A 72,089-nucleotide genomic window follows, 5' to 3' on the forward strand; every position below is an offset into this window, starting at 1 on the left:
TGCCTAAGAGCCGCTCTACGTCACACCCTGACTAATAAGGTTGCGGCTCCCCGCAATTATACAACACTTTCTCTCACTGACTAACAAGTACTACGGCTCCCCGTAGTCCTATGGCACTCTCTCATTGCCTCGCGAATGCTACGGCCCCCCGCAGTCTTGCGATAATCTCCCTCTCTCTCTCTCTCTCCCCTCTATCTCTCTCTCGCTGGCTCATTAATGCTACGGATCCCCACAGTCTTACAATACTCTCTCTCTCTCTCTCTCTTGCTGACTCACGAATGCTACGGCTCCCCGCAGTCTTATGGTACTCTCCTTGGCTCATGTATGATACAACTCTCCGAAGTCACACGATACTCTCTCTTTGACTCACGTGTTCTACGACTCTCCGTAGTCACACTATACTCTCACACGCACGCTACGGCTCTCCGCAGTCACACGATACTCTCTCTCTCTGACTCACGTATGCTATGGCTCTCCGTAGTCACACGATACTCTCTCTAACTCACGTATGCTACGACTCTCCGCAGTCACACGATACTCTTTCTCTAACTCACGTATGCTACGGCTCTCCGCAGTCACACGATACTCTCTCTCTCTCTAACTCACATATGTTATGGCTCTCCGCAGTCACACGATACTCTCTCTCTAAATCACGTATGCTATGGCTCTCCACAGTTACACGATACTCTCTCTTACTCTTCCTAGGCCCTCCCCATGGTCTCCCCTGACAGTCCTAAGTGATTACTCCCACCCGGATCCGTTTACTCTCTTATCACTCCATATTCTCATCCTCAAGTCATTACCACATTGAGTCCACTATCATATACTCCACGGTCCAACGTAGATAGGTACACTCACCCACCCATGTTAAGCATCACTACTCCTGACGACAACCGTCGTGGCAATCACTTTCTCTTGCTGCAATTCACATTCTTGGATAATCCCGTTTGATGGCAATTAGCTGAAGGGTTCCCACTGGAACAATAGCCACTAGGTACTCCACTTGCCATCTCACAAACTCAAGTCTCAAAAAATCCCAAAAGTTTAGGGCATCATACTCAGATACCCCGGTACACCATCACAGAACCTCACGATGTCTTGTCTCATTCGCAGATCTTCCACTCACGGCATCATACTCGGATACCGCAATACACCCTCTCAGAATCTCATAATGTCTTTCCTCGACCACCGATCTTCCACTCGCACAACTCACTATCCTCGAAATACTCCAACTCACAACTAGAAATACGGAGGAATCGTCAATGTCTGATAACACATTGACAATAATCTGAAACCTCATCCTCCCCCGAACATATACAATAAGCAGTATCTCGCTCTGCCCCTTGCCTCATCCACCAATAATCCAGGTCCCATGTGTCCGTACCGCAGATCTCCATGACTAGTTCTCTAACCGCACTCGAACAAATCTCTGATGCTCTTAATAACATACCTAGTTCTCCCCCACTCAGGGTTCGAACCATCACCACTTGGCATACCAACAGTCTACTCCACAGACTGTTTCACTAGGTACATCACACCTGTCCCTTGGAACGTACTTCGTAACACTCGACGGTCCTCCCAATAGAGACCGAGCAACTCCAAATATCCCGAATCTCAGATGAAATCCTTGGAATTCCCCCAACGTGACTGCCTTTAGTCATCTCGAAGCCTCAGACCTACACACCGCCAGATACCCTAACTGTTCCGAATTAGTCCTGACTCTCAATCCGGAAATAATGCACTATCACACACCTTGTTTCTGATTCCTCGACCAGCCTTCCATCGCGGGAATCATCATAAAAGCAAGAGACCTCACTCTCACAGTCGATACATAATGTGGACAACGAGGGCCACCGCCCCAGTATACTCCTCTTGATCACTTGGAACTGCTGCTAAAGGTATGCCTGACTCGACTAAGGTATCTTCTTGTCCTCATCTCAGTCTCCACTAATAACTCTCTCGTGGTATAAGAAATACCTTGCAGCAAACATACTGCCCAAGCACCCTGGTGAAAAGGTTACAACCATATGCTACCCCACGGGGTTTACCTCCAACTCTGAAACCGGAAGCTCGATATCTCTTTTGCTTCTCCCTGGAAACAGGTACATCGCAACTCTTGTCACGCAAAGTGACATCTCACTATCAGCCGATTACTCAAATCAGGCCACAATTCTCCATAAAGTCTCATCTCTACTCATCCCAGAGTCTTGCGACTCAAACTGGAATTTCACCAATGAAAATCTCTCAGTACTAACTCGATTTCCCTCTCCAGGTATTTCCCACTGAAACTCGTTGAACATGGCCCTCTGGCCCCACACTCTATCATATCCGTCGTCAGTCTAAACAATCACAATGAGATAACTGGTAAAGTCAGAAGTACCATCCGTTACGAATCATGGTGCTCGAACCATGTTATCTCTTCCTAATCTGCTGTAAATCATGGTACTCGAACCATGTTCTCTCTTCTCAATCTGCTACGAATCATGGTACTCGAACCATGTTATCTCTTCTCAATCTGCTGCAAATCATGGTACTCAAACCATGTTCTCTCTTCTCAATCTGCTACGAATCATGGTACTCGAACCATGTTATCTCTTCTCAATCTGCTACGAATCATGGTACTCGAACCATGTTCTCTCTTCTCAATCTGCTACGAATCATGGTACCCGAACCATGTTCTCTCTTCTCAATCTGCTACTTAGAACCTCTGGAATTCTCCCTGTTTTGAGTATGGGTCCTCTGCTTTTAGTAGTACGGGCCCATACTACCTGCCACATCTACCCATACTTTCCACATGGATCGTCCCAGATTTCCTAAGTAGTTCCTCAACCTTCTCGATCACCAATCTCGTTACACATGTTCGCCCTCCAACGAATACCCTCGTCTATCAGTGTACTCATCTGACTCAAGTCACTTCCTAGGCTCTCACACTTCTCTGCCATCAGCTGCTGAAGATCTCCTTATGATGCCAACCATCTACCTCCTGAATATCGTCATATTCACTTAGTAGCTGTCTCCCATCATCAAGAGTCCACAATGCACAAAGCAAGCAGCATTCGGGCATCGAATCACCCTCATCGACATATAAAATTACTTTAGCACACAACTCCACTTGCTATATACACAATCTCTGAGAGGCATTACCGTACTCAGGCATCCCTACCCCTCGCGGGTATCTCACCACTCTCTCAGTAAACTCCTCAAATGCACGTCTAGGTATCTCTCCTAGATTATCACTCAACTCAGAACTCTCTCTAGGTGATTCCTGCTAAATACTCCTACTCAGCTCATACTCAAAAGCAACTCCTAGGCTAAGGCATCACAAATCAGGCCACTCTACTCCTAAAATATGAAATACCTAGATTAACCTCTAGCATGCATAATATCTCATAAAATATCTCATAAATATCTCATAACACAAAAGTAAGGGTATTTTGGGAAATCACCGTTCGGGCTCTGGCTGATTGTACACACTGCTCCAACTTATTTTCTCTTAAACTCTTTCTCGTTTTAGAAAAATTTATCTCTTTTGAAATTTTTTCTCAAATCCTCAGTTTGAGTCCAAACACACCCTAAGCTGCATTCGAATCCCTCAAACCAAGGCTCTGATACCAACTTGTAACACCACAAGTTTTCAAACAAATTTTTCATTTTTATTTCACATAATTCTCATAACACATTTCACAAAAATCTCATTTATTTGATTCACAAAACACAACTCCATAATTACTTAATTAATAATCCAGGATCCTCAAAACATAACTCTTTCTCTGGTGTGTACAACCAAGTCGGCACCTTCCCGCGATCCTGAAAAGAACCTGAAACACATATCACATAACACAGTAAGCACGAAGCTTAGTGAGTTCCCCAATATACCACACATATCTCATTAGCCTCTCGTGGCTGTAGCTCAATAAGACCCTCCGGTCAATGTGTCTCAGTGGGACCCTCCAGTCCCACGACTCAGATGGACCCTCCGATCCTAACTCAGTAAGCTCAGAAATATACACAACATAAATCACAAAGACATAATGCAGGATATCACAATACTCAATATAAGCACATAAGACCCTCCGGTCACACAAATGTTACCACTCTAGGTATGTATAGTGAGAAGACTCACCTCGGATGATGAACAGTCCCTATAAACATTACTGCTACGCACTAGCCTCTAACTCTGAGCCAAACCCACAATTAACCCGATTAGGAACTAAGTGCAAACTCTCACTCATTAGGTCTATAGGTAGTCCACTAGCCAGCCCATCAATAACCTAAAACCCATTGGGCCCACCAAGGCCCAATAATAAATGGGCTCTCCCGAGGCCCAACTCACACATCTAAAAGGCAAACCCAACTCAAGGGCCCAAAGCACATATATAAATATTCCTCTAGTCCAAAACTCTATTGCAACCGGTCCAAAATCCAGTGTAGCACCCGATTTCTGTTGAAGGAGAAGAAGAGAGCTTAGGAGATCAAGAGGAAGCTAGTAGATCCCAAGGTTTTGCTTCATTCTCAGTCCATTCAAGGTAAAAAGCTTGAACCTTGACCATCTATTTCCTAGATCTTGTTTTGGGGCTATTTCTCCACCTTTTCTAAGCTTTTGAGAAGCTATGTTTTGTTTTGCTTGTATATGTGGGTTGTGCTTCAGATCTGGAACCATTGAGGGTTCCCATGGCATAAAGGTGCCAACGTTATGTCCATGGGAGACCCATGCATCATATAAACCCCATTTTATAGCCTTTTGAGCCAAAAACCCCATGCATGGACATCAAGTTCGTAGCTTTACGTATAAAAGGGACCCTAGGAGGTCAGATCTATGATTGGGATGCATTAAGTCCCATTGAAATCGACTGTATAGTTTTGGACAAAGAGGGACTCGGCGAGTCACTTAGGTGACTTGGCGAGTCGTGACGCTTTTTCCCCCAAAGTGTCTCCTGGAAATGGTTTTGGTTGAGTGGAAGGAACACTCAGCCTGGTAGCGGTTTGTTTTGGACCTGGAACTTATGGGAGTTGACGAGTGTATGAACAGACTCGGCGAGTCCAAGGAAATCTCCCAATTTATGAAGATAGACTCAGCGAGTTCAAGAGGAACTCGGCGAGTCATAGACTGAACATCTTCTTATGGATGAAGATGAACTCGGTGAGTTCAAGAACGAACTAAGCGAGTCGGTTGAAGATTGTCCGATGTGTTGTCGAATGTGAACTTGTCGAGCTCTTGCTAGACTCGACGAGTAAGGACGAGATTATGGCATTGTGTGGTCATGAGGACTCGGCGAGTCGAATCAACCAGATGTTGACTTTGACCAAAAGTTGACTTTGACCATGGGTATGACTTTGACATTGACTAGGATTGCGTGACCCTTGTAAGGGTTACGAGTCTGAGTATGAGTTGATAACTTGGAAGAGTTGTCGTGTAGGGATTGAGGAGTCGAGGAGAGTCAATTTCCACATCGAGATCAGTGCAGACACTACGCGACATTGAGGTGATTTACCTTCCAGTAGAAGTGGGTCTACGGCCACAATGCCGAACCACTAGTAGGAGTTGTTTGTTAGATTATTGTCTTCGTGATATTCATCTAGGTTTGCTACTACCTGATGTGAGTATGTGCTAGCAAGATATGTTATATGTGATAGAGGTATTAGGAGGGGATTAGTCCCCCAATTCGGTTGTTAGGACCGAAGGGTAGGTCGGGCACCCCAGATATGTCTGACAATATGTTTATGTGATATGATATTATGTGGTAGTAGTAGGAGGTGAAATAGTCCTCGTATTTCGGTTGTAAGGACCGAAGGGTAGGTCAGCACCCCAGAACGGCTTGACATGGGTAGGTCAGCACCCCATAATGGCTTGACATGGGTTGGTCAGCACCCCAGAACGACTTGACATGGGTAGGTCGGCACCCCAGAATGGCCAGACCGGGTAGGTCGGGCACCCCAGAATTGCTCGACAGTATGTATGCTATGTGATTGTATGGTATGCGGTATGATGGGGGAACTCACTAAGCTTCGTGCTTACAGTTTTCAGTCTTGTTTCAGGTACCTCTTCGGCAAAGGGGAAGGAGCTGGCGTGGTAGCGGCACATCATACACATGCATGATTTCCGCACTATGGGATTTCTTAGGATTGTACTCTGATTTTTATTACTATTGATGCTATGGTTTTGAGAAATGTTGTTACAGTTTTATAAATTAATTTAACATTGGTAATGTTTTTGGTAAACTGTTTTATGAGTTACTTAATTAAAAATGAAATTTTTGGCCTTGAAAATTGGGATGTTACAAGTTGGTATCAGAGCCTTGGTTTGAGGGATTCGGGCACACTCCCAGGTGAGTCTGAACTCAAACTAAGGACTTGGTATGAAATTTTCAAAAGTAAAATCATTTTTTTATGAAAAGAAGTTTGAAAAGAGAAAAGAACTTTAAAAAAGAACTAGATGTGTGTTGTGCGCGACCGGCTGAGCTCAAGTAAGTTTTCCCCAAGATACCTATACATGTTATGATATGATATGTTATGATATGATTATGAGAACTGCATGCTAGATTGGAGATAAGGATCTAGGAGGATGCCTTATGTGCCTATTGTATGAGCTTGTAGACTTGCATGCTAGTACTGATCTGTCAGTGATAAGATAGCCTGTTTAGGTTATGCCTGATTGTATGAGCCTTTGGATTGTATGTTCAGATTCCTGATTAGAGGATAGAATGGTTTGAGTAGTATGTGATGGTTAGATATTTCCATTGTCTGAATGCTGTTTGCTTTGTGCTTTGTGGGACTCTTAGTAATGTGAGCTAGCTATTAAGTGAATATGCTAAGTCACATGTGGCACAGGCTGGATAATCTCAGAGTGATAGATTTGACCCTATTGCGCAGATCTTGTTTGAGTCTAACCGTTATAGGGATGGGTCTTTTACTCGAAGGATTATCTGATCTCTATTGCATGTGGCTATATTCATGAGGTAGCTAGTTAACATTACTGGGAATCTTTCAGCAGCTGAGGGCGAGTGGATTGGAGAGTACCCTAGGGTAATCCTAGGACGAGATTGGAAAAGAGTGCAACAGTAATAGAAGGGAGTTGGTGAAGTCGAAGCAATCCTTGAGGAAAGTACGGATATATGTGGAAGGTAGTATGGGCCCGTACTACTGGAAGCAGAGGATCCGTACTCGAATCGAGGAGGGCCGAGATGGAACCAGGGAACTTGTAGAAGTGTATGAAACCTCTCGAGGTTTATGTATGATTCTGACAGTTATGTGTTATGTTTCAGAATGGTGATGATCACACGTCACGGAGGAGGAGGTTCAGGGTCAGGATCCGGTTCAGGATCAGGTTCGGGAGCAGGTACCGATCCAGTTGATGAGGGACTACGTGAGTTCATTGCTTCTGAGATCACGAGAGGTATCCTTGAGTCGACCCCGGTGATTTTCGGGTCGATCAAGGAAGGGATCATTGAGTTGATGGAGGATCGCCTCAGGGCATTCAGGGGTGATATGGAATTCAGTCAGTCAGGATCACACACACTGTCCTTCAAGGACTTCAGAAGCAGTGGTGCGCCGGATTTCCATGGGGCTAAGGACCCCATCGCAGCCAGGAGATGGATTGCAGACATTGAGTCTGCACAGTTGACGAGCTTCTGCCCCGAGGGGTCGAAGGTGCGATATGCTGTAGGTTGTTTGACAGACCAGGCCAGGGATTGGTGGGAGTCAGTTGGTGACTCGTTGGGAGCCTCGGCGATTGAGGCTATGACTTGTTCGGACTTTGTGACTAGGTTCAGGTCTGAGTTTGCGCCAGCTGTAGAGCTTCAGCAGCTGGCCAGGGAGTTTCTGGATATGAGGTAGACGACGGAGTCAGTGGCGGAGATTACCACCAAGTTCCGGGAGAGGGCATTGTTGGTGCCCTAGTATGCGGGAGACGAGGAGATGCGGACAACCCGCTATCATGATATGTTGAGGATAGACATCCGGGAGCATGTCAGCTTCTCGGCATGCCCGACCCTGGATTCCATGATTGCCAGGGCGAGGGAGAGGGAGATAGACTTAGAGCACCTCAGGAAGAGGAAGGCAGAGGAGGGACATGTTACTGGGGCTTCGGGGAAGAAGCCCAAGGGATCAAACACTAGGCCGAAGGGCAAGTCGGGTCAGGGCCACTGCAGGAAATGCAGCAGGCCGCATGAGGGGCTTGCAGGTTGGGATCGTCGGGCTGCTATAAGTGCGGAAAGACGGGGCACTTTGGTAGGGATTGTACTGCCCCAACCCCCACCTTTCATACATCAGACCTGATTTGCTTTCATTGCAATAAGAAGGGCCATAAAAAGGCCAATTGCCCTCAGTTGACAGCATCAGCGCCAGTGAAGTCGCCAACTCCAGCGACCCTGCAAATCACTGATAGTCGGCAGGGCAAGACAGAGGCTCCAGTGGTTAGGAGCCGGGCCTTCCAGTTGACTACCAAGGAGGCATGCGCCGCACCCGATGTGGTGAAAGGTATGATTTCTTCTCCCTAGCTTTTATTTTATGTGTTTATAATATTGATGTGCCTTGTGATATGTCTTGTTTAGGATCATTCCATGTGAACGGTATCCCAGTTCAGGTGCTACCCGATCATTTGTTTCTCTTGCGCTTAGCAAGAGGTTGCCTGAGCCTTCGGGCATGTTGGAATGCCCTCTAGAGGTCGAGATTGCAGATGACCGATCATTACGAGCGTCGGCGGTTTTCAGGGATTGTGTTCTGAAGCTATTCGAGGAACGCTACCTGGTAGACTTGGTTCCCATTCCGTTGCGTGGGAACAAGGTGATTATAGGCATGGATTGGTTGAGCCCCAACGGGGCGGTGATCGACTGCGCGCAGCAGTTGGTTCGGATCAGGACCCCGAGTGGGGGAGAGCTGGTGATTCAGGGCGAGAGGCCACAGCGCGGACCAACACTATGTTCAGCAGCAAGGGCTAGGCGTTATCTTTAGCAGGGCTGCGCTGGGTATGTCGCCTATGTTATGGATACCCGAGAGGCGGGCAAGGCATCGGTGAGCGATGTACCCGTGGTGCGAGATTACGCAGATGTATTCCCAGAGGAGCTGCCTGGGATACCTCCGGAGCGACATGTGGTGTTCAGGATCGACCTAGTCCCTGGTGCGGCACCGATAGCCAAGGCACCATATCGGTTGGCTCCTCCCGAGATGCAGGAGTTGTCTACGCAGCTGCAGGAGCTGTTAGAAAAAGGATTTATCAGGCCGAGTAGTTCGCCTTGGGGAGCCCCGATCCTGTTTGTCAAGAAGAAGGACGGGTCGCATCGCATGTGCATAGATTACCGGGAGCTTAACAGGGTAACGGTGAAGAACCGTTACCCACTTCCGAGGATAGATGATTTGTTTGACCAGCTTCAAGGAGCGTCTTGGTTTTCCAAGATAAACTTGCGGTCAGGATACCACCAGATGAGGGTCAGAGAGGAGGATGTACAGAAGACTGCTTTTCGGACTCGGTATGGCCACTACGAGTTCGTGGTGATTCCCTTTGGGCTCACCAATGCTCCTGCCACGTTCATGGACCTCATGAACCGCGTATGCAGACCGATGCTAGATCGGTCTGTGATAGTTTTCATTGATGACATCTTGGTTTACTCCAAGACACAGGAGCCGCATGAGGAGCACTTGCGAGAAGTGTTAGATACCCTGAGGATGGAGAGCTTGTATGCCAAGTTCTCCAAGTGCGAGTTCTGGTTACGCGAGGTGCAGTTTCTTGGACACCTTGTCAACCAGAACGGGATATTGGTTAACCTGGCCAAAGTGGAGGCCGTGATGAGATGGGAGGTTCCGAAGTCTCCATCTGAGATTTGGAGTTTCCTCGGACTGGCAGGCTATTATCGAAGATTCATTCAGGACTTCTCCAAAATAGTCGTACCCTTGACATGGCTGACGAAGAAAGCCGTTGTCTTTCGCTGGGGGCCTGAGCAGCAGGCAGCATTTGAGATGTTGAGACAGAGACTGTGCGAGGCGCCGATTCTCGCCCTGCCCGAGGGCGTGGAGGATTTTGTGGTATATTGTGATGCGTCCATCTCAGGGTTGGGTACGGTATTGATGCAGAGAGGGCACGTTATCGCTTACGCTTCGAGGCAGCTGAAGCCTCATGAAGCGAACTACCCGACGCATGATTTGGAGTTGGGGGCGGTCGTCTTCGCCCTCAAGATTTGGCGACACTACCTCTTTGGGGTCCGTTGTACCATCTACACGGACCACAAGAGTTTGAGGTATCTCATGGATCAGCCGAATCTGAACATGAGGAAGCGTCGGTGGTTAGATGTGGTGAAGGATTACGATTGCGAGATCCTTTACCACCCAGGGAAGGCCAATGTCGTGGCCGATGCGCTTAGCCACAAGGCAGCGTCGATCAGAGACATCTGCATGAGGATGACGGTGGTGACTCCTCTTTTGGAGCAGATCCAAGAGGCCCAGCAGGAGGCTATGAAGGAGGAACATCGAAAGAGCGAGCGTATTGTGGGACAAATTTCCTCCTTCGACTATGATAGTCGTGGATTATTGACGCTACACCACAGGGTGTGGGTTCCCTATCATGGGGGTGTGCGCCAGGTTCTGATGGAGGAGGCGCACAAATCCCGATTCTCGATTCATCCCGGGGAGAAGAAGATGTACAGGGATCTTCGACCCGATTACTGGTGGCCCTGCATGAAGCGGGACGTCACCTGGTACGTAGAGCGATGCTTGACCTGCAGGAAGGTCAAGGCTGAGCACCAGAGGCCACACGGCAAGATGCAGCCGCTAGACATTCCCATGTGGAAATGGGAAGATATTACTATGGACTTCATCACCAAGCTTCCTAGGACTGCACGGGGAGTGGATTTGATTTGGGTTATCGTGGAGCGGTTGACCAAGAGTGCCCATTTCATACCGATCCAGGAGAGCATTTCGGCCGAGAAGTTGGCCGGCATCTATATCCGAGAGGTAGTAGCTCGACACAGAGTGCCAGTTTTGGTGATTTCGGACTGAGACGTGTGATTTACTTCCAGGTTCTGGAAGAAGTTTCACGACGAGGTGGGCACTCGTCTGCATTTCAGCACAACGTTACACCCGCAGACGGATGGTCAGAGTGAGCGGACCATCCAGAATTTGGAGGATATGCTGCGGGCCTGTGTTCTAGACTTCGGTAGTAGCTGGGATACCTACCTTCCATTAGCTGAGTTCTCCTACAACAACATCTATCACGCGAGTATCATCCGTCCTCCCTTCGAGATGTTGTACAGAAGGAAGTGCAGGACCCCGATATGTTGGGCCGAAGACGGACAGAGGGTCATGGGGAGCACCGAAGTGGTGCTCAAGATGACAGAGAGAATTCAGCAGGTTAGGAGCAGGCTTCAGACTGCTCAGAGTCGGTAGAAAAGTTGCACCGCCAAGCGCCAATCAGACCTGGAGTTCCAGGTCAGGGATATGGTCCTCCTAAAGGTGTTGCCTTGGAAAGGCGTCATCCGATTCAGGAAGCGGGGCAAGTTGGGCCCCAGATACATTGGACCTTTCCAGGTTGTAGCCCGGGTGGGCAAGGTGGCATATAGGCTGGACTTTCCAGTTGAACTCAGTCAGATTCACAGTACGTTTCACGTCTCCCAGTTACGGAAGTGCCTGGTGGACGACTCGGCAGTTGTACCCTTGGAAGATATTCAGGTGGATGACAGTTTGAATTACATCGAGCGGCCAGTAGCGATCCTCGACAGGAAGTCGAAGGACCTCTAGTCCTAAAATATGAAATACCTAGCAACTCCTAGGCTAAGGCATCAGAAATCAGGCCACTCTAGTCCTAAAATATGAAATACCTAGCTTAACCTCTTGCATGCATAATATCTCATAAAATATCTCATAAATATCTCATAACACAAAAGTAAGGGTATTTTGGGAAATCACCGTTTGGACTCTGGCTGATTGTACACACTGCTCCAACTTATTTTCTCTTAAACTCTTTCTCGTTTTAGAAAAAATTATCTCTTTTGAAAATTTTTCTCAAATCCTCAGTTTGAGTCCAAACACACCCGAAGGTGCATTCGAATCCCTCAAACCAAGGCTCTGATACCAACTTGTAACACCGTAAATTTTCAAACAAATTTTTCATTTTTATTTCACATAATTCTCATAACACATTTCACAAAAATCCCATTTATTGGATTCACAAAACACAACTCCATAATTACTTAATTAATAATCCAGGATCCTAAAAACATAACTCTTTCTCTGGTGTGTACAATCAAGTCGGCGCCTTCCCGCGATCCTGAAAAGAACTTGAAACACATATCACATAACATGGTAAGCACGAAGCTTAGTGAGTTCCCCAATATACCACACATATCTCATTAGCCTCTCGTGGCTATAGCTCAATAAGACCCTCCGGTCAATGTGTCTCAGTGGGACCCTCCAGTCCCACGACTCAGATGGACCCTCCGATCCTAACTCAGTAAGCTCAGAAATATACACAACATAAATCACAAAGACATAATGCAGGATATCACAATACTCAATATAAGCACATAAGACCCTCCGGTCACACAAATGTTACCACTCTAGGTATGTATAGTGAGAAGACTCACCTCGGATGATGAACAGTCCCTATAAACATTGCTGCTACGCACTAGCCTTTAACTCTGAGCCAAACCGACAATTAACCCGATTAGGAACTAAGTGCAAACTCTCACTTATTAGGTCTATAGGTAGTCCACTAGCCAGCCCATCAATAACCTAAAACCCATTGGGCCCACCAAGGCCCAATAATAAATGGGCTCTCCCGAGACCCAACTCACACATCTAAAAGGCAAACCCAACTCAAGGGCCCAAAGCACATATATAAATATTCCTCTAGTCCAAAACTCTATTGCAACCGGTCCAAAATCCAGTGTAGCACCCGATTTCTGTTGAAGGAGAAGAAGAGAGCTTAGGAGATCAAGAGGAAGCTAGTAGATCCCAAGGTTTTGCTTCATTCTCAGTCCATTCAAGGTAAAAAGCTTGAACCTTGACCATCTATTTCCTAGATCTTGTTTTGGGGCTATTTCTCCACCTTTTCTAAGCTTTTGAGAAGCTATGTTCAGTTTTGCTTGTATATGTGGGTTGTGCTTCAGATCTGGAACCATTGAGGGTTCCCATGGCATAAAGGTGCCAACTTTATGGCCATGGGAGTCCCATTCATCATATAAACCCCATTTTATAGCCTTTTGAGCCAAAAAACCCATGCATGGACATCAAGTTCGTAGCTTTACGTATAAAAGGGACCCTAGGAGGTCAGATCTATGATTGGGATGCATTAAGTTCCACTGAAATCAACTGTATAGTTTTGGAAAAAGAGGGACTCGGCGAGTCACTTAGGTGAATCGGCGAGTCGGCACGCTTTTTCCCCCAAAGTGTCTCCTGGAAATGGTTTTGGTTGAGTGGAAGGAACACTCAACCTGATAGCGGTTTGTTTTGGACCTGGAACTTATGGGACTCAATGAGTGTATGAACAGACTTGACGAGTCCAAGGCGATCTCCCAACTTATGAAGACGGACTCGGCGAAGTCAAGAGGAACTCGGCGAGTCATAGACTGAACATCTTCTTATGGATGAAGATGAACGAACTCGGCGAGTCGGTTGAAGATTGTCCGATGTGTTGTTGAAGGCGAACTCGTCGAGCTCTTGCTAGACTCGACGGGTAAGGACGAGATTATGGCATTGTGTGGTCATGAGGACTCAGCGAGTTGGCGGGCCAACTCGACGAGTCGAATCAACCAGATGTTGACTTTGACCAAAAGTTGACTTTGACCATGGGTATGACTTTGACATTGACTAGGATTGCGTGACCCTTGTAAGGGTTACGAGTATGAGTATGAGTTGATTACTTGGAAGAGTTGTCATGTAGGGATTGAGGAGTCGAGGAGAGTCGATTTCCACATCAAGATCAGTTCAGACACTACGCGACATTGAGGTGAGTTACCTTCCAGTAGAAGTGGGTCTACGGCCACAATGCCGGCCCACTAGTAGGAGTTGTTTGTTAGATGATTGTCTTCGTGATATTCATCTAGGTTTGCTACTACCTGATGTGAGTATGGGCTAGCAAGATATGTTATATGTGATAGAGGTAGTAGGACGGGATTAGTCCCCCAGTTCGGTTGTTAGGAGCAAAGGGTAGGTCGGGCACCCCAGATATGTCTGACAATATGTTTATGTGATATGATATTATGTGGTAGTAGTTGGAGGTGAAATAGTCCTCGTATTTCGGTTGTAAGGACCGATGGGTAGGTCAGCACCCCAGAACGGCTTGACATGGGTAGGTCAGCACCCCATAATGGCTTGACATGGGTTGGTCAGCACCCCAGAACGGCTTGACATGGGTAGGTCGGCACCCCAGAATGGCCGGACCGGGTAGGTCGGGCACCCCAGGACTGCTCGACAGTATGTATGCTATGTGACTGTATGGTATGCGGTATGATGGGGGAACTCACTAAGCTTCGTGCTTACAATTTTCAGTCTTGTTTCAGGTACCTCTTCGGCAAAGGGGAAGGAGCTGGCGCGGTAGCGGCACATCACACACATGCATGATTTCCGCACTATGGGATTTTGGGATTGTACTCTGATTTTTATTACTATTGATGATATGGTTTTGAGAGACGTTGTTACAGTTTTAGAGATTAGTACACAGTGAGGTTACGCGGGGCGTACCTCCCCTAGAACGCTCAGCGTACTCACGAGTCCACGTTGACCATCGGGGACACTTGGTCAGTACGTAGGGCGTATTGGAATTACGCTCAGCGTATGACCCAACTTCACTCTTTCCACTCCTTTGGTCTTAATCAGTTAAGACCTTGGCTCAAATCACAGATCTGGACTCCCTAATAGCTCTTACTCCATAAAGTCAGTGAATTTAGGCATTTGCATAGCTGATAAGGTCACAAACACACAAAACTCTCACTTTCTTAGCTCAAAATACTCATATCTCATGCATGGCTTGATCCCAACGTCCAAGTCCTGATTTTTATGACACAACACCACAAAATACACTCAAAGGGGGTTGATCATAGTCTCTGGAGCTCAATAACTCATAAAGTCTCCAACTTTTGGGACAAAACCCTAAAATACTCCACTATGATGCACAAATCAAAAGAGTGAAAAAGCTTGCAGCTTTATACCTCTATGTGAAGCTCCCAACACATATATGCTCAGATCCAAGGGTCTGGACTCTCACTATATTCTCTTCCATGCTCTTTCTTTACTCCAAGAACACACAAGGTCACTCAAAGGCTCTCAAATTCACTCACAAGCTCTATTAACGAAGGTTTAGGGTTTTGGAGGGTTTGTTGACTGAGAATGGTGGCCAGGAATGAGGCCATCTCATTCTTTATATAGGGGCACCTCCCCTTATTTAGGGTTTCCTTCTGTGCTTAGTACGCCCAGCGTACTAGGTGGCTCCGCTTAAAAGTCACGCACATGAGTACGCTAAGCGTACACATACGTACGCCCAACGTACTCTGCTGCCACTTTTTTCAATTAAAGGACTTATCTTCCCCAATCTTCAAACTGTCATAGCTCCCTTGTTATAAGTCCGTTTTCCATGATCCTCATATCCACGGAAAGGTGACGAGAGGCCCTACGCTTCAACTCGTCGCAGCCCCGAGACTTCCTCATGCCTGGTTTGCATCCCATGAATCCCTAAATCACGGACGATCCAGAACAGGGTGTTACATTCGCTGCTGACAGTTGTGGATTAATGACCTGGTATGGACGAGTTTGGGTGTTAGACTTTGGTGGGATCAGGAAGACTATGATGGAGGAGTTACACAAGTCCTGATTTTCGATACACCTTGGAGCCACCAAGATGCATCAGGATTTGTGGCTTAGTTATTGGTGGTCGTGTATGAAAAGAGAGAGAGAGAGAGAGAGAGAGAGAGAGAGAGAGAGAGAGAGAGAGATAACTTGGTATGTTGAGAGGTGCTTGACATGTCAGATGGTCAAGGTCGAGCACCATAGACCGCGTGGAAAGCTTCATCCTTTGGAGGTTCCCATGTGGAAATGGGAACAAATCACCATGGATTTCATCACCAAGTTACCGCGGATGGCTAAGGGGAATTTGAGTAATTGTGGACCGGTTGACCAAGAGTGCCCACTTCTTAGCCGTTCGTAAGAGCTCGTCGGCCGAGAAATTGGCCGATATTTACTTGCATGAGATCGTTGCTCGACATGGTATTCCAGTCTCTATTGTATCTGATCGAGATGTTCGGTTCACATCTCGTTTTTGGCAGAAGTTCCATGAGGAATTGGGTACGATGTTGCACTTTAGCATTGCTTATCATCCAAAGAAGGACGATCAAAGTGAACGGACCATTCAAACACTTGAGAACATGTTGAGAGCTTGTGTCATATATTTTGGTGGGAGTTAGGACTCCTACCTTCCCTTAGCCGAGTTTTCGTAAAACAACAGATATCACTCCAGTATCGGTGCACCGTCTTTCTTGCTTCTCTATGGGAGGAAGTGTCGTATCCCAGTTTGTTGGGGAGAGGTCGGTCATAGAGTCATGGAAAGGACTGAGGTAGTTCTTCAGAAGATAGAGCTTATTCAACACATTAGGCAGAGATTTTAGACAACTCAGAGTTGGCAGAAGAGTTATGCTGACAAGCGTCAATCCGAGTTGGAGTTCCAGGTCGGGAATATGGTATTGTTGAAAGTATCACCCTGGAAGGGTGTAATACACTTAAGGAAGAAGGGCAAGTTGGGGCCCCGATATATTGGGTCATTTCAGGTGATAGCCGGGGTTGGAAAGGTAGTATACAGATTGGATTTTCCTGAGGAGCTCAGCCAAATCCACAAACCCTTCCATGTCTCGCAGCTTCGGAAGTGTGTTGCTGATGATTCAGCGGTTGTTCCTTTGGAGGATAGTCAGGTTGATGATCGCCTGAATTATTTGGAGAGACCAGTGGCGATCTTGGATCAGAAGAGGAAGGCCTTGCGTAAAAAGGTGGTGTCTTTGGTCAAGGTGCAATGGCAACACCAGAAGGATTCCGTATGGACGTGGGAACCCGAGTCTGAGCTACGGTAGCATTACCCTGATTTGTTCACAACAACTGACTTCGAGAATGAAGTCCAAGTAGGGGAGAATTGTAACATCCTGATGTTGAGGTAATTCCAAATTTAACCCTAAGTATGAATATTATTGCATTTTAGCCCTTGTGTATGATAAATGTTGCAGAATGGCCCATAGTGGCATTTTTGTAAATAATTAGGAGTGTGCACGAACTCTGGGCGTACATAATATACGCTGGGAGTACGTGGTAAGATCCCAAACCCTAATTTTTAGGGTTTTGACCCTATTTAAACATCCTTATGGCCTCCAAGTCTCTACTCTCATCAGCCTCCAACACCTCACCCTAGTCCCTTGTTTGAGCATTCTTGAGCTTTGGTGTGCATTTTGGTGACCTTGAAGGAGAAGGAAGGAAGTAGAATCACCTTTTGAGCATTCTTGACCTTTGGTGTGCATTTTGGTATACTTTTTTGCTACTCGTCGGACTGAGATGTGAGTTTTCCTCACCGTACTCGTAGGTCGACGGCACCAATGCCGGCCCACTAGGTTATGTATCCAGGTTTATAGGATAGTATATGCTGGTATATGACTGATTAGTAGATATGTACGATTATTTATTTTGCTGGATCTATGTTTATGTTTATCTCTTACATATGTCGACATATTGTGGTTGGGTTCAGGCGGTCCTGCTTTGTGCTGAAGGCCAAGACAGCCGGGGCGATCCGGATAGACTGTAGTCCCTGCGAGGCGGTCCAGTGAGGTCGAAGGCCCATAGAGCGGTCCATATAGGCTATAGGCTCTGTGAGGCGGTCCAGTGATGTCACACCCCCAAACCCGAAACGGCGGAAACGTTCGGGGGTGGTTGACGTCATGCGTAGTATCACAACAATTGTATCATAGCAAGCATAGTAAACACAACCAGACATTGAATACATATATGAAAAAGGTTTACATTGTTTAATACATAGTTTTGTTCATATCAAAAGTAAAATGGAAAGACGTGACTCTAACGCCCTGCCTTCTCCAAATTCCTGGAAGTACCTGTCTACTAATTCCCTGAGAATACAAGCAGTTTTGAAAGAATATCAGCATAAAGCTGGTGAGTTCATAAGCATTTAGTTTTGGTGGAAAATGTTTCTTTGATCCTTTTGAAAAGTGTTCCTCAAGAAAATCCTATATTTTCCTATGAAAAGCGTGTTTGAAAACCCATTCCTTCCATGACTTCCAGATTCATACAAGATATGTACAATCCAAGGAGTCGTGGAATGAATATGAATATCCGTTAGTTACCTGTTAAACAATCTGTTTATGAAAAGCCGAGTTATCCCGGGAAAATCCTATACTTTCCCTAAAAGTTGATGGTTGGTTATCCGTTCTAAACTGAGGTGTACAAGTATCTACCATACTTATATCGATAAACGTAGTTTTCTTTTAAAAACCCTGGTTACTCCCAGTGAGGTATATTAGCCCTATTACATAAATAAAACTAATAAAAGAAAACGTGATGAACTAAATCCTGAAGGTACTATTAATACCCTCCAGTAATCAATCGGTTATTACTTTGAGGTTAGTTCACTTGATTCATTATTACAAAAGTAAATCTCTGCTAACTACATTGTGAGTTTCATGACCATACATTAACTTGATATGGCACGTATCGGGGCCAGTATCCTTTATGACTTTGTCACCCGTAGACCTGCCGGTCCCACTGTAGCTAGCAGCGAGGTGCGGGATAGTCAGTCCCATATAGATCTATACACAACAGTCACGCTCTCCCTATAAGAGATTCTGGTCACAAGTGCTAGTCCTACACTCTGATTCTGTGGGAGTGTTACCAAGGACGTGTCTCCAACTTAGACTAACAAATTTACAAGTAATAATATAGAAAATCCTTTTGTGATTAACATGAATCCTTTATAAAACGATACATTTTACTACATGTTTCATAAGTTCATTGCTCTAGTTTTGAAAACTGTTTCTACGAGTTGATTTCTTAATCGTTTGGTAAAACTGTTTTCCGTGTTAAAAGCATACTGAAAATATAATTATCTTAAACAAAATAAAATACTTTAGCACAAGTTTCCTTGTACTTTTTCTTGTATTCCCCCCCTGAAAACATGAAAAACTCGGAAAAAGCGTAGGGGTATGAACTCTCCTAGGGCGATTTGAATGAAGGGTCGATACGGAATGTGGGATGTTCAAGTGAAGCCTTGAACACGATTTGATCCTAATTAACATGTAATGACACATAAAGGAGTCAAATGAAGGTATTTCCCTACTAGATGTGATGGAGAACCACTCTAAGAACTTGGGACTACTTGCACTAAGTGCTAGGACCTTAAAGGATTGCATGAGGGAGGTGTATGGCCACCTTAAAGGTGTGTACGGCCATGGGTGTGCGGCCCAATGGGTGTGCGGCCGTACACTCATGATGGAAGGTGCCTTTGAGGTGTTTTCAAGGTCCATACTTGCATCCATGATGTGTTCTAGGACCATACTTAGTTGTAGTACAAGTTTATGGTCTTAGAAATGGGTTTGTGGTCCTAGGGTGTGTGTGTGGTCGCACACACATGAGTGTGCTGCCGCACAAGGGAGTGTGCTACCTCACACATGATTGTGCTGCCGCACAAGGGTGTGTGCGGCCGTACACAGGCGTGTGCGGTCGTACACCCTACATGTTTGTGTCCAAAACGCCAATTCTAAGGTGCAGCAAGGCTATGGTCATGTCTAAGTCGAAGATGGAAGTCCAACTCTCACTTTGGAGGGTCTTTTAGGAGTGTGAGGCCACCTTATGTGGGTGTGCGGCCGCACTCCTTCAAAGAGATGAAGAACATGACGGGACATGATAAATAAGGGCTTAGGTCAAGAGGCTCTTCAATCACAATAAGCTAAGGGATGTATTACTCACGTTTTTTGAAGCCTTGGGAGGGTTTGTGGTTGAAGAAGCTTGAGAGAAGTGGTGTTGTGTGCTGCCAAGGTGTTAAAGGAATGAAAGGAAAGGGGTCTACCCTTTATGTAAGGGTGGGTGTGCTGCCTAGAAGTGAGTGTGCGGCCAAGATGTGAGTGTGCATCCGCACACCCATGTGTACGGCCGTACACTCCCCCTAAGGGTGTGTATGGCCCGGTTTTGTCACCCTACAGCTTGCTGACTCATTCCTAACCTCCACCTTGGTTGTACTCAAGCTTAGAACGCTTAAATGAATCCTTAAGCGGTGCTAGGAGTTATCAGAAACGAGTTTAACATGGATTAACTGACTAGATGTACCAGGTGAAAGTTTCGGGTTGTCACATCATCCCCCCGTTAGAGGGAATTTCGTCCCGAAATTCAAAAATAAAGATGTAACTCGAGGACTTGGAAATGATGGGGGGTACTTCTGTTTCCTCGGATTCTCGTGCTCCCAAGTGAATTTCAGGTTCCCGCTTGGCATTCCAGCGGACCTTCACTATCGGGATGTGACGTTATTTCGTTCATTTGACTTCTCGGTTCGTGAGTTCAAATGATTCCTACACGAAGTGTCGACTCTCGTCTAACTCGATATTGTCAAAGGAAAGTCGCAAGTGTCTCATCGGACAGACACTTCTTTCGGTTTGACACGAGGAAGACGGGATGAACGTTGCTAAGCGCTCAAGGTAACTAGATTTTGTACGCTACGGGACCGATCCTAGCAAGGATCTGAGATGGTCCAACGTATCTTGGATTTAGGTTTCTACGCTTTCCGAAGCGTATCAGGCCTTTCCAGGGAGAGACCTGCAAAAAGAACATGTTCACCAATCTGGAACTCCAAGGGTTTTTATCTCTTATCGGTGTAGCCCTTTCGTACGATCCCTTTTCAGTCGCTTCTCGGATGATTTCAGGACTCGTGAGAGTACTGTCGTGGACTTGACTCTTGACTAGTTGCGTGTCGCCCACCTCAGCCCAACACAGAGGGGATCTATACTTACGGCCATTAGGGGGCTTCGGACGGCGCAGCCTTGATGCTGGAAAGGTCGCTGTTGTTGCAAGAAAGTTCAACTAAGGTTAGATGAGTGTCCCACGACGTATCTACAATTGTCCGGATTGTTCTCTTACTTTGTCTATTTCTTTGTGTATGATACTCTTTGCTTGAATACTTTCGGGTTTCGAAGAGAGAGGAATTTTCGATGTTCGCATCTAGTTTGTCGTTACGAGCGACGGGAGTTTTGCGATCGAATGATTGAAGACAAAAGGGTTTGGTATAACATAAACTAAGTCGAACTAGACAGGATAACGTCGTAGAATCGCGCATTAAGTTAGTCCAGGAGGATCGTTTTGCTCGAACATTGGTGCCCTAGATGAATGTCTCTGGTGTTTTCTGTGTTTGATTCGAAGTTAACAGGTACTACTAACACGAGGGTTATGATGTTTTGAAACTATGAACTTTTATGAAATGGTTCTTATTAGATCTCTCTATAATCGTTTGGTGTACACAAGCCGTGTATAACTACATCTGACCCTAGCGTATTCACTAAGCTATCATAATTTGTTCATTAGGGCTTTAAACCTTATAAGGATTTCGTGATTTAATCTGGATGAGAAAGAAATCACAATTATGAGCAATTATTGGGGTTTTCGAAAACGTACCAAAACATGGCAGGGTCCTTCGATGCTTCCTCATTCTCTGAGGTCTGACTCCTCCTGTTTCCTCATTGTTCTTCTCTGTTGGGCAGTCTATTTTGAAATGTCCCATTTCGCCACATGTACCGCACACTTGAAGTAAGCTAGCGTCGGTAGTGGAAGTGATGTGTTGAGTCGGGGTCTTTGCGAAGCGAGCTTCCTGGCCATCCTTAGCCCTTGGATAATTTCTTTTGAAATGTTCGGGTTCGCCACAATTGTAGCAAACTTGATCCATCTTTACACCAATAATCGAGGTGTTTGGCTGTACAGGTTCCCTACAGTATCGTGTGGTGTGTCCTTGCCTGTTGCATCTAGTGCAATGCAACACTCGACAGACTCCATGATGATGTTAGTTGCCTTTGCTGCAGTGCAGGAGGTTTCCAAAGTAGGGTGTGGTTGGTGTTGGAACAACAGGGTTGACTAGGGTGTTAAATGCCCCAGTTCTTTGCCTTTCAGTAGGTCCTTGGGTTGAACAACTTCCTTGGAACTTTCGTTTCAGGATGTTAGGTTGGAGATCAGGTGTGTCCTTTCTAGTAGGCACTTTTTGTTGAGATTGGTTAACACCAAGATTTGGATTGCCATTAACCCTTCCACCCACATTTGTGTTGTTAGCGTTAAGAACAGCTAGGGCGGCTGTTACGGCTGCTGTGACAGTAGCTGAGTCCATCTGGAGGATTGGTGTCTTATCGGTGGGTTGGTTACGTTTCTTCGGAGGCATGATCTGCTACATGTCAAGAAAAGAAGCTTGTGAGCAACGAGGGTTGCCTTTGGATGTATCCTAAATGTTTATCTATGCATTAAGGTTTCCCGTTTTGCTATCTGACTCTCATTGATTCGACCCACATCCCCATGATGTGGTCCTGGAAATGATAGAAAATATTTGAACACAATAAAGTTCACATACAACAACTTACGAACTCCCTGTTGCTCAGCTCATTGAGCTGGCTGGGTAACTCTCACATTTCGCCGGCTCTCGACGATATGAAGGGTTAGCTATAAGGGTAGCTCCGGGGATCAAGTCGATATGGGATTCAACTTGACGCTCGGGAGGAACCCCTGGAATGTCTTTGGGGAAGACATCAGGAAAGTTGCAGACTTCGGAGATGCTCTCGAGGTCTGTAACTACTCGGGCTTGGTTAACAATATGAGCCAGGAATGCATGGCATACCTTCCGCCGATACTTCCGGGCTTTGACGCATGAAATGCTACGAAGATTCGAACAAAATTTTACCATACAACAATAAATTTTACCATGATGTGGTCCTGGAAATGATAGAAAATATTTGAACACAATAAAGTTCACATACAACAACTTACGAACTCCCTGTTCCTCAGCTCATTGAGCTGGCTGGGTAACTCTCACATTTCGCCGGCTCTCGACGATATGAAGGGTTAGCTATAAGGGTAGCTCCGGGGATCAAGTCGATATGGGATTCAACTTGACGCTCGGGAGGAACCCCTGGAATGTCTTTAGGGAAGACATCAGGAAAGTTGCAGACTTCGGAGATGCTCTCGAGGTCTGTAACTACTCGGGCTTGGTTAACAATATGAGCCAGGAATGCATGGCATACCTTCCGCCGATACTTCCGGGCTTTGACGCATGAAATGCTACGAAGATTCGAACAAAATTTTACCACTGTAACCAGTGAGGACTTCGTCAGAGGGAAGATTGAGATGAATCGCTTTCTCGAAGCAAAGTATATCAGCACGATTTGGGGCTTAACCATCCCGTGCCGATTAGGACATCGAAGCTTTTCATGGAGACTGATATGAAATCGATGGGGAAAAGGAATGATCGTCTAAGTACATCCTATGATACATGTTTTGAAGACAAAACAGTGATAGGACTTTGATAAAGTTGCTTAATTTGCATGCTACCGATCTAAGGCATACTTTTGACAATGATAATCTTTAACTGATAAATGTTTGTTGCCACTAATACTGAAACTGAGATTACACATATTCCGGAAACCTCGACCTAAAAGTAGGTCTAAATCATACTAATACAGAGGACATATTGGCAACAAGAAAGACAGAGATGTTTACGGAAAAGAACTACTCAGAACATAAATATGAAAGTTATTCCTTAGATCATAAAGGAAGAATGAGTAGAGTATTCTCCTATCGGCGATGGGTACTCCTCAAGTGAAACCTTAATTCGGCCAGCTGGCGTTCCGCACCAAGCAGGCGTCTCTCGTACTCTGATTGGCATGCGCGGAGCCCTATGACTTCGGCTTGGGTTGTAGCTAACTCTTGCTGCAGAGCTTCATTGTTCGTTGTAGCTCTCGCATGGGCAATCTCGAGGCGACGAATGCGATCCGTGCTGGTGTTCAAATCCGCTTCGAGCTCCACGGTTCGCTGAAGGGTTGCTATACCTAGCTCCGCATTGCGAGCCACTCGGCGTATCAGGATGAGAAGGGCCCTGTCCGCTGGGCCTCCTTCGTTCAGATTGTAGAAGTTGCTGTTTCCGTCGTATGGGAGGGTTTGGTCTTGCTCGTGGCTCCACCTATTCATACTCTCGACCCACATAGGCGTTGGAAATTGGAATCCAACCTGAGGGTTAGGTTTTGATATTGGGGTCACTTGAGGTAGGTTTTCGACATCGAGTTCCGAGTCAGTCTCTTCAGGAAATGGTTCGGCAAAGTCATCGTCCGAAAGAATTTCATGGTTTCCTTCTGGCTCTGGCTCGATCCATCCATCATCTCCTTGGTTGGGAAAGTACGGGTTGCCAGGAAGATGGAATCCAGCCATGCTATCTACGCGAGGTGATGGTATAGGGATAGTTAATAGACATCGAATCTATAATTCTTCCAATGTATTATAGCTACATGATTGATCCTTGAAGAATGGATCCTTGGGTAAGTTTTCGGTTCGGTCGTTATAGCACCCTAAAATACTCCTATAGTATTTTAATCCTTATGTTTGGTTCTAGAACTCTTCTAGTATCTAGGTAAGTTTTAGGCTTGCTGCAACACCACGGTCACTCCCAAGCACATGTTGGTTATGTCTCGAATGAATATAGTTGATCAGGATATATTGATCCTAGACATGATTACATAACTGCCCAGGTTTAACCGCGATGTCCAACATCCAAATACTTTTGTTTTGTTCTACTTATGACACAGATTCTAGTACTCGGGTAGACTTATATACTTTGTTATAAAAATACTTATACTTTTGAAAGTATACTTTTAGTTTAGAGCACTTAGGCCCCTTAGTATATAAAGTTGTATACCATGTAAGGTTCGGTATACTTAGTTCGCTATAAACAAGGGCTCTGATACCAATCTGTCACACCCCCAAACCCGAAACGACAGAAACGTTCGGGGGTGGTTGACGTCATGCGTAGTATCACAACAATTGTATCATAGCAAGCATAGTAAACACAACCAGACATTGAATACATATATGAAAAAGGTTTACATTGTTTAATACATAGTTTTGTTCATATCAAAAGTAAAATGGAAAGACGTGACTCTAACGCTCCGACTTCTCCAAATTCCTAGAAGTACCTGTCTACTAATTCCCTGAGAATACAAACAGTTTTGAAAGAATATCAACATAAAGCTGGTGAGTTCATAAGAATTTAGTTTTGGTGGAAAATCTTTCTTTGATCATTTTGAAAAGTGTTCCTCAAGAAAATCCTATATTTTCCTATGAAAAGCGTGTTTGAAAACCCATTCCTTCCATGACTTCCAGATTCATACAAGATATGTACAATCCAAGGAGTCGTGGAATGAATATGAATATCCGTTAGTTACCTGTTAAAAAATCTGTTTATGAAAAGCCGAGTTATCCCGGGAAAATCCTATATTTTCCTTAAAAGTTGATGGTTGGTTATCCGTTCCAAACTGAGGAGTACAAGTATCTACCATACTTATATCGATAAACGTAGTTTTCTTTTAAAAACCCTGGTTACTCCCAGTGAGGTATATTAGCCCTATTACATAAATAAAACTAATAAAAGAAAACGTGATGAACTAAATCCTGAAGGTACTATTAATACCCTCCAGTAATCAATCGGTTATTACTTTGAGGTTAGTTCACTTGATTCATTATTACAAAAGTAAATCTCTGCTAACTACATTGTGAGTTTCATGACCATACATTAACTTGATATGGCACGTATCGGGGCCAGTATCCTTTATGACATTGTCACCCGTAGACCTGCCGGTCCCACTGTAGCTAGCAGCGAGGTGCGGGATAGTCAGTCCCGTATAGATCTATACACAACAGTCACGCTCTCCCTTAAAGAGATTCTGGTCACAAGTGCTAGTCCTACACTCTGATTCTGTGGGAGTGTTACCAAGGACGTGTCTCCAACTTAGACTAACAAATTTACAAGTAATAATATAGAAAATCCTTTTGTGATTAACATGAATACTTTATAAAACGATACATTTTACTACATGTTTCATAAGTTCATTGCTCTAGTTTTGAAAACTGTTTCTACGAGTTGATTTCTTAATCGTTTGGTAAAACTGTTTTCCGTGTTAAAAGCATACTGAAAATATAATTATCTTAAACAAAATAATATACTTTAGCACAAGTTTCCTTGTACTTTTTCTTGTATTCCCCCCCCCTGAAAACATGAAAAACTCGGCAAAAGCGTAGGGGTATGAACTCTCCTCGGGCGATTTGAATGAAGGGTCGATACGGAATGTGGGATGTTCAAGTGAAGCCTTGAACACGATTTAATCCTAATTAACATGTAATGACACATAAAGGAGTCAAATGAAGGTATTTCCCTACTAGATGTGATGGAGAACCACTCTAAGAACTTGGGACTACTTGCACTAAGTGCTAGGACCTTAAAGGATTGCATGAGGGAGGTGTATGGCCACCTTAAAGGTGTGTACGGCCATGGGTGTGCGGCCGTACACTCATGATGGAAGGTGCCTTTGAGGTGTTTTCAAGGTCCATACTTGCATCCATGAAGTGTTCTAGGTCCATACTTAGTTGTAGTACAAGTTTAGGGTCTTAGAAATGGGTTTGTGGTCCTAGGGTGTGTGTGTGGTCGCACACACATGAGTGTGCTGCCGCACAAGGGAGTGTGCTACCTCACACATGATTGTGCTGCCGCACAAGGATGTGTGCGACCGTACATAGGCGTGTGTGGTCGTACACTCTACATGTTTGTGTCCAAAACGCCAATTCTAAGATGCAGCAAGGGTATGGTCATGTCTAACTCGAAGATGGAAGTCCAACTCTCACTTTGGAGGGTCTTTTAGGAGTGTGAGGCCACCTTATGTGGGTGTGCGGCCGCACTCCTTCAAAGAGATGAAGAACATGACGAGACATGATGAATAAGGGCTTAGGTCAAGAGGCTCTTCAAGCACAATAAGCTAGGGGATGGATTACTCACGTTTTTGAAGCATTGGGAGGGTTTGTGGTTGAAGAAGCTTGAGAGAAGTGGTGTTGTGTGCTGCCAAGGTGTTAAAGGAACGAAAGGAAAGGGGTCTACCCTTTATATAAGGGTGGGTGTGCTGCCTAGAAGTGAGTGTGCGACCAAGGGGTGAGTGTGCGGCCGCACACCCATGTGTACGGCCGTACACTCCCCCTAAGGGTGTGTATGGCCCGGTTTTGTCACCCTACAGCTTGCTGACTCATTCCTAACCTCCACCTTGGTTGTACTCAAGCTTAGAACGCTTAAATGAATCCTTAAGCGGTGCTAGGAGTTATCAGAAACGAGTTTAACATGGATTAACTGACTAGATGTACCAGGTGAAAGTTTCGGGTTGTCACATCATCCCCCCGTTAGAGGGAATATAATAATGAAACAACCCAATCCTATGTATATATATGTAATACTGATATTAGACAAAAACTCAGGGGGACATGACCCCCCTTGCCCCTTAGAGGATCTGCCTCCGTATGTTCTTTATAATACTCATTTATAATAGTTAGTTTACGTAATTCCCTTTTTACATTTAGGTATTTACACATTATAACTACATGTAAGACTGTAACTAACTTTTATATGTGGGTAAATTTATTCAATGTCTATTTTGATTTGTAATATTATCTGAGAAAAATAATATCAAAAAGAATATTTGAAGAATTATTTTGGGTATTCTTTTTTGTAGGAGAAAAATAAATTGTTTTATAAGGATAAAGGAGAGGTTAAAAGGTAAGGATATTTTGGACCTTTGGGTTTTGGGAGGGGGATATGATTATAAAGGGGTACTTCCCTTTTTTGTGATAGCGGAAAGCCGAGAAATCAACACACGAACAAACAAGTTGTGAGAAAAAGTAAAATAAATAGCCTATCAATTCGACGAAAGTCGAAGGATGAATTAGATCATACGGATTGCAATCAACCATCAAAGTTGGAATTTTCTACAACATTATTTTTTTCAAATGAACTTGACATATTATCCATTACGTTAGAACTTTGAAGAATTGAGGTATACCTATGGCAAAAAATAAATGGTATTTATTTATTGTTCTCTATTTGTTCCCTTAGTCGTAAGGGTAAGCACGGGCATGAAGACTATCTCAAAAGTCCTCAGAGAACTTTTGAGAGACTATAAGTGAAAACATAACATAATGATATTAAAAGGGAACATGTAGAATCCTAACTTGCCCTTAGGGTGTAATCGAGTTGTGTAGTCGAGTCAAACTCGAAACTCGACTCGAGTAGAAAACTCGGGCTCAAAACTCGACTTAAGCCTAAATTTCGAACTCGGCCTCGAGCTCAACAAAGTAATTGATACTTTCGAGTTCAATAAGACTCAACTCGACTCATTATTGAAAAAATATAATTACATTAAATTGAATTCGAAATACGAATAATCTCGTGAGCTCGACTCGATAAAACTCGATTATATAAATATGAATAAAATAAAAGGTAAAACTATAAATGTAGTTAAGCTTCACAAGCTGAGTAAGAAACATTTCATGGTGATTGTAGGTTCTTTGCAAGGGTACAACGAGGATCTAATTATCGCCTATATGACTGATGGTGGAGAAAAGCTGAGTAAAATTGATCGTATCATTGTAAACACAAGCTTTATGTACAGATGGACGAATGCATCACTCACGGTGTTACCTCGTGAATACTCGGATCACTGCCCCATGTATCTACACACAACCTCGATAAACTTTAGCCCTTTTCCTTTTCGTTTCATTAACAACTGGTTATCATACCCCATTTTATCTGGGCTGATCTTGGGTACCGTATCATCCTTTCACTTTAATGGTCCTCCGGTTAAATATCTAGCAACCAAACTGATAAAATTAAAAGAAGTCATTAAAGCATGGTGGGTGCATATTATGGAAAAGGAAGTAGGTGATATCAGAAAAACTCGAACAATGGGTATGTGACTTAGATATAATTGCCAAATCAAGACCCTTATCCAGTGTTGAACTTGAGAATCATATTGAATGGAATAGAAAAATACTCGAATTGGATCATCTTCGGAGCATGGACCTCAAACAAAATCTAGAATTCAGTGGGCAATTGATGGTGATGAAAACTCATGTTTTTTTCATGGTATCATAATTCGCAATCTCTCAAATAACAGGATAAATGGCCTTTCAATAAATGGTATTTGGTCAACCGAACCGGAGGCGATTACGAATGAGATTTTTTCTTTCTTCAAGGAAATTTTTTTCTAAAAACATGAGCTCCAGAACCTCCCTATCTTGCAATTTTAATAAAACATTATCTGTATTTGACGCATCATTCTTGATTGAACCCTTCAACGCTACTGAAATCAAAGCAGCTAATTGGGATTTTGGTAATGATCGTGCACCTGGACCTGATGGTTTCTCATTTAAATTCCTCAAAAAATTATGGTCTTCATTTGAATCGAATTTCCATGACATGTATAAAGCTTGCAATTTGGGGATTTTTAGTGGTATATGTACTCGTAATATGGGTCCGATAATATCCCACTTATTTTATGTGGATGATTCTGTGTTTGTTAGTGAATGGTCCTAGATCAATCTCTTAAACCTTACAAGGATACTTCGTTTTAAGTCTTTGGGGTTGGAGTGGCTGCCCCAAATGTCGCATATTTCCCTCGAATCCAACTGTCAGTCTGCCAAATTTCCTTTCACGTATCTCGGGTTACCGTTTGGGGAAAATATATCTCTTATAAATCACTAGAAGCCAGTGATTGATAGACTCCAATACTATCTCTCATCGTGGAAAGCTAAAACCTTAACCTTTGGAGGTCGGATCACCCTCATAAACTCAGTTTTGGGAAGTCTTCCAATCTTCTATTTTTCCCTCTTTAAAGCCCCTCTCAAGATCATTGAATAATTGGAAGAAATCAGAAGAAGGTTCTTATGGGGTGCTGGTTCCCCAAAGTAAAAAATTTGTTGGATTAGTTGGGATAAAGTTCTCACTCCAAAGTCTAAACGTGGTCTCGGTGTCATCAGTCTTAGAGCAGCCAACCTCTCCCTACTTGGAAAATGGCTTTGGATATTAAAAGAAGATCCAAAATCACTGTGGGCTAAGTTAATTCTGGCCCTACATAAAACAGAGCGGGTATAGAAATTCTTTCCGGTTCGATTGGAAATCACTGGTGTCTGGAAAAACATTGTAAGTATTACCAAAGGCTTTATTGTATGTAACATTCATTTCAAAGAGTTGTTAAAAAAAGAATTGGGTCGGGTAACATGGCCTCTTTCTGGTTCGAGGATTGGTCAGGGAGTGGAATTCTTTAAGACACCTTTCCTGAACTGTTTAAATTAGAATCAAGAAAACAATGTGTAATTTCGGACAGATATACAAAAACTGGAGACAGTTGAATGGACGTGGGGTAGGAAGAGATCACCAACATCGGATATGGAGAAAATTGAGCTATCATGTTGCACCTTAATACTACAAGGAATTACTTCCACTTCCTTGAGTGATACGTGGAGTTCGTTGGCTGATAACTCGGGTTCATTCTCGGTTTGCTTCTTACGGCACCTATGGGAATTATATTCATGTTCTGACTTACCATACAAGCATTTCTGAAACAACTTGGTCCCAATAAAAATTAACTTTTTAGGATGGCGTGTCGTGCTTAATCGCTTACCTTACAAGGTCAAGATGTGTAAACATGGGATTGTTGTACCGTATACACTTTTCACTTTCTGTGATAGCCCGGAGGAAATGGGAAACCATCTATTTTCGCAGTGATGTTGGGTAAAAAAATTTTGGGCTTTATTGGAGATTTGGTGCGAATTAAGGGTTTCCAAGATTAACTTTATGGAACAACTTCTATCTATATCACATGTGTTCTTACAATCCCCGTTACAAAAGAAAATCACTCATGATATAATTATGACCACTCTATGGTTTATCTAGAGGGCAAGAAATGACATAATCTTCAAATCGATGGTATCATCGTCGGTTCATGTAGTAGCTGAAATAAAAGCAAATGTTTATCGATGGATAAAAAACAAAGGGAGAGGATTCTCTAAAATATTCTTAAATATCATTTATCTAGAGAAAACTTAATACGAAAAAAAGGAAATGACGATTTAAACTTGATGTGTAGGAGCACTCAAAGTTGGTGGCATGTTGCTCTTTATTACTTGGAAGGTAATGTTCCTTTTGAAAAATTCCTAGAAATCTATAATAATCGTATATGGAAAGAGTTGGATAGAAGTGATGCTACTCCCATTGAGGTTTTTTACTTTTTCACCCATCCCTTATTTCTTTAATTCAATTCACAAAAAAACAATCTTTTAATGTTTATTTTTTGCGTAATCTAGAAAGAACATCTTAATAGATAATGCTATTGAAACTAGGTTTTCCCATTAAGTTCCACTTTTTTTAATGTTATTGTATTTGTGTTTTGTTTTTTTAGGTATACTTGAATGCAACTGGATTATTATTGCGGGTTTATGTAAGAGGCAAAATTCATTTTTTTTATGATCTTAGCATGTTATCTATCAAATCGAGTGAGTTTATTTCATCTTTCCAAATCAGAGATTTTGACAATGGACTAAAATCAAATTTAGAAAATATTATTTGTATTTTTATTTGCTTATATTATGCTATGGTTTCTTAAGGCCTTTGGTATCTTGAGTGGCACCTTGATTTATTAATATTATGGGTCCTAGCTTGTACTGGGAAGTCAACCGAAGGTCAAGATTTACTCAATGGCTTAAAAGAGAACTTAGAAAACACTCTCTTGATTCTTTCCTATTTTCCCAATGAGTTATCTTTGGTTTTCTTATTTTTTCTTATTTTTTTTTCTTTTTCTCATCGAGTTTCCACAATGAATTCAAAGAAGGGAAAGTTAATTCAGAAAGGACTAATGGTTTGTTTTCATATTTTTAGCCGAATATTACCATTTGTTTATTATAGCATTTTACTTTTATTTATTTCTTCTACATAAAAGTAATTTCCTTTATTGTCTTATTACATCATTGTACTTTGAAATCTATCCAATTATAGCATTATACTTATGATTTTTTTCTTATTAGAACATTGTAGTTTGAAAAATCTAATGAACTATAACAGTAAAGATTTCTTTGTACTTTGATGATATTGCTAAAATTGGGTAAATTAGTGAAAGAACAATGTTGTAATAGAAAGAAATAAAAAATAAATGAAAGTAGGTTGCTATTTCTTTCATTTAACCCGTTATTATATGGTTTTAGCTTGCAGAAGCTACATACGAGTGCGGGAGAGGCGACTTCAATAATGCCTTAGAGTTGCTTGGTCCATAATTTGTTGCTAAAAACTGTAAGGTGTTAATAAATTCCTTCTTTTAGGCTTGATTTATTACATACGACTAGACAAGCTTTCTAGGGCCATTTTTTATAATGAGGATGAAAAGGGCATTTGCGTCTTTTTCACATAAACGAGGTCGAGAGCAAGTCTCTGTCCCACCTTGTTACACCTTCCTGAATGGACAAAAAATTTGTAGTTTTTGTCTTATTGACACCGCCACCAGCTATCAGCTATTAGCTAACAACTACCAGCTACCAACCACTAACTAACAACTAACAGCTAACATTTTGAAGATAAATATCTATATGATTGAACTATTTCCTATATGCACAATTGCATTTTATGTAGATGGTTTGCGCATCTGGGGAACAACTTGATGTGTTTAATGAAGCTTGGTATGTTATGTTACTTGATGTTGGACAAGATGAAAAGGGTAGGCCCACTTGTTTTTCATATGTTTTTATTTATGCATGTAGCCCCATTTTGCCACACATGACAGAATATGTTGTACTACGTCGGACAAGCATTAAACTAATACTCTGAAACTGATGTTAATTGGACAAAATTATAATATTTTGTCTAATCCAAAAATGTGGGACAGAGATTCTACTCTTAAACTCGTGTATGTGCAACCTCGACCTCATTAAAAAATAGCTCTAAACATTGGTTTCTATTGGAAAAAATTATAATATTTTGTCTAATCCAAAAAGGTGGGACAGAGATTCTACTCTTAAACTCTCGTATGTGCAACCTCGACCTCATTAAAAAATAGCCCTAAACATTGGTTGCTTATCGGATTGTATATTGCAGCGATTGAAGTGATTGAGAAGCAATTAAAGAAGAGAGGTGCGACCCCGTTTTTATGGCGCTTGATGGTATATACGACTTATTCACACACACACACACACACACACACACACACACATATATATATATATATATATATATATATATATATATATATATATATATATATATATACTTTTCAAAATCTTGCATGAAGTAGTTTTATCATCAGAAAAATAAGTTTTATAATGTGTACATTAGGGGTTTGATGCCAAAATTTTGAATTTTGAATTTTTTTTTATAAAAGTAGTAATGATTTTTTGGTTTTAGGAGAGGGGTTATAAGATATTGGGTAAGCAAGAAGAAGTTGAAACTCTGAAACTATAGGTGAGAAAGCGAAGGCTTTAGAGACGGCTTACTTTTAACGAAAGATGGGATGACACCCAAAAATCCGATAATTTTTTGGTATATATATGTTGTATCGTATGTTATATAGAGTCTACAATATGTAATGTGGGAGTCTTTTACTATAATACCATTATTAATGTAATAAGTTATTGTTAAGTGTCATGGTTTATGTTGTGAATAATGATTATATGAATGTTTGTATTTATTTATCACTTCTCAAACTTCATGTAACTAGCAAACCCGTATAAATATGATATGAATATATATATATATATATATATATATATATATATATATATATATATATATATATATATATATCCAGAGAAGGCCCAGGGGTACCATATAGTTATGCCAAAATACAGTCATAGGATTATTTACAATAACAAATAATTTAATTTGAAACGTTAATATATACCGAGTCAATGATAACAACCCTAACAACGCCAAACTTTGGCTAAAAGGCGGGCAACATCACGACTAATGGTAAAACATTTCTAATTAAATTGCATGTTATCAACCTAGACTTTTGTATTTCAAATAACTATATGGTACCTACGGTTCTTACAAAATTAATAAAGCCATAATCTCATGAAATTATTTTAACACTTAAAAGGTTTTAGCCTTTCATTAGGCTAATATAAACAATAATAAAGTATAAGTAATGAAAACTTACAAGGGTGAAGGGAAACACAATTAACGAAAGAAGGATGCACCAGGAATACTTTAAAACTTATTTTATAACTTCAGAATATTTTACAAGAGGGAGAGAGTAGTTAGGAAGAAATCTTATGGCTCTTCATACATAAACATAACAGCCTATATATAGGCCCGGACTTCAAACCAAGTTTAAAAACTATAAAATATTACAAGATAATAATTGAGTACACTGTATAACAGCTGGTTAAACAAATGTCTTTATTATTGTAGCTTTATTAAAGCAAATAGAGAATATTGACAGATGTAGAAATTTCCACCATATAGTCCTTATGCTTTTGTCTTCTTCTTTTGTAGCTTTTCCAATATCATGTCTTCAATAGTGGCAAAAGCATCTTCTACAGTGAAGTCATCCATAATGTCATTGGTATCATCGATTGGTTGAGATTTCCCTGCTAGACAATTTTCATCATTGCTTGTGGATAACATGGAGCTGTCTGATGGTTGTTTATTGAGGTTTTTGAAGCAGGCCTTCTTTCATCTGACGAAAATAAGTCTTGATAATTTCATCTTTTGATGGGGAATAATTTCCTTGAGCTTTAATGGAATTTAGAACTTTTTCATAAGGATTAAAATTGTTTGATTGTTCCTTATGAGATAAAAATTCTTTTTGAGATTTATATTTCAAAATTGCCTGATTGATATTATCAATCATTTGTTTGGAGTTTATCTCATTTGAAGTTGGATCCTTTTGCAACATTTTTGCCCAAAATTTTGTAAGATATGATCTTTGTAAAGATGGGAACTTATTAGGACTGTAATCAACTTCTGGGATCCATTTCCAAATCCAAGGAATGGAAAATTCTATGAAAAAATGTAGAGTAGGTATTACTTCTCTTCCTCCATTGGAGTGCTCAAGAGCCTCCCTGTATTTTGGAGCCACATGAACCCATTCAACATATAAAGATTTGAACGGTTCAAGGAGAATTTGAACTCTTGGGCCATATGATGACCACCATTGTGTAAACCAATTTGGCAACTTTTGTTTATAAACTTGGTCACAAATTTTGAAAAACCAAGAATGTTTCTTCTTTGGATTTTCATAAAGAAAAGCTTTATAAAAGCTGTCGATATAATCCCAGAAATTGTATTTTATTAAGATCTTTTGTTCAGGGTGGAGAAATTCTCTTTCCCTGAGGGTGCTTAAACCCCATTCCTCTGCAGATATAATCCTTTTGAATATTACTTTGCCGAAGTTATAAACTTTCTTGACTCCTGAAGAGGAGAAATGTGAAATTTCACATGTACCTGTATAAATTAGTATATTTTCATAATAATTTCGTGATTTGTAAGAACATGCTGCGTATGACGCAGTATCCAGATATCTGGAGAATAAATTCCATGGATCATTATTATCCTCAAAATATAACATGATATCCTTATCTTCTAAAAGAATTATTAAATCTTTATGAGGAGTTAAAATATATTCTGAGGAATCATCATTATCTTCTTCAGAAACTATTTTTGAGAAAGAAGGATTATTATCCTTTTGTTGTTTCAAGAACTGTTGAAAAGCCGAGTATAATGGATCCCCAGGTTTGGGCATATTAGATGATGATTGGGAGGCAATATTTTCTGCTATTAGCAAATTTTTCCCATGTTGTATAAGAGGATATGGTCCTCTTCCTCTATTGGAGATCATCCTGCAAAATTTAATTCAAAAGTAATATAAGTTTATTCTCCAGAAACCTAAGATGACCTCTTAGGCCTATTAGTCTGAATCTTAATAAATGAATTCGTCTAGTATGGCGAATACGATCAAGGATATTTGTGTCTGTTGTTGGCATATTATCCAATAAGTTGGTTATTTCAACTTTAGTTTCTTTAATCGAGTTTCTTGTATTAAAAATATCATTAGATAATTGTTTTAAATGCTCATTACTCATTTAAAAATTCTCTAGTTAGAAAATCAGGAAGACTATTATCTTCACATTTTCTATATATTATCGTATAATCAAATGGTGCTAAATGAGCTTGCCATCTGGCAAACATTTGTTTAGACACATCATGCTTAAAATCTTTATTAAACATAAATTTTGCTGCTTGACAATCAGTAATTACAGTAAATTGTTGATTGTAAAGATCATCTTGAAATTTTAAAACACATTTTACTATTGCCAGGATTTCTTTGGCAGTAGTAGCATAATTCTTTTGAGAATCAGACCATTTTCCTGAATGAAATCTAACTAAATATACTTGTTTATTATTTGGATTAATTTGTTTTAAGACCCCTCCATAACCTATATCGGAGGCATCGGTTTCAATAATTTTTTTCCAATTTGGATTTGCTAAAGACAAACAAGGTAACGATTTTACCTTTTCTTTTATTCTTTGGACTGCTTGAGTATGAAGATCAATCCATGGAACAGGTTTCTTTTTTAGTCTATCATATAAGATAGCTGTAACTTTAACTAAATATTTATAAAAAGAAGATATATAATTTAAACTTCCTAAAAATCTTTGTAATTGAGTTTTATCAATAATTTTGTCAGGGAATTTAGAAGCAAACTCTATACTTCTATTTATTGGAATTATTTTTCCTTTCTCTATATTATGGCCAAGAAATCTAATTTTGGATTGAAATAAAACCATTTTGGGTTGGGATATGACTAAACCATTTTTTTCTATAATTTGTTGAAAAAGATTTAAATGTCTAAAATGATCTTCGATGTTTTTAGAAAAAACTAAGATATCATCGATGTAAACTATCATGCAATTGCTATGAGGATAAAAAATATCATTCATAATATTCTGAAATTCAGAAGGTGCATTTTTTAAACCAAATGGCATAACATTCCATTCATATTGACCAAAAGGAACATTAAAAGCAGTCTTATATCGATCCTTTTCATCAATTTGAATTTGCCAATATCCTGATTTTAAATCAAATTTTGAAAATATGATTGCAGTATTTAATCTATCTATTAAATCTTTTTTATTTGGAATTGGATACCTAATCCACTTTAAAACTTTATTTAAAGACTTATAATTTATTACTAGTCTGGGAATTCCTCTTTCTTGTTCTGAATGTTTATTAACATAAAAAGCAGTGCAAGACCAAGCTGATTTAGAGGGTCTAATTAAATTTTTTACTTAGTAAAGATGATATTTCTCTTTTACAAAGGTCTAAATAGTGATGATTCATTTGACAAGGGCGAGCCTTGGTTGGAATATTTCTTTCATTAAAATTGTCTTCATATGGAAGAGAGATTATATGTTTCTTTCTTTCCCAAAAAGCATTAGGATGATCGGAACATATTTTTAAGATAAATTTATTTCTTAAATTATTAATTTTTTCTTGTAACTTTGGATTTTGTAATTTTTCGTCTATGTTTATTATTAAAACTTCTTCTTTTAAAAAGTTTATTTGTTTCGTTTTCAAATCTATAAGATCTATCCAACAAGTAAAAGGTTTTGTAATAAATTCAAAAAATACTTCATAATTTTGAAAATTGCCTAAGATTCCCTTTTCATTAACTCCAAATGACAATATTTTTTGTAAAAATGGAGTGCCTAAAATAATTTCATTGTGAGACATATTCTTAATTATTGTAAAGTTTAGTGGAATACAAACTCTATTATTACAAATCTTCGCATTAGACAACTTATAATTGATATCCAATTTCTCTCCACTGATGGTGCGAATCACATGGGTGGATTTTTCAAAATATTTGACAGAAATTAAACCTTCCTGTATACAGTTTATATCTGCTCCACTGTCAACAAGAGCAATAATTTTTTTTTATAATATTCTCCAATTATTAATTTGATTTTGACGTACCATTTTTGGGATGTGATTAATTGCATAACACTTAAAAATTCATCAGACTCATTATTTGAAGCTGCTGTCTTAACATTATGGGATTCTTTTTCAAGAGTAATAATTCTATTTTCTAACTTATTATGATTGTTTTTTAGAAAAAAAATTCATTTTTCAAATTATTAATTTCTTGTGTGTAATCCATGATTGTAGTGTTTAATGAAATATTATTTTTCATTTTTAATCTTTGATCTATTTCTTTCATAGAATAAATTGGTTCTTTAACCTGAGTATTTATTTGATTATTCATTATTTGATCAATGATTTGTGATCTTAATTCGGAATCATCTATATTTTTTAAAATAGATAAACTATCTTTATCTAGAACGTTTATTTGTAAATTATCCTGAAATTGTGATTGAATATTATATATTTCATTATCACATGAACAATTATTTTTATTTATACAAAAACAATTATTTTCTTCTTCATTAGAACTACTTGAAGATGTATAAATTTCTTCATCCGAATTTATATTATTTATTTCATCATCGGATGAGGATTCTTCCGAATTGTTTAAAAGAATTTCTTTTAATTTCTCTTTCATATTATCGTCTAGATTTAGATTATTAATCTTTTTCTTTATTTTACATTTATTGGCAAAATGACCAATTCGACCGCATTTATAACAAGTTGGTGGATTATCTTTTTTTTTATTTTGTTTTTCTTTTCTAAAAGATTTCCTTTTAAATCTATATTGTTTTTGATTTTCACTATATTTTTTATATTTTTTAGGGATATATTCCCTTTTAGATTTCTTTCTATTTTTTCAAGTATCAATACCAAATTGTTCACATAAATGACCTAATTGTTCTCTTTCAGTGAGTCGTTGTTTTTTAATCTGTTGATTCAATTTTATTTCGTTGCATAAAGCTAAGCCTTCTTGAGTGCATATTCCTATAAGTTTTCCATATGAATAATTTTCATAAGGAATTTGAGGGTGATTTCCTTGTAATTGTTTCCTAACTCTTTCCGCAAAGAGTGTTGGAAGACTATCAATAAATTTTTTTTTTCCAGTTTTTAGAATTACAATCATCTAATTCTAATACTCTACTCATGAAAGTATATTTATACCATCTAAATGAGGTTAAAGTTTTACATTTCATACCATTTAGTAAGGTTCTAGTATTACCAGAATTATTTGACCATTTACCAGAAAAATGTTCAATTATACTTAAAAGAAGTGTATAAACTACATCTTGGACTATTGTTGAAGTACCATCTTCATTTTTAATTATTTTAGTAGAATTGTAAATCTGAATTTTATCCGACTCATCTAGATAATTATCTCACCAGCCTTTTAATTGACCAGTAAAACCTGCTATTATTATTTGAGCAACTATTAAATCAGTATTTCCTAATTGTTTTGCACTAGTAGCATATAAAGTCATTCTTTGAGTTAACAAATATATTTGTCGTTCTGTAAAACCATCTAAATTCCATTCATAGACGTTTTTACCATTCTAACTATTATCTTGAATAAACTCTTGTTCTTCAAATAAAACATCTTGAGGGGTAGGCCTATTATAATAGTATTTAGATTGGACGAGTTTTCTAGCAAATTTACCATCATAACTCTCATATTTTATTTTATTAATACGTTTATCTTGTTCGGATTCAGACTCAGAATTATCATCTGATTCTTCAATTTTATTTAAAGTATTTATACTTAAATTTTCAGGTTTTTTTAATTTTTCTAAAATTTGATCTAGTTTTGTTTCATTTTTAAATTTAAAATCTTTTATTTCCGGAGGAGGTTGGAAAGTTGCCATTATTTTCTCTTTAATTGGCTGTGTTTTCTCAATTTGAGATTGTTCAATAATTTTGTATATATTTTCCACCTTTTCTTCTATAGCAAGAATTTTTTCTCCAAGAATTATAGAATATAAATTTGTAAAATTATTTTGTTGTATTAGTTGGTTAATATGTTCAACGGTTAGTTGTAAAGTATTACGTTCAACTAGTTTTTTGTAAGCAGAAAATTTTAAACTTATATTTTCTCTAGAAATCTGAAAACTTTGTTGGGGTGGAAAAATTGATTTTTGTATATTTCCATTTGCAAGAGTATATTCTCTTTCTAATATATTTAAATAATTAAATATATATTTATTAAAAAACCATGGAACAAAATATATGATTTTGTTAATCTTTGATAAATAAGAATAAAACTCATCTTGTATAATTGTTAATTCTTCTTTTGAAAATTTTTGAAATAGCCAAGTTTTAAGAGACTTCCATTTTTCTGTATTAAATTCATTATAAATTATTGTTCTTGCCGGTGATCCCGGACTAAAATTTATTATTTCTTCTCTATCCATTAAATTGGAAAGTTCATTTATGAGGCAGTAGGATCCTCTTCATAGACACCATGGACTATATTTTCTTTTATATTTAATTGATTTATTTTCTTGTCTAATTGAGATGTGGAACACCTAGAAGGGGTTTCTACCTTATATTCTAAAGGTGATATATGAGAATATAGTGATCTAGTTGATCTACTTCTTCTTAATAGAGGTATTTCTCCATCATCATTATCGAATTGTATTTGAATTCTTCCTTCTGATGTTTGTATAATTTCTGTAATTTTATTATTTATTTTTGGTTGAGGAGGAACCGCTCCTTCCAAGACCCAATTTTTTGGGAAATCTATTTCATCCCACTTAATAGCTTTTCTAGTGGTTATCTTAGACATATCAAAATTACTTTCTATTAAAATAGTTTCATTATTAGGTTTATTAGTTTTTTTACACCTTGGGTTCATTGTTTTTAAAGGTCTGTAGTATATTCTATAGCATATACATATTAATTCAGATCCTGGCATATAATTGTGTCCATTTGTTTTAACATTTAAAGTTAAAGCATCAAATATATTAACATCAGATAATGATAATTGTAAATTAGGATAAACATTAAAATATATTGGACCATTGGTCAGACTGGACTGTATTATTGCCCATTAAAGACTGTTTCCAATTCATATTACGACCATTACGTAATACAGCTAAAAAACTTTCTGGTAAACCTTGTAAAGTTAAAGGTTTAAAAGCAATTTGCACTAATCCTATATGTAAATAATTATGAATATATTGATATCTATGAATATCTTCATATGTTAATAATTTAACAATCATATCATCTTGATTCATTGTTAAATTTTCTTCAGTTGTTTTAACTGATTGTATAAAACCTAATTCTTCAAAAGTACCTAGCTCATATAAAACTTTTGGTTGTATTTTAGGAATTGTCCATTTGTTTAGTAAATCTAATTGTTTTGGGATTTCATATTCTTCATTTATTTGATTTTAACATTATTTCTATTATTCTTTTTGAACATATGAAAATTCATTTGAGGAATAAGTGTTAAATAACTTCATTATTATGGCTCTGATACCATATATCCAGAGAAGGCCCAGGGGTATCATATAGTTATGCCAAAATACAGTCATAGGATTATTTACAATAACAAATAATTTAATTTGAAACGTATAATATATATATATATATATATATATATATATATATATATATATATATATAAGTTTATCATTAAGTTGTTTTTGTACTTGTTGTATAGTTAGAGAATAATATACAAGACTCGTCTTTTCTTGTGAACATAACGATGATTTTCCTCAACTCCTTGTAACTAGTCTCCCTGATGAAACAACTCATTTGGATGTTATGGTTTTCCTCATAGCGGAAAAATGGTTTTATAAACTAAATATAGGAATAATATGTCTCATTTTGAGGTAATTAGAAGTTTTTACATGGGAAATTGAGCAATGTAACATAATACGATGTGTATTTAAAAAAATAACAAAAAACATTATTTTTGGAAAAACAATCAATAAATCCGGAATGGAAAATTTCAGGCATAGAAAAATATTTTTTATGATAAAAAAAAAATACATTTTGCACTGGAATTCCGGACCAATATTCCGGATTTCAGGCTGAAATTCTAGAGCTTGAAAAAATAACTCGTGAATTTTAAGAATAAGTCTGAAATCAGATGAATAGTTCCGAAATTTTGAGAATTTTTTTTACTAAAATTTAATAAAAAATTAAACAAACATAGTAAGTAGGAAATATATACGATAATATGACGTAAAATCAAACATTTGACTGAAAAATGGTGATATTAAACACTTCAAAATGAACATTTCGAGAATAAGTAAAGTGATTTTTTTGAAAAAGAAAAAAAAAACTCGGGAATTTGAAGAATGGAGCATTCGGATGAAAGTGGTCATTTTAAAAAAAAACTGAAAAAAAAATTATTATTTTCTTTATAAAACTCATCTATAATAGTTAATTTATTTAATTCCTTTTTTACATTTACGTATTTTACACATTTTAACTACATGTGTAACAAACTTTTATATGTGGGTAAATTTATTCAATGACTATTTTTGTTCGTAATATTGTCTTAGAAAAATAATATCAACCGAATATTTCATATTTGGAAAATTATTTTGGGTATTCATTTTTGTGGGAGAAAAATAGATTATTTCATAAGGATTAAGGAGAGGTAAAAAGCTAAGGATATTTTGGACATTTGGGGATTGGGAAGGGGGATATGATACGTACAGAATTACAGGGCTTCTTTCCTTTTTTTGTGATAGCAAAAAGCCGATAAATCAACACCCAAACAAACAAGTGGTGAGAAAAAGGAAAATAAATAGCATATCAATTTGATGAAACTCGAGGGATGAATTAGGTCATACGAATTGCGATCAACTATTAAAGTTGTAATTTTCGAAAAGATTATTTATTTCAAATGAACTTAGACATATTATCCATTACATTTGAAGAATTGAGGTATACCTATGATGAAAGATAAATGGTATTTATTTATTGTGTTCTATTTGTTCCCTTAGTCGTAACGGTAGAAGCATGAACAAGAAGACTATCTCAAAAGTCATTAAAGAGACCTTTTGAGAGACCATTAGTGAAAATGAGGTGATTCGTACATAACAATTTTTCTTCATACATACTAATTTGCACTTTAAAATGTTGTATTGTATAATTTTATAAAACATAAATTGTTGTGTATGGAAGAAACTTGTTGTTTATGAATCAATTCCCTTAGTGAAAACATCAACATAGTGATATTGAAAGGGAACATATAGAATCCTAACCTGCCCCTACATCACCTTTTCATGAACAAAATAGATGTTGAGTTCAATGTATTTACTGCATACATATTACACTAGATTAAAAAAAATATAGATCTCACTCATACTGTCAATACACGAGAGTAGCCTTCCTAAGAGGGCATCGAAGTTTCGCTAAAAGATTATGAAACATTTTTCAGACATGATATTAGCCCCGTCCTAATACTCAGCTTTAACACTTGATCACAATAAGGCGACTTAATGTTTTGAGGACCATAATATAAGGTTTTCCCTGAAAAATACACAATAACTGAATGTTGACCGATTAGTGTCACAACAAACCACCCCAATCATTATCAATATAGGCAACTATAGAGGAGCTCGTTGACCGACACAATTTTAAACCAAAATGTAACTTTCTGTTAACATAAATAATAATACGACATAGTGCTTGCATGTGTTCCTCTTGATGTTCATGCATAAAGAAACAAAATTTTTGAACAATGTACATGATTTCGACTATATTAAAGTAAAACATATTGAAGAGCCCTTACTAATCTACGATAGGAAATTGTTGGTACTAGGTCTTCCGAGCTTGTTTTAAATGATATCTATAACTTTTGAGAGGGCACAAATTATTAGGGAATTAATTATCTTGAAATCCTAGGGTAAGTACATGTATACAATTTCTTACAAATGCTTATAAAGAAGGATTTTTCATGTAGAGTTGAGGTAGATCATATTTCTTCGACAAGGAAATACAAAGAACGACACTTGTGGTGGTCGATTTAACAACTGTGCTAAAACTTTCCACATAAGTAATACCAACTTGTTCAACTGAGTTATTACAAAACCAACAGATCCTTGTGTATTTCAAGATACATGTTGCAATTATATTATGAGTTAAAATCAACATGAAACAAATAATATTAACATCTAAAGACCTAGGAACAAGCTCCCATGTATCATTTCTATTTAACACACCAAACTCATCAACCATATATTATTTCAATTTGGGTCATGCAGGGTATCTATATAGGATTTAGGGATAGGTGAGATGTTAAAGAGATGGTAAGCCACACATATTTAGGATTTAATTTAGTAAGTTCATTTTGACGATGAGTAGTCATGCAATGTGGCATGCGAACTAGATTAAATTGACGATTTCTTAATATCAAATGACAATCTTGTAGAAATCTAAATTATTTAATAAAAAGAACATAAATGCTTTAATGACATGCAAATGATGACCAATGTTATTGTATTCTTACAAAGGTACAAAAGTCAAATTAAACTAAAAACAAAATATAACTAACTTGAAATATGATCCTAATTACCTATTTATAGACATGAAAAACATAACAGACTGTCAAGACTGTTGGGATTTAGGTCAAAACTAATTTCAAAAACATGATATTTTAGCAACGGAAGACTTTAATTTTTGAACAATTATAAAGAAGTTATAACCCACCAAGGAATCATCTTGCAAGAAATGGAAAGATAAAACACTAACCATAGAAGCGATGAAGAAATAACAACCTTTTTTGTTCTTTGGGTCCTCAAGGGGAGGCTTGATAGTTGATGAAGAATGCAGAACCTTTGAGACACCAGGAAGAACTCAACTTGATGCAAAGATGCTAGTCTTTATGAGAAACTTTTAAGCTTGAAAGTAAAACCCAAGTATCACTTTCAAGAGAGCAAAATGCAAGCAACTTAAACTCTAATCTATAAAAGCAAGAGAGAAATAAGATAGAGAGAGAGAGAGAGAGGGAGAGCTAATGAGTTACAGTTTTGCTTAAAGAGAGGTAAAGCCAAAATGAAATCCTTCATGCATGTCTTAAAGCAAAACCAATACCCTTAAGTCATCAACCATTTAAGCACTAATGTCCTTAAAGCAACATGTCCCCATTCCCTTAAGAAGTAGCCATGCTTTTGATTTCTTTAATCAAAAGTCCACTCCTCCTCTTCCATTGACCTATATACGGTTTTACAAGAAGAAAAGAAAGCAAGTCTTTCAACTTTTAAAAACTAGTTTATAAAATATATGTAACACCGTAAATTTTCAAACAAAATTTTCATTTAAAAATCGCATAATTCTCATAACACGTTTCACGAAAATCTCATTTATTTAATTGACAAATCACAACTCCGTAATTGTTTGATTCAAATCCAGGATCCTCAGAACGTAACTCTTTCACTGGTGTGTACAATCAAGCCGGTGCCTTCCCGTGATCCTGAGAAAAACCAGAAACACATAACACATAACACGGTAAGCACGAAGCTTAGTGAGTTCCCCAAAATACCATGCACAATAACTAGCCACTTGAGACTGTAGCTCTGCAAGGCCCTCCGGTCAATGTGTCTCAGTGGGACCCTCCAGTCCCACGGCTCGTTGGACCCTCCGGTCCGGTCTGGTTGGGACCCTCCAGTCCCATGGCTCGTTGGACCCTCCGGTCTGGTCTGGTTGAGAACCCTCCGGTCTCATAATACGTTGGACCCTCTGGTCCGGTCTATATATCACATAATATAACATACAACACATATATCACACAGAAAATGCATAACTCAAGCAAGCACATACGACCCTCTGGTCACACATAGTTACCACTCTAGGTAAAGTATAGTGAGAAGACTCACCTCGACAGCAAGCAAGCATCCTCGCACTCGAATCTCGAACTAGCCACCGCCTAACACATTGGGTAGTTATCTCAATAATTACTCGATTCTCGACTCTAAATAAACCAAATGTTATTCTTTCTCTTTCTAACTCTTGAAGTGGGTAAAAGACCATTTTAACCCTCCATGGTCTCCATTACGCATGTTGACCAAACCCTAAAGTCAACAGAAGTCAACAGTCTGATTTTAACCTGACTCGGCGAGTGCACCCATGTGACTCGTTGAGTCCACTAGTTTTTTTCAGAAGTCTCGCGAAGGTCCAGCTCAGCTCGTCGAGTTGACTCCCAACTCGCCGAGTGATCGCATGATTCAGCTCTACGGGACAAACCCTAATCAACTCGTCGAGTCGGCTCATTGACTCGGCGAGTTCATTCAGACCCACAACTCATTCAGACGATTTAAAACAGATCTATCACTCCAAACACTAGATCTGTCCTCTCAAGGCTCAATAGTCACGTAAAGCTTCAGTCTTTACGTTCATGCATGATGTTATTGCTCCAAAATGCTAATACATACCCTTCATGAATGATTAAGCCCAAAAACCCTCATGAGGATGAATAAAGCTGGGACACCTAGACTCTAAGGACCTCACAAGGTCCAGATCTGAGGTCTAGACTTCTTGATAACTCATGCTACTCAAAAACCCAAACAAAAGATGGCAAAGAGCCCTAAAACTCCATAGATATGAGATCTATCCAAATTAAGAAGAAAGGTAAAGACTTCTTAACTTTCTCAGGAGCTCTGGACAGGAAATCATTGGATCCAACAGCCTCACCTCCAGCTCCTTGCTTGATAACCTCCTCCTCTTCCTCAAATGATGCACAAGAACCACAATATGAGCTTCTCTCTCACTCTCTAGCTCCAATAGAAATTAGGGTTTTCTCTCAGGGGAAGGTAGCTGCAAATGAGGCTATAAGTGCCTTTAAATAGGTCCCAAACCCGGGAAATTAGGGTTTCTCTGCCCAGCACCTACTCGACGAGTCCCTCCTCTGACTCGTCGAGTCCATTCATTAAATCCACGCGAGCAACTCGAATCGACTAGGCGAGTTGGACCCTCAACTCGTCGAGTCTCTCCTTCAATCTCAAGATTAACATACACAATAATATCCCTGAAAATCCGGATGTTACAATATAAACTTTAACTTTTTGGTAAAAGAAAAAAATATTTATCTAGTCCAAAATGTTGTGTATGACTTATTAATTCATACCATATGAATATATTTAATGTTTCTTGGCATTGAAAATTGTTATTTACATGAAATAAATATTTTCCAATTTATTATAAGAGTTTAGGAATATGTATTGAAATGAATTTCTAACAAATAATCAATTATATCAAGTTGTTGTTAGTGTGACCCTTAGGATCATATGTTAATTAGCAATATCATTTTAATATGATTTTTTTAGCATACAAGATCCTTCAATCTCTCACTTGCACAAGACTCATATTATATTGATATAGATAGTGGTGAACGTCTAGCATCATTTCACTGCCTCTAACAACATATGACTTTGAGCCATTCTATCAACGCCTAATTCCCCAGAAAATTTGAGGCTATAATTGGTGTATAAGGTAAGTTTATCAGTCATCCGTTTTCCATAAACATCATGTTGAACATGAAATATAGATCGTAGTCAATCTCATTTAAGTGTTCAACTTTACATCAAGCCTTAGATGTCTAACTCTCAATGAAGAAGAGGAACAAATCCTATATTGACTACATACGCCTCTTGAATGGTTCACATTATACCTAAAAATAGCTTTTATAATTTTCTGTTTTAAAGAAAACCATTTGACTACATCAAAGCATAACACTCCCCATACTCAATTCCTATATATGCATATCAGGTATTAAGGATACACAAACATTTACCTTTATCAAGTATCATTCATGACATCGATTCATGAAGTGATCTTGAACGAGTCAATCTAATACTTGTTCTCTAGCAAGTACTATGAAATTGGTTACAACGCTTTGTCAACCATTCCAATTTATATTAGTCTTACTTCATTATTGCTCCCAGAATAATAACCGACTATGGATTTTAGAGTGAATAAACTCACTAAAGGATTAAACATGTGAATATAACTTAAACAAGTAATTAATGAGAAGGGTCATATTCCATATATATCATAATCATCATATTAATTGATGTCTTACATAGTTCTAATAAACAATACTAAAACAAAGATCACATACAATCACTAGAATAGCGAAGTCCGATCCCTCGAGCATGACCTTCAAACTTGGCTCGAGGAAGAGGCTTCGTGAAAGGGTCCGCCAAATTTTTATCAGTGTGAACTTTGTGAATACTGATTTCACCATCTTCAACTTTATACCAAATGAAGTTGAATCTTCGGCTAACGTGACTAGTCTTCTAGTGTGATCTCGGTTCTTTTGTGTCACAACTAGCATTTTAGCTAGGAAATTCTGTTTTCATGTAAACATCAACTACTATAAGACTTGTACTCTAAGTGAATATCATGCTATATGCTAACATGAAACCATCCATTTGAATCCAAACTCTTGATTTAAGTTCAAAACCTAATACAATACATCTCATATGTTCAACTATGGATTGAAAACCCTAAAAATCCCTGTTCAAGATTATAATGGCTAGAATTCTCTTATTGGGCCTAATGGACCAATAAACTTTCAATTTGACTACTTTGGGCCTAGGAACCTGTTGAGAATAAATCCGAAATGACGAATGCGGAATATCAAGAACAATCAAGAATCAATCACCATCATATGCAAGTAATCTGATAAAGGTTTTTCATATATTGATTATGAGATGAACGTACAGAGAAAAATCCTAATCTGGTAAAAAGCTTACACCAAAAGTTAACCTAATGATTATTTATAGGGAACAATAAATATCTACCATAAATATAAAATAAATGCCTAATATAAAACCAATGCCTTAGAAGAGCTCGATTAAGAACTTCTACTATAAAGGCACCGTAGGGAATCATAAAATGATTAACCCTAAAAAGACTTCCCTAAATAACCAAATATGCCATATCAGTTTCAATATCTTAAATACTCAACAATCTCCCCCTAGATGTTGAAATTGATGAATATCACGATTTCCGATCTTCTTGGCATTTCTCCCCCTAAATTGTGAGACTCATCAGTACATGGGGTCTTCAAAGCGAGAGAAATAAAAATAATCTTCCAAATACGAACTCCCCCTTGAATAATCATCACTCCCCCTTGAATCTTCAACCAATACCATGGAGAGAATCCGAAAAGTTAAGAAGAATCACCAACAATCTTCAAAACCCGTTAGATCTGATGAAACAAATTCTTTTGGAATATCCCCAATTCACAAAAAAATAAAACCGGAAAAATAACAAAAATTAATTTTGTATTTTTCGATTTTTAAGTATTAGACCAAAAGAATGGAGCAAGAAGCAATTATTTAGAAGGGTTTAAAAAGAATAAGACCAAAGAAAAGAATAAGAAATGAAAATATTTTGGAAAGAAGGGGTAAAAGGTGGTAAAATCCAAAGAAATTGAAAGAATTAATAATCTTGGGTAAAATCTGTGAAGATCTGAAAGTCAGGGGGGAAAATGTTGAAAATATAACCCATTTTCTTCAATGTAATGCTGAAATGAGTGGCATCTTCCAAAGAGGGGTAGAAACTGAAAAGTCTGTAAACATTGGAGGACTGGAACGGTCAAAACGTTGAAGTTGCAAGGACCGAAAATGAAACTGTTAGTCTTCTTCCCCATTTAGACGTCTGATAAAATACAAACGTGAATAGCAACTTGTGACACCAGTAACGATTGCTTCAATTTGCTTTCATGTGCGAAATCAAAATTAGATGTTAAATCTGAATCAACTTGCGAAACCCATTAAGCCTTTGTGAGACCAAGTAACAACCATGAGTTCCGAATGTTAAACATTACATTCCGATTTCCAAATTCATTTGAGGTTCGCTCCAAGTCAACAAATTCAGTCTCAATGCGAATCTCTGTCAATGAACTTTCGCAGGTAAGAGGTTCGCCGTGAACCCAAGAAAAACACGAACCCATTCACAGGTTCGTTTCATTGAAACGATCGCTGGATACTTAATTTTGAGTTTGAGGTTTGACCTGCAAAAGGCTAACACCCTTAAACAATTCCAGTAACTCCGATCTCGGTGAATGATTTCTGAGATCGTAACATTCAATTTCAATCGATTTCGACATTGAAGCATGATATTCCGATTTCAATTTTGATGAACAGTTCCAAGTTTTGCTTATAAATGAAATCAGTTTCGCTTTATGTGTCTTGAGGCGAGAGACGAACCTTTGCATATTGATTGTCAGGTTCGTTGCAAATCTAATTCAATTGATCACGGACCGAAAGCGAATCTCAGGTTCGCTTTAAATCCAATTGCAGGTTCGTTCCGTCGATTACACAACCGAACCCAACCGAATGTTCGGTTCCATTCGGTTCCAATTGAGACTTTCACTTCTTAATCTTGAGTTTCTCTTGTGGTTGTAAGGTTCGCGTCTTGGTTGTCTTCGCTTCATAGGGACGAGTAAACTAAACTAACTTTCGCATCTTGACATTTCCTGACTTTCGCTTTTGGTTGATAGGTTCGTTTCTTGATTTTGAGACATTCGCGTTTTGAGTTCCGCTTTCGGTTATTTGAGTCCGCTTCAAAGAAACGAACACAGGAACGAGACACAATAAGATGACCAAATGCCCGAAAAATATCCCTTGTACTTTAATAAAATGACCGATTTCACCCTTAACACCGAAACTCAACATATTTTATCAATAACTCCGAATCTGACGCTCCTGATTGTAGAGAACTGACAGCTTGTGCCCTTTTTGCTGAAATGTGTCAGATGACAGCTTACTTTATGTAGAAAATGTCACTTTTCACCCAAAAATCAACTTTTTCAGCCTTTTGTCAATTCCAACACAAAAAAATTGATTTCTTCAACAACATTTCATATCTTTGACCCAATATTCACCAGATTTCACAAAATTTGTCCATTTTTCGTTTTTTTTTGATAAAGGACAAAACTTTTTATGGGACTTTTGGTACCCATTTAAAATTCAACATTGATTTATGTTTCTTGCACACCCACTTGTTTGAAGAGAATCTATTATCTTCTGAAAATAATACCCGCCTTTTAGTTGGAAAACAAAAATTTCCATAAATTTCATTGAACCAACCAAATTCTCTTTTCTTTTCCTTCCAACTTCTAACATTTTTATTTGAAGAAAAATGAGAACTAAAGTTTCTTTGAACATTCTTGACTTCAGCTTTTTGAACTTTTTCACAAGCATTGGGTACTTGTACCATGGGCATCCAAACCTTCTTTGTTTTACTCTTGTTCTTCTCCCTCTTCTTTATTTTCTTGTTTCTAGGCTTCAGAAACGAATTTTGGATCTGAACAACCTTTTCACTATTCTGAATCTGAACATTAGAAGACCTTTGAACACAATCCTTAGGAGTTTGATAAATCTGAACATCTTGAATTATTGGCTTTTTGTAAGGAGTTATTCCTTCAAAAACATCTTCAGAACATAAGGAATCATATGTTTGAGTTCCAATAGAACAAAGTGTCTTTACTTTCACGATTTCCAAAGATTTGCTTTGAGATTCATCTTCAGAACAACTAGATTTGGATTATGAAGCTTCTGAAAAACTTGAAACACTTGACTCCCCCTCAACAAGAACATCTGGAGTCACTTTTTCTTTAGAAACTTGAAGAACAACATGAACTTCTTCTTTTTCTTTTTTAGCCCTTTTCATCTTCAACATCTGTTTATGTTCCCGATCTAAATGTTCATACATAATACGAAATTGTTCTACTATTCTCTCATTCTCTCTTAACTCACGGTGATTAACATAAGAGTATTTAGATATTTTATTATCAACAAGAAGATTATACAACTCAGGAATATCATTCAACATAGATTGACCACTGATTTGAAACATGGTCACTTTGTTAACACCATAAATTGGTTTAGTAACATTTACTCCAAGTTCTAAAATGGAGTTAAACAATAAATTCGTTTTATCCATTAGATCTTCAACAAATGATAGAACTTGAAGAGAGAGAAAGTAGATCTGATAAGAGTTCTAGAGAGAGAAAACGGATCTGAGAGATTTTCTAGAGAGAGAAAACAGATCTAAGATGGATTTTAGAGAGATAAAGTAGATCTGAACACAAAAATTCAAATAAACACGAAATTTTCTTCTAAATGTCTTCCAGAACACGATTCAAGAACAAATCAGATGAAATAATGAGTTGAAGATAACAGATCTGAACTAGATTTTTCAATAAAAACGAGGTATAGACTTTTTCTTTTCAGAAAACTTACAAAACTTGAAGAACAAGGTGAGATTCAGGATAAAATATCGCCATAAACAAGATCGATTCTTGCAAAAATCGCTGAGATCTACAAGAACACGCTCTGATACCACTTGTTGAGAATAAATCTGAGATGACGAATGCGGAATATCAAGAACAATCAAGAATCAATCACCATCATATGCAAGTAATCTGATAAAGGTTTTTCATATATTGATTATGAGATGAACGTACAGAGAAAAACTCTAATCTGGTAAAAAGCTTACACCAAAAGTTAACCTGATGATTATTTATAGGGAACAATAAATATCTACCATAAATATAAAATAAATGTCTAATATAAAACCAATGCCTTAGAAGAGCTCGATTAAGAACTTCTACTATAAAGGCACCGTAGGGAATCATAAACTGATTAACCCTAAAAGGGCTTCCCTAAATAACCAAATATGCCATATCATTTTCAATATCTCTAATACTCAGCAGAACCCTATTTGGGCTCTAATTGGACCCACATCCATGAGATTAAGGTATTTTGGGTCATATGGGCCTAGAATGATCCATCTTATTTCTAATGGGCCATGATGGGCCATAACTAGTTTCATAAGCCCTAATGGGTCGTAAACTACATCCGTGGGAATCATTGGGCCGTGGACCCTCATAAAGGCCCAATAGGTCGAAAAATAATTACTTTGGGCCTCATAAACTTGAAATAAGGCAAGAGAGGGCCCAATTCTTCTCATTTCCTTTCTCCTTACCCTTTCTCGGCCCAACAATAATACAAAAAAATGGAAGAAGATTTAAGCTTGACAACACATAATTATCTATCATGTATCAAGATAATCACATACATCTAGAAACCTATTATTCTCCATGCAAAATTTTCTAATCTCTCTCCTCCTTCCTCTCTATATACGGCCGAACCCACCCCTCACCACCTTCACTTTTCTTTCAAACTCTCTCAAATATCCTCTCAAGAACTCCCCTTTTCCTCCTCAAAATTTTGTGAGTTTGTGTGTGTGTTTCAAGAGAGCTTCATCAAGAATTCATCCATTTTGGTAAGCTACTCTTACTCAAGAAGTTTAACTTCATGATTTTGTTAAAACTTGTTACTCATTTGCTCTTCAAACCGTGATCTATGCACTATGAAGCTCTTAGAACTCGAAGAACTCATCAAGGGGTAGACTAGGCCGAAAACAACATCATCTCCTCTCATCTCTTCATCAAAACTGAATCCAAACCCCAAAGTGAGTTCATACCCCTTGTTTTTTGGTTTTTACTATGTTTTGGGGGAGGATACAAGTTACTTATGTGATAGATCTATGTATTTGTGCATGTTTATGTGTGTTTTCTAAGTTATATGTTGTGATTATGTGAAGAAACTTCATAGATATCGAAAACTCTATCAAGTGTTCACAATACTTGTAAAGTAAAACACTTTATGCAACTTACCATAAGGATGAAAGTGTTAGACATGTTAAGGACGTTGAAAAACTAAGCAAAATCTTGAAAAGGGACCATTTTTGACAAAAAAATAAAAAGATGAAGCTTTTATGATATTTACGGTTTTTCATGGACCAAAGAGTCATTTTTGTATAAAAATGGGTTTTTATGATATTATGGCTTTTTAAAAAGGGCCAAAAGAGTAAATTTTTCACAAAAAGGGCTTAAATTGGGCCGTCACGGTTTTATGGGCCAAAATTGGAAAAATTATGACTTTTGTGGATTAAATTGTCATTTTCAACAAATTTGAACCAAAGATGTTTTTCGGTCAAAAAGGGGCAGAAAATGCCAATTTTATTAAATTGGGCCGAAAATGTCAATTTTTATATAATTGGGCCAAAAATGTCAATTTTCATGATATTGGGTCGAAAATGCTATTTTTAACAATTGTGGGCTAAAAATGTCATTTTATTTGAAATAAGCCCATAAATGTAAACTTTTGGTCTTAAGGGACCTAAAGTGTCAATTTTATCAAAATATGCCTAAATTGTAAATTTTCGGCTTAAGGGGCCAAAAATGTCATCACTGCAAAAAGTGGGCTTTTTATGCCATTTTAGAAAAACAATCAAGATAAAACAACCAATGTAATAACAAGCGAACTAAATTCATCGATTTCATGTTTATTGGGCCTAATACTTACAATCCATGTTATTGGGCCTTAGTGGCCCATTTACATGCTTATTAGGCCTGGATTATACAATCCATGTTATTGGGCCTTAGTGGCCCTTTTACATGCTTATTAGGCCTGGATTATACATTACATGTTTATTGGGCCTTAGTGGTCCATTTACATGCTTATTAGGCCTGGACTATATATTACATGTTTATTGGGCCTTAGTGGTCCTTCTACATGTCTGTTGGGCCTCGTACATTCACATACATACTCGTTGGACTTTTCAAACATAAAACGTACACGGAAAACATTATACATAACATAATACAATATTCACGTAAACTCAGTTAAGGATCTAGTGAGACATGTCGGTTGACACCTCTAGAGTGTTCGATTGTAGCCTGTAGTTATAACCAGAGTCTCCTGGAGGGAGAGCGAGAGTTTGTGTATGGATCTATACGGGGTGACACCCCACACCTGAGTTGTTCGCTACAGTTAGACTAGGCCAGTCTAGGGTGACAAACCTTACCTTAAACAAGCCGACGCCTGAAAACGCCACGACAGGCGAATTCGTCATAATCAAGTATGGTTAAAACGACTCACATAGAGATTCTCTCCATCATAATTTTACGGAATACATATAAAATCTTGTCGATACGAAAACATACATACACTGATAATCGTTCTTAGGGTTTTGAGACCACGACACTTTTATAAACAGAAAATATCGGATTTTCTGGGGAAATATACAGTTAAACAAAACCTTCTACTTACAACAGAAAAACATGATTTTTCCGGATTACATTTTCATATACATTCCAAAAACAGAATACACACATGCATTAATACTTGATCTTGATACATCACTTTCAAACCATATTATCGGATTTTCTGGTGTTTTACGAACAATACAAAAATTTTCATTCAAACATGCTTATGAACTCACCAACATTATATATGGTGACATTTTCAAAATAACTTGTATTCTCAGGGAATCGTTAAGCAGAAAGGTCAACAAGAACATGTGGAATTTGTCGTATTTTTTTACCATCATACATTGAATATTTTGGCATGTAATTTATGATACTATACTTGATGTAAACAATATTGGTTGTATTTTGATATGTATGATGATGGTGTTGTCTTGTTTCAATTATATACATTGTGATGATATTACAATATGAAGTCACCTAAGCCCCCAGACGATTCCGCCGTCTGGTTCGGGGGTGTGACAGATTGGTATCAGAACATTGTTTATAGTGAACTGGCATATCTAATCATACTTGATATGCAACTATAAATACAATGGGACTAAAACACTCTGAATAAAATGATACCTAGGTATACATTAAAACTATAACACAAAAAGTCTCTAGAGGAAATTGAACACCGTGATTAAACTCGGACAATTATGTAGTCATATTGGGGATAAGTATAGCCTGATCAACTATATTTATTCAAAATATGACCAACATGTGTTTGGGAGTAATCATGGCGGGAAATGGATCTAGAAGCTTACCTCGTATCCAAAACTTCTAAGGAACTCAAACTTAAATAATTAAAATACTATTGGAGTATTTTGGAAAACTTATTTGCACATACTCCCTTTTCACACATTTCACTCCCAGTTTCTCGCGCAGTCGCCATGGAGGAGGCACATCAGGGCGTCTTTTTCTATCAGGCCCTAGTGGCCCACAGAATGATCCAGGAAGACCCCGTGATGGGTCAGGAGGCAGCCCCCGGTGTTGGGCCCGAGGAGTACATGGAGACGGACTACGAGTTTCGAGAATCCGATGAGATCATGGAGGAGGATGGGGACGCTAATGAAGTCCCCAATGAGCCTCCCACTTCAGAGATAATACAGGGTCACTCCGCAGCTCCACGGGATCCCATCGATAGAACTCGCTCCTTAGAGGAGGAGGTTGCCACCCTTCGGCAACAACTTTTAGCATTAGAGGCCCGAGCTATACAGGCAGAGTACGAGAGGGACGAGGTCATTAGGGAGATGACTGAGATGGCTGATCTTGTAGCACGACATTTCGGCATGTGATTTCGTCGCCAGACCCATCTCGTCGCAGCTAGTATCCGTTCACTTACTATCGTCATGATTTTACTTATGCATCACCTTGTGTATATCGACTACATGATTAAGTGACTACACTACTCATGGAGTCGTTACTCTGTCGAATTTTATTTCACTATGTGTATTGTATGCCTTATGTAGGCAAATTTTCATGTACTCAAAAGATTATCATTAATGAAAACGACTATATACTTTATCATGATGTTGTTATCTGTTATGTGTTCTATTACTTTTACTACATGTTGATTATATGCATTCACTCACTTATACACAACCGAATCACTGACACTGTGTTATAACCAAGATATCGTGAAACTAAATACATTGGATACTCAACATCTTTCCGTTCCATGACAGAAAGATGCCTCAAAGACCAAACGGCGGAAACAACACGGCACCGACGCCACCAGAAATAAACTCAACCGCATTCCAAGCGGCAGTGTCAGCTGTGGTCACTGCAGCACTGACACAGATTCACAACGGAAACAACGGTGGAGGTAACGGGCAGGGAACCGGAAGCACAAATCAAGGAACAAATCATGGACCCACAAGAATCCATGCTACTACTCACGCTACCATAACACCACATGCTCCAGCCTCATCCACACCAAATGCTCCCAAACAATACTCAGGGACCCTAACTAAGTGCAGCAAATGCAATTTCCACCATCATGAGAATACAGGGAGATGCATTGCACAAGTTGCAACCGAAAGGGTCACACTGCAAGATACTGTAGAACTCAGCCTCAACAGAACCAACAGTCGAACCACAACAACAACAACAACAACAATCGTAACAACAGTAACAACAACAACAATGTTGGGGCCAGTTACACCTACTATGGGTGTGGAGGAACCGGTCATTTCAAGCGCGATTTCCCCAAAGCCAACAACGAGGGGGCAGGAACATCAGGAAGGATATTGGCATTGGGTCAAGGTGAAGCAGTTCATGACCCAACAGTTGCTACTGGTACGTTCCTACTTAACAACACATACACATGCATTTTATTCGATAGCGGAGCCGAGAAAAGTTTCGTTAGTAACAAATTCAAACATTTACTAAATCAACAACCCCAGAAGCTCAACGAAGCCTTCACGGTGGAAATTGCTAATGGGAAAACTGAAAAAACCAAAGATGTCTATGTAGGGTGCACATTAACACTAAACAATCACTATTTTCAAATAGATTTGATGCCAGTAAATATTAGGAGTTTTGATGTGATAATCGGCATGGATTGGTTAAGCCCCCATAATGCTGATATTATGTGTCGCGAGAAGGTCGTTCGCCTTCATCTCCCCAATAACGAAACCCTAATATTCTATGGTGATAAACCTGGCGCCAATCTTCGCCTTATCTCGTGCATCAAGGCACAAAAGTTCCTACACAAGAAGAACTACGCATTCCTCGCTCATGTTGTGGATAAGACCAAAGAAGAAGTAAACATTCAAGACATTCCAGTGGCATGTGACTTCCCGGATGTATTTCCAGAAGATCTTTCGGGAATATCCCCAGAAAGACAGGTCGAATTCCGAATGGACCTAATACCAGGAGCCACATCAATTGCCAAATCACCCTATAGGTTAGCTCACGCCGAAATGCAGGAGTTATCCAGCCAACTAAGCGAGCTGTTGAGCAAAGGATTCATCCGACCAAGCTTCTTACCCTGGGGAGCTCCGGTCTTGTTTGTCAAGAAAAAGGACGGATTCTTCAGAATGTGCATCGACTATGGAGAATTAAACAAGCTCACTGTCAAAAACCGATACCCACTTCCTCGAATTGACGACCTATTTGAACAGCTTCAAGGAGCTAGTTATTTTTCAAAAATACATCTGAGATCCGGTTATCATCAACTCCGAGTTCGGGAAGAGGACATTCCAAAAACTGCCTTTCGAACTCGATACGGTCACCACGAGTTTGTCGTGATGCCCTTCGGTCTAACAAATGCCTCCGCTGCATTTATGGACCTCGTGAATCGAGTCTGCCACCCATTCCTTGATAAATTCGTGATTGTCTTCATCGATGATATTCTTATCTAATCTTGAAGCAAAGAAGAGCATGGTCAACACCTCCGTCAAATCTTGGAAACCCTAAGAGCTGAAAGATTATATGCGAAGGTCTCCAAATGCGAGTTCTGGCTCCACAGTGTAAACTTTTTGGGTCATGTAGTCAGCGAGAAAGGGATTTATGTAGATCCTTCCAAGATCAAAGCCATTGAAGGCTGGGCGATCCCAAAAACACCAACAGAAATCCGTCAATTCTTGGGTCTCGCAGGCTACTACCGAAGGTTTATCCAGAATTTTTCCAAGATAGCCAAACCCCTTACCACATTGACACAAAAAGGTGTGTCTTTCAACTGGACGGAAAAGCAAGAAACTGCCTTCCAAACCTTGAAACGAGCCCTCTGCAGTGCACCAGTGCTATCCTTACCGGAGGGAACCAAAGACTTCATAGTCTACTGCGATGCTTCGAATCAAGGGTTACGTTGTGTCCTTATGCAGCATGGAAAGGTGATAGCTTACGCATATAGGCAATTAAAGACGCATGAAGTAAATTACACCACTCATGATCTCGAGCTGGGATCTGTGGTCTTCGCCCTAAAGATTTAGAGGCACTACCTCTACGGTACAAAGTGCACCATCTTCACCAATCACAAAAGCCTCCAGTACATTCTAAACCAAAAGGAGTTAAACATGAGGCAGCGAAGATGGGTTGATCTGATAAATGATTACGAGTGAGAAATCAAGTACCACCCAGGGAAGGCTAACGTGGTAGCCGATGCCCTGAGCATAAAAGAATACTCGGGTCGCCGGGTGAAAACCCTATCAATAACCATCCAATCCCACCTAACCTCGCAGATCAAGGAAGCCCAAACAGATGAATTGAAGATGGAGAACGTCGCACATGAAACACTATGTGGGATGGACAAGAACTTTGAAGCCAAGGAGGATGGAGCTTATGCTTCATGAATAGAGTATGGGTCCCTAAACTTGGGGGATTCAGAGAAGTGATCATGAACGAAGCCCACAAGACGCGATATCCATCCATCCGGGTTTAGATAAGATGTATTTGGACGTTAAGCAACAGTATTGGTGGCCAAATATGAAGGCAGAGATCGCCACTTACGTGGGCAAGTGTCTCACTTGCGCCAAAGTGAAAGTGGAGTACCAAAAGCCCTCGGGACTATTACAACAGCCAATAATACCCGAGTGGAAATGGGAAAGGATTACTATGGACTTCGTGACCAAGTTACCTAGGACGGAAGATGGATTAGATGCTATCTGGGTAATCGTCGATAGGTTAACTAAATCCGCTCATTTCCTACCAATAAAAGAATCTTACAATATGGAAAGATTGACACGAATCTACATCAAAGAGATCGTAAGACTTCATGAGGTGCCACTGTCTATCATCTCGGATCAAGATAGTAGATTTACATCACGATTCTGGCAGTCACTTTATAAGGCAATGGGAACACAACTAGACATGAGCATTGCTTACCACCCTCAGACCGATGGCCAAAGCGAACGAACCATCCAAACACTTGAAGACGTGCTCCGAGCCTGTGTGATTGATTTCGGCAAGTCATGGGATACCCACTTTCCTTTGATTGAATTCTCATACAACAACAGTTATCACACGAGCATCAAGGTTGCTCCTTTTGAGGCTTTATATGGTCGCAAATGCAGATCGCCTCTATGCTGGGCTGAGGTGGGTGATACCCAACTAGCAAAAGGACAATCACCAGACATCACTCTCACAGGGCCAGAAATCATTCGAGAAACGACCGAAAAGATAATCCAAATCAAAGCCCGACTTCATGCATCGCGAGACCGACAAAAGAGTTATGCTGACAAACGGCGAAAGCCTCTGGAATTCCAAGTCGGAGATCGGGTGTTATTAAAAGTCTTTCCCTGGAAAGGAATGATCCATTTTGGGAAACGGGGAAAACTGAACCCGTGATACATCGGACCGTTCGAGATCCTTGCCCGAATTGGTCCGGTAGCTTATAAGTTGCAGCTACCTTCAGAGCTCAGCAACGTACACCCTGTGTTCCACGTCTCGAATTTGAAAAAGTGCTTATCAGATGAAACTCTTGTCATTCCTTTAGAAGAGATCGAAATAAACGAGAAACTCCTATTCGTCGAAGAACCAGTCGAGATGATGGATAGGGAAGTGAAGCGTACGAAGCAGAGCCGCATTCCGATTGTGAAGGTTCGATGGAACGCTAAGCGTGGACTGGAATTCACATGGGAACGCGAAGACCATATGAAGCAGAAGTACCATCACTTATTCTCTCCTTCATGATCCTATCTTTCGAAAGAATTTCGGGACGAAATTCCCTCTAACGGGGGGATGATGTCACAACTAGCATTTTAGCTAGGAAATTCTGTTTTCATGTAAACATCAACTACTGTAAGACTTGTACTCTAAGTGAATATCATCCTATATACTAACATGAAACCATTCATTTGAATCCAAACGCTTGATTTAAGTTCAAAACCTAATGAAATACATCTCATATGTTCAACTATGGATTGAAAACCCTAAAAATCCTGGTTCAAGATTATTATGGGCTAGGATTCTCTTATTGGGCCTAATGGACCAATAAAATTTCAATTTGACTACTTTGGGCCTAGGAACCCTATTTGGGCTCTAATTGGACCCACATCCATGAAATTAAGGTATTTTGGGTCATATGGGCCTAGAATGATCCATCTTATTTCTAATGGGCCATGATGGGACATAACTAGTTTCATAAGCCCTAATGGGCCGTAAACTACATCCTCGGGCATCATTGGGCCGTGAACCCTCATAAAGTCCCAATAGGTCGAAAAATAATTACTTTGGGCCTCATAAACTCGAAATAAGACAAGAGAGGGACCAATTCTTCTCATTTCCTTTCTCCTTACCCTATTCTCGGCCCAACAATAATACAAAAAAAAACAGAAAATGGAAGAAGATTTAAGCTTGACAACACATAATTATCTATCATGTATCAAGATAATCACATACATCTAGAAACCTATTACCCTCCATGCAAAATTTTCTAATCTCTCTCCTCCTTCCTCTCTATTTATGGCCGAAACCACCCCTCACCACCTTCACTTTTCTTTCAAACTCTCTCAAATATCATCTCAGGAACTCCCCTTTTCCTCCTCAAAATTTCGTGAGTTTGTGTGTGTGTTTCAAGAGAGCTTCATCAAGAATTCATCCATTTTGGTAAGCTACTCTTACTCAAGAAGTTTAACTTCATGATTTTGTTAAAACTTGTTACTCATTTGCTCTTCAAACCGTGATCTATGCATTATAAAGCTCTTAGAACTCGAAGAACTCATCAAGGGGGTAGACTAGGCCGAAAGCAACATCATATCCTCTCATCTCTTCATCAAAACCGAATATAAACCCCAAAGTGAGTTCATACCCCTTGTTTTTCGGTTTTTAGTATGTTTTGGGGGAGGATACAAGTTGCTTATGTGATAGATCTATGTATTTGTGCATGTTTATGTGTGTTTTCTAAGTTATATGTTGTGATTATGTGAAGAAACTTCATAGATCTCAAAAACTCTATCAAGTCTTGACAATATTTGTAAACTAAAACACTTTATGCAACTTACCATAAGGATGAAAGTGTTAGACATGTTAAGGATGTTGAAAAAACTAAGCAAAATCTTGAAAAGGGACCATTTTTGACAAAGAAATAAAAAGATGAAACTTTTATGATACTTACGGTTTTTCAAGGACCAAAGAGTCATTTTTGTATAAAAATGGGTTTTTATGATATTATGGCTTTTTAAAAAGGGCCAAAAGAGTAAATTTTTCAAAAAATGGGCTTAAATTGGGCCTTAACGGTTTTATGGGCCAAAATTGGAAAAATTATGACTTTTATGGATTAAATTGTCATTTTCAACAAATTTGAACCAAAGATGTTGTTTTTCGGTCAAAAAGGGGCTGAAAATGCCAATTTTATTAAATTGGGCCGAAAATGTCAATTTTTATATAATTGGGCCGAAAATGTCAAATTTCATGATATTGGGTCGAAAATGCTATTTTTAACAATTGTGGGCTAAAAATGTCATTTTATTTGAAATAAGCCCATAAATGTAAAGTTTTGGTCTTAAGGGACCTAAAGTGTCAATTTTATCAAAAATATGCCTAAATTGTAAATTTTCGGCTTAATGGGCAAAAAATGTCATCATTACAAAAAGTGGGCTTTTTATGCCATTTTAGAAAAACAATCAAGCTAAAACAAACAATGTAATAACAAACAAACTAAATTCATCGATTACATGTTTATTGGGCCTAATACTTACAATCTATGTTATTGGGCCTTAGTGGCCCATTTACATGCTTATTAGGCCTGGATTATACATTACATGTTTATTGGGCCTTAGTGGTCCATTTACATGCTTATTGGGCCTGGACTATACATTACATGTTTATTGGGCCTTAGTGGTCCTTCTACATGTCTGTTGGGCCTCGTACATTCACATACATACTCGTTGGACTTTGCAAACATAAAACGTACACGGAAAACATTATACATAACATAATACAATATTCACGTAAAATCAGTTAAGGATCTAGTGAGACATGTCGGTTGACACCTCTAGAGTGTACGATCGTAGCCTGTTGTTATAACTAGAGTCTCCAGGAGGGAGAGCGAGAATTTGTGTACAGATCTATACGGGGTGACACCCCACACCTGAGCTTTTCGCTACAGTTACACTAGGTCAGTCTAGGGTGACAAACCTTACCTTAAACAAGTCGGCGCCTGAAAACGCCACGACAGGCAAATTCGTCATAATCAAGTATGGTTAAAACGACTCACATAGGGATTCTCTCCATCATAATTTTACGGAATACATATAAAATTTTGTCGATACGAAAACATACATACACTGATAATCGGTCTTAGGGTTTTGAGACCACGACACTTTTATAAACAGAAAATATCGGATTTTCTGGGGAAATATACAATTAAACAAAACCTTCTACTTACAACGGAAAATACAAGATTTTGCCGGATTACATTTTCATATCTTTCCAAAAACAGAATACACACATGCATTAATACTTGATCTTGATACATCACTTTCAAACCATATTACTGAAAGTATTGGATTTTCTGGTGTTTTACGAACAATACAAAACTTTTCATTCAAACATGCTTATGAACTCCCCACCATTATATATGTTGACATTTTCAAAATAACTTATATTCTCAGGGAATCGTTAAGCAGAAAGGTCAACAAGAACATGTGGAATTTGTCGTATTTTGTTACCATCATACATTGAATATTTTGGCATGTAATTTATGATACTATACTTGATGTAAACAATGTTGGTTGTATTTTGATATGTATGATGATGGTGTTGTCTTGTTTCAATTATATACATTGTGATGATATTACAAGATGAAGTCACCCAAGCCCTCGGACGATTTGGCCGTTTGGTTCGGGGGTGTGACATTTTGCAAAAGCAGTAACAGCCTCATTGTCATAGAAGACTTCTAGGGGATCCTGGATGGAAGGAGCCACACCTAGATCTCCAATAAATTTCTTCATCCAAGCAGCTTCTTGTACAACTTCTGAAGTAACGATGTATTCAGACTCTGTAGTAGATTGTGCTACAACACTTTTCTTGGAGCTTTTCCAAGACATTGTGCCCCATTGATAGTGAACACATATCCTACTTGTGATTTACAATCATCTCGATTTTTTGTGAAGGAAACATCAGTGTAGCACATTACACTTAAGCTTTCTTCCATGCCTCCATAGACGAGGAACATATCCTTAGTTCTATGCAAGTATTTAAGGATATTCTTTATACTTGTCTAATTACTCTCCCTGGATTTTGTTGGTTCTTGCTTGTCATGCTCATAGGATAACCAAGATCAGGTCTAGTACAATTCATAGCATACAAGATGGATCCAATTGCCGAAGCATATGGAACATCTTTTATCTTGTCTAGTTCAGCCTTTATGCTAGGACATTGGGATGAACTTAGTAATGTGCCATGTGCCATAGGTACAAAACCTCTCTTAGAGTTTACCATCTTGAACCGTTTCAAGACTTTATCAATATATGTACTTTGTCTTAAACCTCTTAATCATTTTGATCTATCTCTATAGATTTTAATTCCAAGAATATATTGAGCCTCACCAAGATACTTTATTGAGAAGCACTTTCCTAGCCAAGAATTTACACCTCGTAAATTCAAAATGTGATTTCCCATGATAAGTATGTCATCCATATATAGGACCAAGAAGGCCACCGAGCTCCCACTAGTTTTCATGTAAACACAAGATTCATCTTGATTTCTAACAAAACAATACTTTGTGATTTCATCATCGAAATGATTATTCCAATTTCGATATGCTTTCTTTAAACCCCTAAATACATCTCTTGATCTTACATACTCTATTAGGATGCTTTTGGTCAACAAAACCTTTGGGCTGAACTATATAGGCATCTTCTTCCAAGTGTCCATTTAGAAAAGCGGCTTTCACATCCATTTTCCATACTTTATAGTCATAATATGCAGCTATGGCAATTAGTATCCTAATATATTTAATCATAACGACTGGTGAAAAGGTTTCATCATAATCAACTCATTGGGTTTTAGTGAATCCTTTGGCAATAAGTCTTGCTTTGAATGTGTGTAAATTGACATCCATATCAGTCTTCTTCTTGAAGACCCACTTACTCCCTATAGTTTTACATTGGGGAGGAAGTTCAACCAAATCCTAGACTTGGTTTTCTCTCATGGATTACATCTCTACGTTCATGGCCTCAAGCAATTTGTTAGATTCAGGATCTACCATTGCATTACAGTAGTTGACGGGCTCATCGACATTCATCAATGAGAAATCTTTATCTCTCTGAAAAATTCTACAGGATTTGTGAACGCCTTGTGTTTCAACAGGTTGAAGGGTAATTTTATCTATATCTTCAATAACCTCTTGTTTAGTACTAGTGCCAACTTGAGTTGCATCAGGTTGTGGTACTTGATACTTTTTAATTTCCATGTACTCCCACTTTCTTCATTCATTAGAAACTTGCTTTCTAAGAACTCATCTTTTCATGAAATAAAGATCTTATTCTCACTAAGGATGTAGAAGTAATATCCTAAACAATCTTTAGGATATCCTACAAAATGCATTTGGTAGACCTAGGGTCGAGTTTGTTGGAGGTCTCTTATCTAACATAGACTTCACAACCCTAAAATTTCATATAAGATAAGATGGAGCTTTTCCATACCACATCTCATAAGGTGTATTGTCTACCTTCTTAGTTGGTGCCATATTCAAGATACGGGCTAAGTAAGTCATAATTCCAAAAGGATAAAGGGAGAGTACTTCGATTTCTCCTCTCAGACATACCATTAAGCTATGGTGTTATGGACGTAGTAAGTTATGAGATAATACCACAACCCCTAAGATGATCTTGGAACTCATGGATCAAGTACTCGCCACTTCTATCCGAACGAAGGATTTTGATTGTCTTGACGGGTTGATTTTCAGTTTCACTTAGAAAGAATTTAAACTTTTTAAATGCTTCATGTTTATGTTTCATCAAATATACATAACCAAAATGATTGAAGTCTTCAATGAAGGTGATGTAATATCTTTCACCATATATTGGCATTGTTTTGAAAGGACCACATACATCGGTGTGTATGATGCCTAATAAAACACTTGACCTTTCACTCGAACTAGAGAAAAGGGACTTAGTCATCTTACCACATAAACAAGATTCACATATATCAAATGTCTCAGTGTCATTTGCCCCCAGAAGTCTACTATTTTAGAGTTGGCATATGCGCTTCTTGTTAATGTGACCAAGGCGACAATGTCATAGATATGTTTGGTTCAAATCTTTATTAAGCCTTTTGGTGTTAACATGATAAAGGGACTTATTATTTGAGGTGTCTTCTAGGTTCAATTCATAAATTCCATTTATTGGTCTAGCCTCATAATAGAATATTCCATTCAAGAATGAATGAATATTATCATTAACAAATTGAAATTTTAAACCAGATTTTCTTAGAAGGGAAACTAAAATAATATTTCTAGTGATAGAAGTAATCAAACATACATTGTTAATGTCAACTGCCAACCAGATGGTAAACATAAATCAAAATGTCTTATTGTTTGGACAACAACCTGTGCACCATTGCCAACATGTAGAACCATCTCGCCTGCTTTTAGCTCCTTACTCTTTCTAAACCCCTGCAACGAATTACATATATGAGTTCCAGAACCAGTATCAAATACCCAAGTGTTAGATGAAAAGGTAGCTAATCCCATTTCAATCATGAAAATAGATATGCATGAATTGCCTTCCTCGACATTTTTGTTCTTCAACTTAGCAAGATACTTAGGACAATTCCTTTTCTAGGGCCCAACAACTCCACACTCGAAGCATGTTTCATCTTTGGCGACCTTCTCCTCTTCTTTGGTGATGGGTTTTTGGGAGCTTTCTTCCCTTTGCCCTTTTCAGCTTGTGGTTTCCCTTTGAAGTTCTTGCCTTGCTTCTTCTTCTTTACTTGTCCTTCCCAAATCATATGCACTTGGGGGGTTTTCCTTAGGATATTAGGCTCTGTAGTTTTGAGCATCATGTGCAACTCAAAGATAGGTTTCCCCCACCCATTCATGTTGTAGTTCATGATGAAAGTATCATAAGACTTTGGCAATGCGTTCAGAATTAAAAATGTGGCTAAGTCTTGGGGATATGGAGATCTCAATCTCTCCAGTTGATCCAGACAGCTTTTCATCTTAAGAACATGTTTGCTCACATTCCCATTTTCCTCCACATTACAACCATGAAGGGCTCGAATAGTTTTAAACCTCTCAGTCCTATCTTGTTGACCAAACATCTGCTTGAGATGTTCAATCAAGTCAAATGCAGTGAAGAATTCCAGATCTTGTTGAAGATTAGGAATCATGGTGGTAAGCATAAGGCATGAAACATCAAGTGAATCATCCACATGGTTAAGACATTCATCATGAGCAACCTTTGGAATAGTAGGTGGTTCTTTGGGAACTTTACTTTCAAGGATATAGTCTTTCTTTTCTTATTTCAAAATGATTCTTAAATTCCCATGCCAATCCAAAAAGTTGGAGTGGTGTAGTTTTTCTTTGTCGAGTACATATCGAATGTTCATTGGGTGATGATGTGTTATAGTAATAGGTGGAGCCATCTAAAAAATTTAACAAAGTTTCTATCTAGTATTTAATTCTTTAAAAGTAATACCCTTTTGTTTCCAAAAGCATTATTTATTTAAAGTCTAGGGTCCAAGTTACACATTAAATAAATGGTTAGGTGACATTTATCCCATTCACTTAAGTTTAACAAGGTAAAAAACATTTATTAATTACACCTATTGTAATTCTTATATGTATGAGATTTTAATAATCTATTCGTTAATTTGACATATTTGGTCTCATATATGCCTTGGACCACTCTTATTTAGGTGACCTCTATCAGACTAGGTTTCCAATCAAGTCATACAATTAGAGAAACTTGTATCATTGGCCTATAACTTGGATATAGAAATCACAAAAATTCTTTGGCCACTAAAAGATAACATAAATGGTTAGGTATCCTTTATCCCACAAACATTATACAAATGGTGTGCAGATGTTTATAAAGTTGGATGACATAGAGTATGCTTTTGAAAAGGGATTTGTATGTTTTATTATTCTATTTTAAAACATTTGATAGCATAATAATTGCATGAATCCATTTGATTATGGTATCAATTTTCCAAAAAATCATTTTTAAGGTTCATATATAAAATCCGATTTTTATATAATTCGACGCGGTTCAATTTAAAAGTTAATATCCAATATTAAGATTGAGTTTGAGCCTTATATAACCTTTTATATTACTTAATAAAACTTCCTTTTATTATTAATACTTTGTAGTTTGGATAAGATATAAAATCACAATTTTAGACTTATAAGTTTACAATTTCAAAATTCGTTGTTATTAACGTTTTAATAAAACCGATTTTTATTTTAAAGTTATAACTTGTTACATCTTATGTTCACATTTTATATTTTGAAAACCAAACTACATGTGATGTTTATTTTGACCAAAAAAATAGTTTGAGTTTGTAAAAATCGAATTTATCAACCACATAAAATATTTACATGAAAAATAAAAAACACAAGCATGCATTTAACATAAAGAAGACATGATCTAGTTGACATTTTTGTGAGCCAACACAAAAGTTCCAAGTCATTTCCTAAAGGGACAAAAGGGACCAAATGATATTCATATGAAATTCAAGTTGACTCCATGCTCCCACTTGCAATAACAACCAACTTTCTTGCAATTTTATAAAAGTTATAAACTTTATAAAAATTCCATAACACCATGGGTATCATCCAACATCTTCAAAAATGGCATCCATCTTCATCTTGTTACATTTTACATAAAAGAAATCTAGTCTAAAACTAATATATTACATAAAATAACAAAGATAAAAAATTAGCTACTTATTATTACATACTTTATAAATAAAAGAATATTACAAACCATTTTCACAAGTCCATATAAAATAACAACACAAATGGTCCATGGCTTGTTTATGCACTCTAATATATATATATATATATATATATATATATATATATATATATATATATATATATATATATATATATATATATATATATATATAGGGTGAGGTTCAATAGAGAACCATAATTAACCAAGGAACCAAGGAACCAATCTTTTTTTCAACTTTTACAACTTATTTTTTATCAAAAAAAAACTAAAAATACAGAAATTCATAACTTTTTATCCTTTTTCCAATGATATCAAATTCGATTTTTTTTACGTCAAATTCACAATGTGAATCTTTGAAAATTCACAACGTGAATCCGGATTCACACGGTGAATCCAAAAAATATTTTTCACATTCACAATGTTAATATATGAATCTAGATATTTTTAGATTTTTTTTTCGATAAAGAATAAGCTCTAGAAATTGAAAAAAAGTTTTGGTTCTTTGAAGAACCAATAATTATGGTTCTCTATTGAACTTTTCCATATATATATATATATATATATATATATATATATATATATATATATATATATATATATATATATATATATATATATAAAACAATCTTTATTTTTCTAAGTCAACTTTAAGTGACAAAAATACATGTAAACTTTTGTCACAAAAAATAACAATTATAAAGATATCGAAGAAAATATGTATGAACTTATTTTATACAAAAAACAAGTTATCTATATTCTCCAAAAACTAAGATTTCCAAAAAGCATTAAAATCTGACCAAACTTGCAAGGTGTCTCTCATACTAATTGTTGGGTTTTAGTTCAAAACTTGTTTAAAAAACATGATATTTTAGCAACGGAAGACTTGAATTTTTGAACAATTATAAACAAATTATAACCCAACAAGGATCATCTTGCAAGAAATGGAAAGATAAAACACCAAACCATAAAAGAGATGAAGAAATGACAACATTTTTTGTTCTTTGGGTCCTCAAGGGTAGGCTTAATAGTTGATGAAGAATGTGGAACATTTGAGACACCAACAAGAACTTAACTTGATGCAAAGATCCTAGTATTTATGAAAAATTCTTAAGCTTGAAAGTAATACCCAAGTATTACTTTCAAGAGAGAAAAATGCAAGCAACTTCAACTCTAATCTACAAAAGCAAGAGATAAATAAGAGAGAGAGAGAGAGAGAGAGAGAGAGAGAGAGAGATAGTGTAAGGCCCATGTTTCTAGGCTAGGCATTAATATCGACGTAATAGTCTAGGTTAACCATTGTAACTCATTTTGAAATAATAAAGAGGAATTATGTGAATATTATGTGCTTATCTGCTTAATTATTATGATTAATGAATTAAGAATAAAAATAAGCGTCGAAAATAAATATTAAATAAAGTCGATATCTAAGGATAAAGTTTTAAAGAATCTCGTTAGAAACATTTAGGCGAAAACCTCACCGAAATCCGAGTTATAACGAAGAAGTTATGACATGTCGAAGCTCCGCGACAAAACCGGCACGACGCCGAATGACGTAAAAACTGAGTTTTTGATAAACTACTTTTTAGCCTTGGTGATCTAAATAAAAGTCTTAGTGTTCGTTAAACCGAGAATATGCATAAAAAGAACGCCCAAATCTGACTTCGTATGAGGAAGTTATAATTTTTCTAAGTTTCAGCTTAGCAGTAGACAGCTAAAAACTCGAATTTTAGATCGAGTGATTTCTAGCCAACACAATCTAAACGAGAATCGAAGGTCTCATGAATAGTAGTACAACGGTAAAAAGACAGACGAAAACGGAAGTCGGATGAAGAAGCTATGAATTTTTAACGGATTTTCCTATCCCGGTCTGATAAAAATAATAATATTAAAAATAAACTCAAAATTAGTCGACGAAGTCTAAACGAAAGTTGTAGAGCATAATTTTCCCTACGCGTGCATATAAAGAACGTCAAAAACGGAGCTCGTATGCGAAAGTTATGGATTTTAGAAGATATTGGCACAAATTCCGAGGAATCTCGCATGGATAAGCCTTATCCGGATTGGCCACGTCACCCTCGTCCGGATCTCGCCCCGTGTCCGCCCCGTGTTCTGATCTGATGAGTCATCCGAGCAGCTGGCAACGCGTGTCGCACTCCCTCGCATCCGAAGCGCCGGTCAAACCGCGGAGCGATGCGTGCCCCTTCGCGTGTCCGAGCCTCGCACGAGCCACCTGGCCCTTGCATCTGATGCCGCGTGCTCGCTTCTCAGCCCTCAGATCCGAAGCTCGCACCCTATAAAAGGGAGGGCTGCGAGACTTTCCGGGTAACTTTGGAAATTTGGCATTTTTCACCCTAAATTTCATATTTTAGCTATTTCCACTTCCCCCGAAGCCCCGATATCATTTTCAACACTCGAAACACGCCCAGAAGTGCCCGAAGACCCGGAAAATTTTATATTTTCGGTTTTGAAGCCCAACCCTCGCAGAGCCCGGTTTCTCAATAAAACTCTCGGTTTTATTAGAAACAATTGTTTTAGGAAACGAAGTGCTGCCCGATTATCGTTAAATCAAGTGAGTGTATAGTCACTTTCATCTTACACATAGATATGAACTTTTTTTTAAATAAAATACATGCTATGTGATTATATATTGTTTATTTATTTGAGATGGATGATGAATGAATGATTTATACAGATTTTTAAATAAATTAAACTGTATAAGTATTTTTACGTACAAATATGTTGGGTAAAACATGGGTAGATAGTTGATGTGTGATGAAATAAAATGATGAGAGGCCTCGATGTTATTGTGATCCAGTCATCTAGCGGAGTATGGATGCCAACCACAGACTTTTCTAGACAGTCCAGTGGAACGCTGGCAGGCTCGCAACCTGTAGGTGTTAATGAGCTTGGGTGTTCATTTGCTGTACTCCATCCCCCACATGGTTGCCTTATTTGACATAAATTGCTGGGAAACCCCCAATGCAGTGTTGTCGCCCCGATGAAAATCCTTAGACTAGGTCCCTTGTGATAGTTGTTTTTAGGGACGTAAAGTGAGGATAACGGGAATGGATAATCAGGTTATTGTTGTTTGATGAAATAAATAAATTTATTTATTGTGGGTTGAAAACCCTATATGCTCACCAGGCTCCCAAGCCTGACCCACTCAGTTTTCTTTGTATTACAGATAGTGGCGCGAGA

This window comes from Lactuca virosa, chromosome 8 (genome assembly GCF_052849685.1).
Source record: "Lactuca virosa cultivar CGN04683 chromosome 8, Lactuca_virosa_CGN04683_v6, whole genome shotgun sequence".
NCBI lineage: Eukaryota > Viridiplantae > Streptophyta > Magnoliopsida > Asterales > Asteraceae > Lactuca > Lactuca virosa.